Source organism: Porites lutea, chromosome 2 (assembly GCF_958299795.1).
Source record: "Porites lutea chromosome 2, jaPorLute2.1, whole genome shotgun sequence".
NCBI classification, from domain to species: Eukaryota; Metazoa; Cnidaria; class Anthozoa; order Scleractinia; family Poritidae; genus Porites; species Porites lutea.
The window spans coordinates 56,422,371-56,489,608 of NC_133202.1; the positions used below are offsets into that span (position 1 = coordinate 56,422,371).

Sequence of the window (67,238 nt, forward strand, 5' to 3'; positions counted from 1 at the left end):
TTCATGCACCTTTGCACAGCTTTGTATGGAGACGCCATATTGAAGTACCGTTTTGGTCCACCAATATGGCCACCGGAAATCAACAAAAACATCGTGATCTGGAGTTCACTTTTCCTACAAAAGCTCTTTCTTTTCACTCGAGAACTAGCATACGTGCCCATAAACATATCTTTTAAAACTTGAAATGGTTAAACTACTGAAAATCAAGTGGAGAGACTTTTCAACGTGAAAGCATTCCTATTTTTCTTGGTGTCACGCATTGTAAAAACTCGGAAGTTCAAATTGCTGTATTTTCGAAATGAAGTGTGCTACGGGAATGAAAACTTGTATAAAGATTTCTTTTTTGTTCATCTTCAACCTAGTGTAAATAAGAATTCGTAAAACCTCGCTATTTTGACTTTACAATTTGATTACTATGGTCAGCCATTTGTTTCAAAATTATGACACGATATACGTGCGGTTTTTTCCCACGTATACTTGCAATCATTCCTGCTACACGTATACTTGCGTTCTTTCCTGCTTTGTGGGGTTTTTATTCCCAAGTATATGACCATTTTCTTACAAACGCGCATATATATGCGCACACAAAAGCCCATATATATGCGTTGCAAACAAGCATGTGGTAGATGGGGTCACGGAAAGTCGTCGTGTAAGAGGCACCGAATTATACCGCTAGGAAAAATCCCCTTCATGTACGATGGCGCTGAAAAGTAACTTCAGATTGAATCAAGCATGGCCGCAATGACCGCGTTAATTTCGAGCAGGGTTTGGTCCTTATTCACTGCCATCACAGTAGTGGTGGTTGTTGGTTCCCCGACAACGGATTTGTTGGAATCCCTGGATTGTCTCTTGAGAGACTGTGTACGCTCAGGTTTCATGAATGCTGGCCGAAACAACGATCGATTCAGTTGGAAATTTGCGTCCGACAGGCAAAACACGACTCATAAGCTCGTGTGATAATGTGAAACATGACCTTGAGAGTCTGCTTGAACAGATCGGTTTTTGTTCTTTTCTCTCTCGCGCGCGAATTATCACCTTTTCTCCTCCACGAACACGTTCTAAGCCTCCTAGTCTCGAAGCTTTGTATTCTTTCCCTCCATTCACTATATAAATTCCATGTTTCTTGTTTTGTATTCACACACTTTAATAGCCTTCCACCTGCCTCTCTTTCCTTGCTCCTCCCCTTTAATTGTGATTTTCATGATTATCTAACTCGTTCTCGTTCAACTTGCATAAAATGTCCCTCAGGTATCAATTTGCTATTATTAATTAGTTCTCAAGCCCCGATTATTTGCCCAAGGATATCCCACTGATATCCCCTTGACTGTCCGTAACAGCCTTACCACCACTGACTTTAAAAAGAAACTAAAACGTTACCTTTTAAGCCTGAATTGAATTAGCGCAGGATTATCATAGTTTATTGTTAGTTTATTTGTCACTAGTACTTCTAGTTTTATCCCTGCTATAGGACTGCTTGCATTACTTAATTTAAGTTTTGTATCTTGTTTTTAGTTTTGTAATTTAGCCTTCAGTCCTCATTTCTACCTAAAATAATTTCTGTCATTTTGACCACAGGTCGTATAAGCCCCCGGCTTTGGCTTTACTGAGTTTGTACTGTATGAACGATGTAAGAATAAAGAGTTAAAGTTAAAGTTACTAGCACTACAGAGAATTGCATGCATACTGAGATTGGGTACCTTTTCCTGATCGAATGACAATGTAGACAGTATTATTTTAGAAAAAGGGAAATCCGGAGAACCCAGCGGGGAAAACTGAGAGAAGAGAACCAAAAATACCCACATATGGCGTCGTCGCCGGCAGGAGCATGAACTCCAGACCAATGACATTTTTGGAGGCGAAGCATTCTCTCAAAGACTTTTGAGTAGAGTTGGATCGGTAAAACGGTTACCACAATAGATGCACTCTCCATTTCAACCGAGTGAGTCCTGGAACCTATGGCTCTCGACTATGGTTAGCATTAGATAACATCGAGTGAAGCCAGATTGGACACCTTATGAATTTTTCACAACGCATTATTTTCATAATGGAACGAGACTGGAATGTAGAATGAGGCTAGAATAGCTGAACAAACCAAACTATTACAGAGCGCCAGTTATGGAGAGAACACAGTAGACAGTTAAGCACTGATGTGCAGTGATTAAGGTTAAGCACTGAACTGAAAGCGGTTAGCTTTCAAATATTGTAATGGGGTACGGCATAAGAAAATATGTATATTTTAAAAAATATTGGATTTGGCAGCTAGTCCTCGATGGTGTAGTGAATATGGATGTAGGCTATAAAGCAAGTGACCCGGTTCCAAAGCATTACAGTGGAGTTTTTATATCTTATTTTATATTACACAGTAAAGTTACACTTAAAGTTGTTCTTCATGTAATTTTACTGAAAGAAACAATCTGACTTCAGCCGATGTTACCTAATGCTAACCCTCGACTATCATTTGGTGTTCTTGGTGTTTCGTGGTGTGGCTATTTTGTTAAGTTGTAGAATGAGGATTGTTTTTTTTTTCGTGTTTTTTCTTTTTTTTTTTTTTTCAAATTTGTAGAACATAAATTATCCTCGGGGCAAGGCGCAGCTAATCGTCACTTGATATTTATTGGCTATATCATTTTAAGTCGGGTTGGCAGCCTCTGGACACTCACTTTCAACCAAACAGCTCCAGAAGCATTTTATTTCTCTCTTACTGATTGGCCAAGAAATACTTTCTGACCAATGGGAAGCAGAGGATTATAATATTTCTTTTCCATTTAGTTTTCCCTGAGTCTTCAAGGATGTTAGTTAGAGTATTTCCTCGAATAATAGCCGGGGCGATTATTTCTTTTTTCGCACAAAAAGGGCGATTATTCAAGGGAAAGCGATTATTCGAGGGAGGCGATTATTTCAAATATTGCTCACTGGAAGTCGTGCCTTAAATATTACATTATTTTATTTATTATTTTTCCATTAAATCAAAAAATAATCACATCAGATAAACTGAACATGGGCTTTTTAGGTGTTCCAAATTTAGTTTCTTGGTTAATTTTCAGAGCTTGAATCGTCACTGATCAGTTTTACTGGATCACATTGCACGTCAACTTGACAAGGAGGGGATAAAAGAAAGTGAAGATGGCAGGAGGGGGGTAGGGGGGCGATTATTTCAAATATTTCCGTCAAAGGGGGGCGATTATTCGAGGGACGGCTATTATTCGATATTCGAGGAAATACGGTACTTTGGGTTTTTGCAGCTGTACAACCGGGAAACAATTTTCCTTGCATATATGCAAAAAACATACTCTTCATCTAATCCCGAAAAGGGTAAATGCTAGGCTTAATGTACTGATTTCGTATTGTTTTCGGCAGAATTAAACAAAATAATCAGACTTGTTTACACTGTGTTCATGAAGAAAAGCACGATACATAAAAGATAATAACGATTTTGGCGTCTTTAAGCGGAAATAAGACAACTGTGTGCATGAGAAATAAATTAAAGTATCTATTTCTACTTATTTCATCGGATATGAGCTGTCTTGGAGTTGAAATTCAATATTATTTTTTTGATTTCACTTTTTTTCGAATAGAAATCATTGTTTTCTGTTTAAATGCCTTTCTAGTGTATTAATGACTGATGTAGACATAATGACAGACACATTTATCATCAGTGACATTTCCACTTAAATGGGTTTTCATCACCCAAGTCTTCAACTAGCAGATGTTTTACCAAGGTATGCGATGATATAAGACTTTCATGTGTCAATCATTTGTGTTTTTCAACACTGAAATTCGATTCCTTATGGTATAAATACCATGTAAAGATCTTCGATATGAAGAAAAAAGACAGTTTTTTTCTGCACCGACTCTCAATGTCTTTAACTTATTGTTCCTGGAAAGCAGGTAGTTTACATTAGTTATGCGGCAAACCGGTAAATTAGTCATTCAGTCTGTAAGAAAGGCAAATTCTAATCGATGGTCTTCCAGCAAAGCTTCCGCTCGTTATTGCTGTCCTATCGGCTCGTTTGATTCGCCGTTTTTATCAGGTGCGAATCTTGGTTTTACCTCAGTAGGTTGACTGGTCTCTGTAGCCTGAACTACTGAGTCCCGAAAGTTCCTGAATAATTGCAGTTTTCGGCATATTGCTGGTATGTTAAACTCTTCTTGTTCTAGTATAGACCACATATTTAATATTGCAATATCAATACCTTAGACAAGAAAATTCTCGGAATATTGAGAGGCTGACAAACTGACTACCTGATCCAATCAACGTCCTGACTCATTTTACTATGATTCAGATTGTATTTCCGCCTTTATTTTACGAACTGTTTGTCATCTCACGTTCTTCTCGGTGTCAGTGCGAAGGCTTAACTCCATGAATTTTATTTAGAGCCAATTCTAGACGTCCAGAATTGACCACGAACCGCAATGTTTGTACACAAAAGCAGCTTTTCAGTCAGGATCTCAGCAAGAAGAGCAATGGCTTTTCGTCCATTTCCCTTCACATAAATTATATTTCTTTTCAGTGTGATATGTATTTTCAGTTTTGATGACCAGCTTCTCGATCCCGTTTCTCTTTAAAGTAGGTAATATAGTCTAAAGTGATATTGGTGATAACGAAGCATATAAGTTGCATAAGACATCATTGCGATGTGTATTAAATAAAGCTCCTTAGTTTCTAATTATTACAAAAGGATCGTCGAAATACGGCTCTGGAGAGGTGTGACTGTATATATTGCACGCATGGAAAATGAAGCCAACGTTTTAATAAAACTGATTTTAACAAATTGTCAGGGACAGGTTTACCGCATTTTAGGTCTACTGTTATTCTCAGCTTAGGTTTAATATATTTTAATCTATTTTTTTTGATCCCTTAAAGATCAAATAAGAAAACGCGGCGCTCTATTTGAAAAAAGGAAGAAACGCCGTATCATACATTTCTCCCCTCCGTCGCAGTACTCGTACTCAGAAAAACAAAAGTATTCTTTAAAGATTGAAGCTATCCACAAGCTCCTCTCGACCAGTAATAAAATCACTTTATCTATTTGTGCATGACTTCGTGCAACTTCACCTGAAAGCTTCAGAGTTTGACTTCTTCTGCTGTTGTTAACGGCTTTTTGACGATTGTTTAAAATTAGCCTAAAATAGTAACTGAAAGATCATTGGAAATTGAGTCCTACCCAACACGAAAACCATGGGTAACATGACGTCATAACATGATTGCCGCATAACACCAAATGCCTTCATGATCATGTTGCCGTATCATACGTTCCACTTTTACGTCGCAGTACTCACTCTCAGTAAGAAAAGGAAATGATTTTTGAAGACTAAACCTCAGAAATGGTTGTGTATGATTTGACACATTCCTTTAAAAAGACAGATTTGACCAAACACTGAGTTCCACAAGTTTTGAGCTTAGTTAAAAATCAGCATGGACTGAGATGGAGTAAAAAAGCGAATGATAGGGTAAGTATCCTAGATGCATTAAAACTGAAATATCACATATATTGAAATTTTCCTCTGGTTGTTTATCTAGTCAGGTATTCATTCGACAACCGTTTTCAGCTAACATTATATCACGGTAAAAGTCTTGGACTAACTCCTTAGAGTAGGCTAACCAACATGCTTCAAAACTGTTTTCATATTTCTAGCAGGAGTAGCAGTATAGTATGTATAGTATACTCCAACAAAAATCTGGGGAAAAAGCCTTTTAATATTCAACATTTGTAAACTTCCGTAATATTGATTAGTTTAATTTTTCACCTCATATTATATTGTATCCGTCGCCGTAATTTTTATGCCATCTTCGAAAAATTGTAATTGAGGAGGCCTAAGTAACATAAGCTCTGTAGTTTCTTTTAGGCCTCCTCGCCATCTCTTCCTACATATTTTTTTTTTTTTTTTTTGGCATCTTTTTGTAATTATTGTAATCGTGTGGCAAATGAATAAAATACCTAAATACCTATAGTATAATTTTTTAAAATGTATTAAAGGTAAAATTCCAGTTTCAAAGTGGCTAAATCGGTCGAGTCAGTTAATTTTAATTATTTATCAAAATTAGTGTCCCATAGATACATTAAGCAGTAACATAAAGCTATCTTTTTTGAAGATTTGTTCAATTTAAATTTTAATGGGGCCATTGTGTTATTGAGAAAACTGTTCAGAAATTTTCGAAAAAAGAGAAGAGTGATCTGCCTCTCACCTTTCTACAAGGTCTCGGTGCGGTTATCATTGAATAGTATGTTGTTGTCATTTATTGCGCAGGTGGAGTTTGTTTTTGTTATGTTATGGATGGAGATGATAAAAGTAAATTTTAATCTTAAAAGTGGAACAGGGACTCCACAACCCTGAACTCTTTGTGAATTATTTACACACTACATGTACAGCCTGCTGACTAGCGCAAGATGTGAGCTAAGACAATAATAATCGATGAACAACAACAATCTGATTTCTTTTAACCGCAATTTTCTACTGAGAACTATTTTATTATCATGTGCTTACTACCTTGGACCCAAATTTTGGATTCAATTATCTACTAAACAAAGAACCACTTACTCCGTAATTTTGTAATTTGCATAGGTAATAGCATGAGACAATTTATGAAACATCACGAGTGGTATTTATGCCAAATATCACGTCGAGTCATGCTATTATTTGTTTATACTACTACCCACAAAGGTTTTGTAATTTTCATTTATAGGTATTTCAAATTAAGCTGAAATACCACTGCTCTAAGCAAACAAATTGTAGAAATTTCTCATGTAGTAGTATAACAAGTTGTTAAAATTATAACCTAGGAGGCCTAATCAATATAAGCGAGATAGTTTTCTTTTGGCGCGCCTCCTTGCCATTGTTTTCTCTTTGATTTCTGTATCTCTCTTGTTCTAGACTTAGTATTGCATAGCTGAACGGTGCGTCTCCTCCCCATTCTCTGCACGGCTTCGCAGCTTCTCTTTCAAAACTTTACTCGCGCTAACGCCGATACCACCAGCTATTCTTGTTCTTCGTGCAGTAAAAAAACTTATTACTTAATTAATTAATAAATTAAAAGAAGTCAAAGCAACCTTGGCAGATTTTCAAAACTAATGAACGCTGGGAATTTTATGCCATTATCATTTCTGATCATCACACTGCACATCATACACATCTTGTGATTCATTTTTTCCTTGGTTTAACTTTATTTTCCCTTTTTTTTAATTCATTGTCATAAATTACCAAGCCCGAAATTAAAATAACTAAAGGTAAAAATTTACTCAAAATTTGGTGAACTACAACATATAATGAAGAGGCGGGACATTTTATTCCTTTCTGGTATGTCCATTATTAGGAGAAGGATTCAATCTTTCCTTCGGCAGATTTTATCTTAACACAGCTAAGTAAAACTTATTTACTTTCCTCCGTTTTAACGGTTAGCGACTCCCAAGAACAACCAACGCAAATCAAGTGGTGTCGTGAGCCAACTACAATGAGACGATTATTAAGAGCAGTTGTCTGTAAGATTCGAGCTATATTGAAAAGTCGCTGCCACACTATCTCACCGAATTGGCTAAAAATTGGCAAGTAGACTTGATTTGGGGTCTTTAATAAGGAATAGGTAACTTAAGGTTCTAATTCCTCCTATTTCGGAAATAATCGACATGACCGGTTTTTTGGTGCCTCGGACCGGCGCCATATTGGTTAATAGAAGCTGCTTTTGAGCCTTCGACTACAACCCTGTCTTCAAAGCTAATCTTCCTTTGCCGATACACATTGAAAGAACAATCCCTCTTTGTTGTATTTTCAGAAACTACTTCGAAATTGTTAACGTTTTCGCAACGTTCGATTAAACTTTTGGTGGGTATACTTTTTGAATTTTCTACACCCTCAAAATTAACAGAACTTTAAAGGCGTATATCTCTTTTGCCACATCGCATTGAGGCTTGCCACTCTGCCTGAATACTCATTGTTTGTAGTTAAATCGAGTTCGTTAATAAAAAAATTGGGCAAATTTAACGGAGCAGAAACAAAAGTAATGAATGGAATAGTGTTCTAGCGATCTTATCAATAAACTTTACACCGAATACTCGCCAAGTGTTGCCAAAATTACGATCGATAATAGAGTTTCTGTCCTTAAATCTGAGTGATCTGTGTGATAAAATTAGCCTCTGTAATATAATCGATAACTCTGCTGTGAAAAACAGTATAAAAAAAGGAAGATTGTATAAGGAAAAGGAAAATGAATTTGTTATGTTTATGCTACGACGCGTAAACAAAATGCAACCATCACAGTCGAACTGGCCGATTTTCCTGATTTTCCTCCAGTTCCTTTATCGAATCCAGAGATTTTAAAATTAACCATAGTAATGAAAATTGAGATTTATTACCTTACTCGACGACAAAGATGTCAGTTTCCACCTTGATCGAAAAAAAGTAATATTTTCCCTCGCATATCGCGGGTCGTCACGTTCCTTGCATGGCGTTACAACTCACGTGAAACCGCCTGGTTTCAAACAACTGAACTGAAGAATCCCTGAAAATCTTAGCCAGGCAATAAATAATGGAATTTTATGTAAGTTATCATTATTATTGAGCGAGGATGCAATGACAGTTCCAGCTACATGTATTAACAGCGTTTGAAGATTCACTCAAAACTCATGAGACATGAGCCCTTGAGAAAAACATCATTACTTCCGCTTTTAAAAATTGGGCGTTGGCAAAGTAATATTAGCAACGGTTCCGTGTACAATTTTCAGGTATTTTATCTCAATCACGAAGCCCGTTTTGAGGAGATTCTTTGTCTTTCCATAAAGGGTTTTTTGATAGACAGGGGTTAAGAAGAATGAGGGATGAGCCCAGGACTACAAAAACCACAGTCACCCCACCGAAGGGCTTTAAAACTGTGCGCAAATGCCTCACCCTAGAGACAATTCCAGATTTTCGTTTCCTTGAAAAAGCTTAAAATCGCTAGTCAATGCATGGACAACTCAAGAGAGTCCTAATTCAAAATAAAGTAGACAGTAAAGAAAATTCAGTTAGCGACCAGAGTGTTTATCCGCTATCGCGAACAATAAGGAGTAATTGAAGATGTGTCTGCAGTTTAACGTAAAATCATTTACCATGCTCACGGACCTTTCGACAACATAAGTGTACTGATTGACGTAATATCAGTGGTAAAAAACGAACGCTTTTTACTGTAGGACGATGACGTCATCATACAAAAGGCGTCTTCACTCTGGCATCCTGACTTTCAAACCGTCAAAACCTAATTTTCTCTGCTCGTTAACTCAAAAACGCCTGTGAGGCCAAGTAGTGGTAATGTGCTTGTTAGTAAGACGTCCAACATAAGGAAACATTCATAATCAACTTGGTTAATGCATTGATAAACGGAAACTTTCTCCTTTACCCTTAGGGACAGAGTTCAAAAGCGCGAAAGATTTTTATTTCAGCTATAGCATGTGTTGTCTAGCGATTTGCTTTGAGCTTCTCGAAATTTTCCAGATCAAACAAGCTGTGCGCATCTTACATAATCTTGTCTGGGCTCCCTTGAAAATTGCACTTCATCAGAAAGCTTCAAGTTCATCCACCGCCGCGACAACCTTATGATCTATTTTAATGGGTGGTTTTCTGGAACTATCCTATGGCTTGTCCTTTCTGGTCGTCACTATATTAGCGAGCACGTTTCAATTTCTCTCCAGCGAAAGTCTCTATCAGGAGCGTAGCCAGGATTTTCCAGGTGTGCGCACAATTTTCAAAACTTACCCTAACTTCTTACTCAGTTCTCTCGTAACGTTTCCCCATTATATTTGCTAATTCCGTTAACTAGGTAAGGTTATGCGTGGATGAAATGGCACTTGCAATCGGTGACAAAATTAGGTTAGACACTTTACCCTCAAGGACGACTCTCATGTTTTGCTGACACTTTCTACCTTAGAAGAGAAAAGTGAAGCTTTGCCTTCCCCACTCCGTGTAAAAATTTCGTTCGGCTGTTCAAACTACTTTTAGAAAACAACAAACTTCCCAACTTTAATTTTTAACAAAGGTATAAGGGTAGGAATCCAAATTTTTTTCAAATGTTCTTCAAAATGTACGCCATGCAAATGGAGTATTTCACTGATTTTAACACGATGATTATAAAGTAGTGTCTAGTGAGAACAGGAGCTAATGCCCCATCGTAAAAATCTGAAAGTGAAAACAAAAATCTTGTATAACTGAGTGGTACACATTTTTAGTTATTTTTAGCGAGTTGTGAAAAATCACAAATTTGTTTCTTCTTGAATGTGTTATACTCTCTCTGAAATTTTTTTTGTTATGGATGGGGGGGTGGGGGATGGGGGGAGAGATCAGAACATGTACCTCGTGTTGTTTAAGAAACATTAAAGTAATGAAAACTGTTAAACGGTCTTCTACAAATCAAAATAGTTGCAAATGCTTACGGGAGGCCCTAACTATATGATGATTAGAAGGGCAATATTTGGAAAGGTGCATGGTCGTGGAGTTAAGGAGATTTGACTAATCAGCCAATTTCCCGCCAAACATAAGGGGATGGCCAGTGGTCCCAAAATTGTGCTCGCTCGCCCCGGGCTGGCATGACTTTTTGGATACGGTCATGGAGTTATAAACAAAGGGTTCATCATCTGTATAGCCTACTCGCCCCAAAGTGACTGCATTTCGCTTTTCAGAGACCCATCAGTTACTGTTTGACCCTCTCGGATCAGATTTTATGTCCGTGATGTAATACTGGTGGTGAGGTCAGTCCACAAGCAGAGTCGTGAAAAACACCGACACTTGAGCTTTTACGTTCAAAACATTCCTGGCTATTGGGAAAAAAAGGAGCTTTTAAAAATACTAAAATAAAATGTCATTTCAAATTTCACTTTGTCACCCTTCCAAGATTATTGTGAATCAGACCGAATAAAAGTTCACTCAAAGAGGGGGAGGGGGGCGGGAGGGTGGCACCCTGCGAACAGAGTCTCCTTCGATCTTCCTAGATAAGTCGGGAAGAGGAAGGAACCTCTGCTGACATCCTCAACAATTCATATTGAGCATGCTCCAAATTCAATTTTTTCTGCGACGTCAATCAAACCGTTACCGTAGCATCCACTATGTTTGTTAGCAAATGTAAATGTCAGCCGGGACGTACCGGTTCGTTTTCACCCTTCCGTAGCTGTGTTTCCTCTGGATTTAGAAGCTCTATAGGAACAATTTCACCTTTGTAATCTAAACTTGCCATGTTTCAGTGTAAAGAAGATAAAAAAATCTTAGAGCAAAACTTACGGTGCTTTTCAAAAACAGAGCACCTAAGCCTGAAACACAGAAACACACAAAACGGATCGAAATCCACCAATCACAAATCACGAACGACGACCTTTGTTTCCTAAGAGGTTCGCTAAGATGTATAAAAGGCGAGAAAGCGAAGAAAGCGCCGCTTCTTCAGATTTTGATTGACGTCGTAGAAAAACACAAAATCCAAAGACGTTTTTGACATAGCAAGTCGGGTGTTGCCCACAAACAGCTGTAAAAGCATCGATCATTTAAATGCAACATGGATTCTGTAGCCTCATGATCTTATTTTGAATTAATGTTATCGCGAACACAAAAGAATAAGCATAGATATTGTTTCTTAAATATTATTATTTTTATTCAGAACCCATTTGTTTATCCTTCCAAAAACTTCGCGTAACACTTACTGGATTGTGAATCCGTTCACGCAACAAAATCGGCTGAGTACATGGTTAAATCCAAAACAAAATCCATCTCGAATCTGGGTACATTTTCCAATTTTCTAAAACTGAACGTTCAATCTATAATTTTGTCAAAATTCCCGCATGAAATTGAAGCGGCAGCCATTTGTTTTTGTATGGAGCGTGGGCGCAGAAAGAGTCAGCAAAATTGCAGAATATGCGTGCGTGCACAGATAAAACTGGTTTATCCAGTATAAAACTTGTTTGACTCATCCAAAAAGCTGGATGATCGGCAGATCAAAGGAACTTGAAGATGTCGGCAGAGTCGCTTCCTCTTCCCCGACTTATCTAGGAAAAATCGAAGCGACTCTGCTAGCAGGTTAGGGGGTGCTAGTTCTTAACAGTTCCAGTTCGCTAGAAAATTAAAAGTTACGAAAAAATACTGGGCGAACTGCAGAATACATGCAAGAATGAGAAAGAAAATAAAAAACAACTTCCTGTTCAAAGTCGGATGAAACGTTTAATAGCGCCAAGAAGATTGACCTTGATTAAGGTTGTTCATTTCAGTTCCGTTCCAGCGTGCAGTTCGTCCTCCTAAAAATAGCTTCGTCCCCCACCGATCATTCCACTGCATATTTTTCGGACTTATTATTCAGTAATGACGGTACGATCTGGTAATTTGACTTGATGAGTTCTTTATTTTCATTTTATGTACTAGTTTTATATCTTACGCTGGAAAGATCTGCCCAATGTACATAGAAGCAAAGGTAGGTTCCTGTTTACGCATGTAATATCGAATACCATACAATTTACATAAAGCTGCAGTGCACAGCCTTTTGATAAAAATTGACAACGTTTGCGTTATCTTTGCCTAAGAAAAATGTAATTTGTAGCTGTATACAGCGAAATACTACAGAAGAAAATTATAACTGTGCACACGAGCGGCTCCCGATTGGTGTGGCAAATCGAAGAGCGAACTTGAGTGCTAGTACCGTGTGTAACCATATTTATAATTTTCATTTTAGCGCATATTTCAAGCTTTTCGCAAGATCAGAATCAAAAGATCATCTTTTTACATTTCAAGGGAGAGTTTTTTAAGCGATAGATAGGCTTTAAGAGGCACGATCAATTTTTAAAGAATTTTCTTTTCAAATATTCACCGAATTTTGTTTGGAAGTTTTAGCGGCCAAGTGGCTGAACCATTGCGCATTCATGCAATTCTATTTCTGCTCCGTTGCATTTGCCCAATCATTTTATTCAACAGTCTAACTTATCTATAAACAAGCTATGTTTCGTTAAAATGGCTTAGTCTAAATCGATGTGGCATGGGTGATATTGACCTTCCAATTTCAACCAAATTTGTGTACCTGTTAAGTACCGAAAAAGTGCTGTGAGAAGTTATAGCCGTTCGTAGCTCAGGCTTAACTACTTTCAGATAAGAGTAGGTAAATGAAGGGAGGAAGGATAGTTCTTTGCAACTGTATGCATGAGACACGATTAAGTTATTTGAATGATAAGGCTAGAGTAATTACGTTGTAAATCTCCTTCAGTTCACCAACATGGCGGCCCTCGTCAAAACTGTCATTCCTGTATCTTTGAAACCAAAGAGAATTCGAACCTTAGAATATGCATTCAGTATTTAGGACACCATTCTAAGACTACATGCCGAAAATCAGCCAAATCGATGAGGTACCGTGTCAGGCCGAAGTTCGAATTTTATAGAAAATCACTCTTAATGGGACTATTTTACGGGCTGACGAAATAACGCACGCTGGTAGCTGGTGTATGCTTTTATTCCTTTTGACCAATTGCAATAAAATGAAAACTGAAAATTGATTAAAATATAAAGAATAAGAAACAATTATAGTTACGAGCATCTAAACACACGTGACAGTTTTGTATGCGACTGTGTGCAAAGTACTGTACACACTTGACAACGAACTTGAAACAAATTTCTAATGTCACGACTGGTTTGAGCTGACCCAAATGCCTAAGACTAGTGATATGAAAAAAACCTTTAGTTATCTACACTTAGGACTACAGAAACTATAGAGAAAACAATAAATCTATTTTGCGTTCAACAAAACGAAAGTAAACGAAATAACTATGATATTAAAACTATAACGAATGACAAAGGTAAGATAGAGTAAAAACTCACGTATCAGTTCCCACTCTTGCCTCTAAAGAGGATCTACTTGTATCTTCGCTTCTTAACTTCTTTTCGTGTCGAAGGCAAAGAAACTGCTGACAATCTAAAAGGCTACGTGTACGTCTAAACAGAGACTATAAAACCTAAATATTTTCTTACTGCAGTTAGACTGCAATAGATACAATGAAACATTTAGCTTTCATTTCATCAGTATTGTTTCAGGTGTGTTTTTCTTTCTATTTATGACCCAGAAAGGTCAGAAATTAAGTACCCTGATATCAGTAACGTAGGACTGCCTCGAAGTCTCCGGCGTAGTTGCTGGGACTAATAGTTTACCCTATGACTATAATTTTTCATCATCATTTTGCATCATCTCTTATTGGTGTTCAACCGAGAGTAAGAAAAAAATATTTTTGAAACTGAAATCAAAGTTAAGTGCAACAAACTACAAAAACTGTAATCCTTAACCAGACGATACAAATTACAGTTTTCTCCCAAAAGAATCAACGATAAATGAGGCTATTTGGACAAAGTTTCGAACATGAGCTAATTCGACTCACGCCGTTGAAAGGCCCAATTAAAACAGTATTGTTTTAATGAAATTTCATTTCGATTTTGATGCAGTTAAGAATTCAAAACACGTGGCGACTATCGGAGATCAAAGACTACAAAATAGATTGACGTATAGCGGAAATTAATCGGAGTCAGGCTGCGTCATAACGGACTGTCTTCTTACATCGGTTTCCCGGCTTCAAACTATTCTTTAAAAACACAGGTATGTACAGTATTACTGCTTTTTGCGACATAAGAAAAGTTTTATAATACTATAAATCAACTTACCTCCTTATTCATATATTCTTTACTGTGTGTTAAACGGTCAGTTCTCTGTCGGTCAGGAAAAATATTACGTAGGACCAACACCCGTAGCAAAAAAAGCTAAACAGGAAAGACACTGTCTTACATTTTTGTCATAAAATAATGATTTGCAGCAAGAAAATGTCAATTTAAATGTCTGACATAAAGCAAGTTTAACGATATGTACGGTTTTGTTCATATCAGAAAAGCGTGAAAGAAGACAACCATTACTAGGCCTCCTTACTTATTGGATAATCCGGCTTAGCTTACAGGTTTCTAGGTCCGTTAAGTGTTAAAATTTTCCACGATTTGCTCATGTAGTGTCCTTTTATACTAGTTCACATTCAATCGACTGTTTGTCAGGTTGATAGTCAGCTTTATTTCACATTCTGACAATTCAATTAGAGATGCATTTTTGGTGAATGGCAGAACCATAAAACTAATACTTTCTTATTGCTACATTCCTTTCATTTCAGTCTTTTCAGACTCGCTTGTTACTCTCATTCGCTTTTGACTGATTACCAGGTTAGATATGATTACTGAACTGAAGGCGGACACTGAACATTACAGGATGAAATGTAATGATTGCTGCTGCTATGGGGTGAATTATGTCGATATTTAGTCTTACACACATAACTTTTGAGTTGTGGAATGAACTTAGGGTGGCCCTATAGTATTTCTTTTTCATGGAGATTTATGTACGTGTTTGGAGGTTACAAAGTGAAATTTTGCATTTTTATTGAATTTTGTATAATTGCAGGATAGCCGGTTAACTTCAGTCTGAACCAGTCGCTTAATTTTGATTTTGGAAGTGTGTGGAGACAGTAGAAGGTCTACATATAGCTACGCCCAGAAAAAATGTTATATTGCTTGTCAGTGTCACCGTTATATCACTCAACTCACTAAATTTTTTTTAACTTCATCTTCAATGTAGTTTTATTTTGCAGCCTCAAATATTGAAAACAAAGGTTGAGGCGTTTTGACGCTAGACATTCATAGTTTTGGTTTGATTGAGTTTTCGATGAGCTATTAAAGTAATGAGCATCTAAGCTTTCTAAGCGGAAATGAGTTTTACTTTTAAGCTCAGACATATGTAAAGCAAAACTTAATTGAATTTTCAGGCCTTTCTTAGATTTAAGGGTTATTGAATATTTGTTTCAAATGAGTTAAGACTGGGGTCGTGTTTTGTTTTCAGCATCAGGGTCTTTAGCTGAATCCAGACGAGGAAAACCTTAAAAAATCTAAGGACTATGTCTTCGACCATGAACTTCCTTGACTGACATATGACTTGCAACGAAATCGAAAACAAAATAGAAGTATTGTTCAAAAAAACTTAATATACACGAAGGCAGGTTTTAATTTTGTTGATGTGAAATGCAGGCTAAAATTATTAGCACTGGTTAGATACACTCCAGTACACAGTGTTTTACAGACTGCCTTTTCTTTAACCTGTATTGTTCAAATGCATAGTGTTTTATACCGCTATGTGTATCAACAGTTTAGTAGTTTAAAGAATTACTTTTAACTTACTTTATAACTACAATACATTTTAAACTGCCACGTTATTTATGATGAGGGCGACAGTGAACTTAACTCACTGAAGGAAAAGATGCGACGCGCGCGGTGCATTCGCTGATATTTTTGTATCCAAAAAAGTAATAAAGCAATCCCATCGATATAGGCCATCTGAGATACTTAACGAAGTTTGTTTATACTAACTAGTGACAAAACTGAGTCATTGTGCAGTACGGTCATTTAAAACAAAGATTGATTAATGAACAGGAATTCAGTATGCCTATATAAATAGTAACTGAAATGCCTGCCTCTCAATCTATAGTTTCTTATTTTCATTTTTATTGCTTTGTGGTTGAAATTCTTCATTCTTATGAATTATTTGTGACAGCTGATCATGCTCGGTTTTTCTAATTTTAAGTTCATACAAAGCTTTCAACACGAGATAAAGCAAACGAGTTTACGTCAAGCAAAATACTAACAGAATTGCACAATACCCCAAAATTCTTGATTGTGTTAATAATTAATGCTCATCTGAAAAGACGTCATTGTGTCGATGGCCTTTTGACGCTATTCGACCTATTTTTCTTTTTACAAGATCTCATAGTTGACCGAGCTGTTTTAAGCAATATGCGAACAGTCTAATATATAGTCCAAGTCACCTAGCCAACATTAACTTGCACATGGAAAGTAAGTATAAGAACCTTGATTTAAAAAGTTTTGAACGTGCCAAATTTATTTAAAATAAGAACAGTAGGCTAACATGAGGGTTTGATGTTAGACAACAAAACTTTGCATGAGGGGAACATTTTGTGAAAAAAAAATACACAAGGATTTGAAGCTGACTTTGTTAAAAACTAAAACATTGAAAATGGAGTGTGCATTTTATTAAACGGAAGAAAAACCCCCTAAGGATGAACAATTTCGTTTAGGTTAATGAGCAGAAGAAACGATAGGCTAAAGTTAATAACCTATGTTCACACAACCGGATAACTTCTGGACCGGCACGAAAACTATACCAGATTCACACATAAGAACGGTTGTGGCGGCGCAATTTCTGTGACGAAGCGAAGCGGCGCCGCGCCGATCTCCAAAGCGGAGAGTCATGATATCGGATAGGTGTTCGTACTATACCGGATATCATTTCGTGCCGACTCAGCTATCCAGTATTGTGTGAATATAGCCTTAGTCTCGAGGCGCGCTAATTACCAAGAAAAAACCTACCTCGTTGGCTTCTATTGAGAAAAACGTCATTATAAGGCAACGTTATGGTAACCACACTTTCAGTGGAATAATTCAAGAAATTGATCAAATTAAAGGCCGGTTTTTCTTTTAAACTGTAATTCAGTTTCAGTTCGAGATTCTTGTCTTCTTCTTCTTTAACATATACAAGAAATGGCTGGGACCTTTTGGTAATTATTTCGTATACGCTAGGCTACTTTGTTTAAAACAATTTCTTAATAAATGTTTCCGGCCAAATACTTAAATGACCTATTTAAACATACTAGAAAAGTAGAAGACTTATCAGAGGCTTTTCGTTTTCTTTAATTTTTTGTTTTTTTTCCTTTTTTTTTTTCGATCATTATGTAATGTTGGGGTGCTATACACTATGGAAATAATCGAAACTTAATTTGACAAGTTCCACAAGCAACTTGCCTTACGAGATAGCATACAAGGGCTTTATTTACTACAGAACTTTCCTTGGAAAACGTACTGATCTTTAATGTAATTAAGACGAAAGACTAATAATACATAGCCCGCGCGCGGTCGGCACGAAATTCACCTGGGGTTGTTGACTTACGCGTACGTCTGCTAGGCAGACTTGACCAGAACTTCACTAAAGCAAACATAAACGACGAGGTTCTTTTAAAGCCATCAAATGCAACATCTATTCATACTCGTGCATGTGGGAATTAGACGAAATTTGATGTATTAAAATTCATATTTGGCGGCGAGCTAGTGGGGGAAGGGCGGGGGGGGGGGGGGGGAGCTCAGCAATCATGAAGCATCAGTTTTCGCTGTTCACCACGCAGTTAAGAAGAGTTCACAGTTTTACGTTCACTTAAAAGAATTTGGTTCGAGTTATCTGGAAGTTTAAGAAATCAGGGGTATGAGTCACGTCTTTTCCCCTTGATTTATTGATATTTGTAATTTCTTAAAGTCATATGCATCAAGTCGATCTCAATCGGTGTCCAACGAACACTCTGCAACCATTAATTAGGAAATAAATAGATAAAATGTCTTTACTTCGCCCGTTAAAATACATAACAAACGTTACAGACTGTGAAGTATACAAATCATGAGAATCTCACATGTAAAACCTGATAAAACATTGGACATCTATATTGTTATTATCTCCCCTCAGAAATTCAAAAGTACGTCATTGCTTTTTCCTCCAACCTTACGAAATTTGTTGAAAAAAAGAATGTCATGTATACGAGTAGCCCTGTATAAATTACCAGCAAGTTTTACTAACTAAACATTTAATTATGTTGGCAGGTTAAAATAATGCGTTTACCATCTCTTTTGTTCGTGACGTACGTTACCTCAATTAGTTTCCCAACTATATCAGCAAAGACTCCTTTATACGTTGGTGCCATGTTTCCTATGACGTCACTACATAATGATAGTTGGACTGGAGGCACAGGTATTTTACCAGCTGCACAAATGGCTTTTGATCACGTGAACACCGCTGGCGTGCTGAACGACTATAATCTGACACTGATTTGGAATGACACAAGGGTAACGTAACCGTAATATGTCCTTACCTTCCTCATTTCCCCATACTTTTAAGGGATATCGACACAATCTTTGGGTAAAGAAAGACTAATTTTGTGCGATTTTCTACTTGAAGGGTTCCCCTGGTTGGACGGAGCACATCATGTTTGAGTTCCTTTATAACTCCTCCCGTAAGATTATGCTTCTTGGAGCGGGGTTTTCTTCATGCAGCAGAGTTGTTGCGGCTCTTGCTGGACTGGATCCCTGGGCTATACCGCAGGTAAGAGAATTGTATAGACCTCCTAGGCTGGAGCGCTGAGTCCTGGCGCCACTAGGTTTTGGGGTTCTCGAGTTAGGCGGGTTCTCTAAATAGAATATCAATGAAATATGACAACTTTGCACATTGTCCATGTGCAAAGTTTTACAACTGTTTTCACCTACCATTGTGAAATGTCATCTCTACAGATTTCGTTTTCCAGTAGCTCTCCCGAGCTATCAGACAAGAAAAACTATCCACACTTTTATCGCACAATCCCAGATGATACATCATTCAACGTTCCTCGAATAGCGCTGCTGAAAAAATTCAAATGGACTCACGTTGGCACCATTTTTCAGGAAGAGGACATACATCGCACGGTAAGCATCATATTTTGGCGTTAAAAATGACCAGACCTTACACAGGTTAATAATACATTTCACAATAAAGATTCCTTATTGAAATCTACGAAACCATATACTTCAACCACCTGTTGATATAAAAGATTTTTGCGTTGTGAAGCGCGTTGTCGAGGAGTGGTGTTTTAGTGTTTTAGTAGGTACGACATTTGTTTCACGCACATCGTTAGGACGTTAGCTTACAGTTCATCCTCGGAGACCCAGGGGCAGATAGTGGGGGCGAGGAAAAGTCTAAACGGGCGGAAAAATAAGGCACGAAGAAAAGTAAAGAACGGCGAGAAGAGCCCCTGGGGACAATGTCTTACCAGACCAGTTCCAAACGGTCGCCGCCGTCCTGGCTTCTGATTGGTGCCAGAAAAACAACCAATCAGAAGCCAGGACGGCGGCGACCGTTTGGAACTGGTCTGGTAAGACATTGTCCCCAGGGGCTCTTCTCGCCGTTCTTTACTTTTCTTCGTGCCTTATTTTTCCGCCCGTTTAGACTTTCCCTTGCCCCCACTATCTGCCCCTGGGTCTCCGAGGATGCTTACAGTTGTGAGTACTTCTTTACACAAAAGTATTGGCTCCGCATTGTTTCTCTATAGATATCATGCCCTTTGCCAATTGTATAAATAGGTGTAGGAATCATGTTAAAATAAACCCTACGGCTCTGAGATGGTCCTAGCATTACTCATCTATAAGAAAACCATGTGGATAGTTTTGGTAGCTTGTTCCGCACACCAAAATGTTCTCTGCAATGTTGGCAAACCGAACGAATACCAAAGGAAATTCAAAAATGAAAACTTTGAAGAGAAAAGTATCCAATGTCCGGTTTTTCGTAAAACGTTGTGTTAAAATTTTGTCAAGAAATCAAGATCAGCATAAAAGATTCAAACTAAAAATTGGGTTACAAAATAATTAAGACTATTACTAGAAATTTCCAGGATTTTTTTTCTTTTATTCGCTATTGTTCTGTTCATTTTCCAGGCAATGTCTGATCTTCATGTGCTCTTTTTGAAAAACGGAATCAAACACATTTCTTCTGAGAGTTTTAGGGACAATGCACGTGTTCAGATGGAAAATATGAAGGTAACAATACGAATGGTATTTACTAGGCTTACACAAATGAAAAACTTGGTATTAGGACATTGCTAATGACTCTGCTTAACAAATAGCCGGCACAAGCATAATTTTTTCTTCCTTGGTAAGCCTGCGTCTCAAGATAATCACCCGTAATTCTGTTTTAAACTGCTTCTTCCCTGGAATATCCTCGGATTCTAATGCTGAATTTATCCACTCCTAATCATACGAATTAATTTAGCCTGAACTCATGACCCTCTTGGTATCATAAAAGTATCATATAACTGCCTAGATGCGTAGAACATGTTACTCGTCTTTGTGCACTGATCCATTTAGTTGTAGTTAAATGAATATTGGGCACACAACTGAGTGACAACGTAAGTTAAATGATTCCGGGTGTGACTGATACCATGATATTTTTACAGAAAAAAGGTACAAGAATCATTATAGCAAACTTTTTTGGTAGAGGCGGCCGAAAAGTATTTTGCGAGGTGAGCTAACAATAATTATTTCAAGAGCTAATAATCGCCTTTTAGGAGATAATTTTATTACTTGAATCTTCAACAACAGACGTTGGGTTCATTGTTGCCAAACTTTAAATACAATACAAATCTTTACTGATTGTTATCTCCTTAAAGGGTATTTCAGTGACAATTTATTTTGTAGTGACAACAGTTTTTGGCATTTGAAATTGTTTTGTCTCCACTCTAAAGGCTTACAAACTCGGCATGTTTGGTGCTAAGTATGTTTGGATATTGCTTGGTTATATGGAAAGAGACTGGTGGCTAGTCAAAGACCCGACTATATCATGTTCATCTGCTGAAATCCTTCAGGCCATGGATGGTCACTTAGCAACAGATTACCTTTGGACAACTGCACCAGACACAAAAACAGTTTATGGGAAGGTAAGGCGGCCTAAAACCAGTGCACGTCCTGATCAAATGCTTTTAGTAGCAGACCAAAATGTCTGAACATTAACAAATGACTGAACAACAGAATTGCATCAAACTTTCGGAATACTGTAAATGCTTAAAATTGTTTTCAGATTAGTGAACTGGTTACTTTTCAGTAAGGACTGAATTTGTCCACAGTCAAGCATTTGTTCGATCTGTCCGTTAACCAGCGTTGCTGTGGGTGATAAGGAAACTGAAGAGGGTTACTTGAAGCCCGAGAGAAATATGTGAATTCAAGATTTATGCGCTGCGCGCCGAAAGAGAGATAACTGTGTCTCGCGGCCTACGCTCGTGTAACAGTTACTTTCGCATTCGCTCTTCTACATTTCAACTCTCCTTCCTGTAGTATTAATTTTAATTTCCTGACTCAGTAGTGTTCTGAGGACTAGAGTTAAACTGAACCTTTCAAAATTCGCTTAAGACTTCTTACAACTTTAGGAATATTATCTTCTATCTAGACGGTGAAAGATTTTCTAGTTGAGTACGAAACCCTAGTGCCACCAGAATTAACGGATCTTCATCGAGGTTTCACGTATGACGCAGTTTGGGCTATGGCCTTGGCTTTGAATAGGACCATCCCTGGTTTGGCCCCTGGTACGAGGTTAGATAAGGTGCCATATGGAGATAAGGCCTTTACCAACACACTTACGGATGCCTTGAAAGAAACAAACTTTTATGGAGTTACCGTAAGTAAATAAAACTTTTTTCTGTCTTCTTTGAAAGGCTACAACCAAAGTAGTCTTGTCTCTTGGAATGACTTTTTCTTTTCGCTGCAGGGCCCTGTTGGATTCACAAGCCAAGGCAACAGAGTGGGAGACACTAGGATTGTTCAAATGAGAGGTAGTTATCATACAAAACTAGCCAAGCAGAATCGCTGCACTCGGACTACAATCCTTACATTGACGTTGCTTAGTTTTTGTTACAGTAAGCTTTATTACTTCGGCGGAGCGCTAAGTAAAGGATTCGCGACGCTCATACAGGAATGTCCCAAAGTAGCTTCTTAGGGGACAAGATTGGGCAGGCAAAGTCTGTAAGTTTTTGGTTTTATTCAACTGTTTGACGAAGTGAGAGCCGAATTCGTTCGAGATATCTCAAGATTACTTCTATTTCTTTGATTTATTCTTTAACTTATTCGACGAAGAAAAAATTATTATTTTGGTTTACCCGGGGTTTGAACCGACTCACCTGGGTGACCCCGTCAGATCAGAGGAGACTCTAAGTTGAGGGATTAGCCGATTGTGCCATTGCGACCCAAGGTAGTTTGGGATATTGAAAAAGGCTATATGAAATTATGCACTAGTTTCGGGATAAGATTGAGCGCGCAAGTTCGTGACTTTTCGGCTTGTTTCGGCAATTTCACAAAATGAGACCGGAATTACTTCGAGATATCTTGCATTGAGATCACTTCGATTTTAGTCTTTTATTTACTCGAGGAATAAACAGAAGATATTACATGGCTGCGCAGAGACAAGAAATTTCGTAGACATGCGCGTGATCAGACAAGTGATGAGACTGTTGTGCTGTTTTTGGGGCCTGATGTAGAAAAAAATAGAGAATTCTTTTTTCACTAATTGTTTTTTTAGACTTGTTACTCACCGCCAGTAACCTCATATTTGACTTGGGTCTAAACGTTTAGACCCAAGTCAAATGTGGAAGGATTTTTTTGGTGGGAGTCATCAGAGCAAAGCTCGGCTAATTTCTCAGAGACAATTTGCCCCGAAATGCTAGTTTTTAGCAAGTAGGCCTCTTGGACGTTGCCCTTTTCAGAATATCCTAACAAATCCCATAATTTCACAAATTGACGCCTTACTCTCACCATATATCATTTCTTACTATTCCTCTGCATTTACAATTAATCAGTTCCACAACCACGACGCCGAAGTGTACGCTCCGTAGCGTCTTGTTTACAGCATAGATTGGTGAAACATATCCCTAAGTTTTACTGACAAATTTATCGCCACACTGCATGCACTGTAATAAATATTGATAATTCGAAGTAAAAAAGCAAGCTGCTGTCTTGTCTTTATCGAATTTTAATCTCAAAACGAATGAAGGATAGTTTGTTTAGAATTGTGGTGTTTCTGTGGGGCAGTAAAATACAAAGATTGGTCAGTTTAACAGCTGAGTTGGTTGGCCACCGTAGGGAGATAAAGAAGCTGACGTTTTTAGCGCAAACCCCAAATCGTTCTTTTAATCTTCTTCCGTTTTGCCCATCCGGCCGGGCTCCGTTGCATGCTTTTGGCATTTCTCTATTTTTCGGCGTTCGTCTCGGACGGAGGCAGTTATTTTGATGTTTCAGTTAATTCGGTGATACCAAGGCCAAATTGCCCCTTAAAAAGCGCAGCCTAGTCACACACGCCAGCATTTACCCCCTGATTTTCCCCTGACTCATGCACTATATCAGGGATTATTCTCAAAGTTTATTTTTACTGTATGAGCGGACACAGGCAAGAGAAGGTCTCGTTCTCGTAGTTATCGACAGTGCTAAACTGAACTCTCTGTCTGACTACAAGTCGCATACTTGTAACCATGGCTCTAGGTTATTACCTTGACCATTTATAGGTTCAACTCCTTCAGTTAGTTGTATTCAAGGGTTCAGCAACCACAACAGCGAAATAATCATGTTTCAGTATTTGCCACACAAGTCTGAGCATGATAAGTAAATGAATCAAAGAGTACTAACCCAAATATTTACTTTCCTTTCTATACAGGTTGATACGAAAAAAAAAACAAGCAAACAGAAAGCAATAAAACGGCTAAAGCTATATTTAAAAGTTAACCAATCAGGGCGCACCTAAGTATAGTATCTAGTATATCAGCTCACTTGTTATTCTCTATTAAGCCTCCATACGTAAACCACCCTGTGAATAGAAAGTTCGGCGACACATCCCTCTTTCGCTTGATTCCAATTCATGGCCAGCCGCGAAACTCTTTCTTTTTTTACTTACAGACGGAAAGCAAATCACAGTAGGGCTTTATGAAGTAAATAATGGTTTGATTAACTGGTCAGGATACGATGCTATAAAGTGGGAAGGTAAGGACTGCCTATTTTCTCAGTATGACTTACTAGCCTCAGCTGCTCAGCTGACCGGCCTGATCAGTGTAAAAGAATAACCACGTCATCAGTGACAGAGCCATTTTTGCAGCTTGAAGTTGAAAGGTGACTTAACACAGATAAATTAACTTCCACGACTCCGAGACTTTTTGCAGAGAGAAAAGACGTGGAGTAAGGGTTAGAGCTAGAAACAGCGCCGGACAAATTAAAATAAATTTCATAAGAGAGAAAGCAATCGCCAATCTTCCACTCGAGTGTGGTTTTCTTCAAGAGCTTATGTCCAAACTCTTTTTTTCCTCGCAGAAATGCGCGTGATCACTCAATTAGAGAGCAGTGTAATTATTGTTGCTCCCTAAATTTCTCTCTTTTGCACAGAATCAAGAAGGCCTTGGAAATATAATTGTTTGAAGTTATTATTACTTGGGGTAACTGATAAATGTTACATTCCAATAGATGGATCTCCTCCCCCGGACACGACTAAGCTGATGTATGAACTGATGACGGTATCCCTATCACTCTTCATGTTCATGGCGGTTGTGACGTCAATTGCGATACTAGTATCCATTTTATTCCTGTGGTTCAACATATCTAAAAGAAATATAAGGTATTTATAACTCGACTGACCATTTAACTCAATCCATCTTCCAAACAATCTTCACCTGAGGTAACGGAGAGCATCCCGTTAGTACAGTAGCTTTGGGGGTGGGAGGAGGTTCCGTATAGATGCAGTTCAAAACTATGCCACGCGGTAATGTTTAACGAAACCTAAACTAACAAAAGTGGCCCTTGTCAGGAGCCGCTTGTGCAATGAATGACATTCCTCGCCACAGTTAATAAACTGTATGGCAAAAAATTTTGATGTAACGTAGCTCCGTTATTAAAACGAATAAGCTTCAACCTGTACAAAGAAATCCAGAAATTTATACTTAACTGATTTTAAAACAAAAAGCGAAAGTTATACATCACTTCGTGACTGCAATAGTCTTGGACAAGAATTCTTACCCATAAGTTATCTATTCTATTCCATTCTGTTTTACGTCTGTATCAGATTCACGAGCCCATTACCTCCCCCTGCCCACCACCACCCACATCCCTTTGAGAAGCTAAACAGCCCATGAAATTTAATGCTTTGTAAAGGCTGGTTCTCATTCACGAAACTACTTCGCTGCGTCCATTTCGAAGTTTATGTTTATAGGTCAATCTTTTCTTCTGAAAGAAAATTTCGGGATTCTACCCGAAAGGTAAATTCAGCCGATTTTTGTGTTTAGGAAATTCTGTCTTTGCAAAATCGGACTGACAAACTGGCACGTGCAAAAAAAACTACCCTTGCGATTAAACATCACAATATCTGATACTCAGTAACCTTTACTGTAAGTTATACTTTTTGTTTCTTCTAGCCAAAAGACCCAGGAAGGTTGTTAACTGAAATTTTTTTAGATTCTGATATTTCTGAAATTAGGCTGGTTAGTTTCAACCGATCATTTAAAACGCAGTAAGTCTAAGGTAACTGAACCGTTGTTCTTGGCCGGCAAAATAAAGAAACAACGCACAAGGAACAGATCATGTATTCAAACGCTGGGTCATTGAGTAACTAGGATTCTTTCTTTATTGAAAGGTTTATCAAGATGTCCAGTCCTAATCTGAACAACTCAGTTCTACTGGGGTGTTTTCTCAGTTATTTATCTGTTTTTCTCTTTGGTTTGGATGGAGCATTTCTTTCCAGTGGTTATGAGGTCATATGTGCGGTAAGTGGCAATCACTCTCTGATTTCTGGGATAATCTTGGTCATTAGCACTCAACGTTGTTTTAAGGTGGTTCGAAATTCCAAAAACTATTAAAACACTTGAATTCTGAATGACTGTCTAGTTCGAGTACGTTCTTTCTTCTCCAACGATTTCTCTGAAATTTATTTGGCATATTATTATATCAGCTTAAGCTCAGAACACAAGTTTCAGTAGAAAATATCAGCGAAATTATGCGCAAGACGCGATTTTCTTTGAAAAGGCGAATGACATATAACTCCACCTTTTCTCAAAGTTTTGTAGCCAGTGACAGAAGGTTCGTCATAGTTCAATGCGCTTTTTTTAAATAAAGGAACCACCTTAAGGGTTTTTGTGAACTTGTAAAGCAGGGGGGGGTCCATCATATTAATCTAGGTGGGAGGAGAGAGTAAAAAAGCCTGTCAGAGTGAAATTAGCTTTGTCATGTTAAAAACCTTTCTTTCCAATTATCTCAGTGAGATAAAAGGAATGGCTTGGAAGGGTTATATTAAAGAAGAATGAATGAATGAAGAAGAATGATTAAGGGGCCGGATCCCCTGACGCCTTTTTCAGGCATGTCGTGTTAAACTTCAAAATTCTGGTTTGAATTTCAGAGCAGAGCCTGGACACTCTCTCTGGGCTTCAGTCTGGCGTACGGTGCGATGTTCTCCAAAACCTGGCGGGTTCATCAAATATTTACCAACAAACGGTTAAAACGGAAGGTAGACCTAAAGAACCATCTACAGTCATTAATGCAAATTGTTCTTAAGATCTGTTCTAAATACAATAGAGACGACATTTTTAAGGTGGCTGGCAACATAAGTGATGTTATAACGTTTTGTACTTGCCTTTGTATTTCTAGGAGAGAGTTTTGGAAATATTTTGATAACCATGCTATCGAAATTATTTGCTAATATCTAAAGAAAATGAGTAGGTCTGGAGAATTAATTTAATCTCTTAATGGTTTGATTCCACCTGAAATTGTGGAAGAAAATAGAGGGTGATATTTGCTTATGCCGATTTCGAGAAGGAAGAATTTGATTGGCCTACACTCATTCAGCTGCTTTTGTTACCGTTTATGTATACAATTTAGTCCACGGCTATAAATTTCACGGTTATTTAGAAAACCGCTCGATGATTTTTTTAAAAAATTGGCAATCCCGAGATTTATCATCAATTTATATTGTCTCCAAGTTTCAACAACATTGAAAGCAGGGAAGACAACAAATGTTTAAACATCACTCCTTTCGTCTGCACCAATATTTGCGTCGGAAGAACCGAACGAAAAAAACTCAAAGAAAATCAAAGAAAGACGAAACACAGTTCATTTCGTTCCCGTTAACAAAGCACGCCCTTGCTCTCATGACGTATATTTGACCCACACTCCTCTAGAATAGGCTACGTGTACTTTCTTGCCTCTAATTTTATAGTGTGGATAACAATTTTACATTTGACAACTTGCGATTTCTTTAGGTTATCAAAGACCGTCATTTGTTCGGTGTGGTCTTGCTTCTAGTAATAATTGACATCATATATTTGACCGTATGGCAAGTCACGGATCCCATGAAGAGGATTATTCGCGAGTTTTCAGATGGGGTAGGCCTTATAGTTCATTCGGTATCCTCATCGCTTTTGACTATGTATGGTATATAAAGTGCGCGATCTTTAAAATCTAAATATTATAGCAAGCCCCTTAATGAAAAACCTCTGGTTGACGAAAAATCTGCATTACAGATGACTTTCTTCTCCTAAGTTATTGTAAATCTGACGGAGCAGGACTTCGATAGACAGTACCTTCCGTTATAACGAAAATGCAATATTTCCAGTCTGCGGTACTTTGTTATATCGGGGTTCCACTGAACAAAGGATTGAGCATGGTTTGCAGCTCGGCAAATTTATAACCAACCGTAAGCAGCATACTCAATCCTAAGAGGCCTGGAAGTCACTTCTTTATGCAGTAAATGATGTGATTGTCACATGATTTGTGTCTTCAGTCCCAAGAGTCCGAGTTGGACGTTGCATTTGTCAAGCAACTGGAACTATGCGAGTCCAGACAAACATACCGCTGGCTAGGAATACTGTGTGGTTACAAAGGACTGCTTTTACTTTTTGGAGCGTTCCTTGCTTGGGAAACCAGAAGCGTGACAATACCCGCTTTAAATGATTCCAAGTATGTGTTACCATAGTATCTGTTACCATAGATATCTTTGCTTTGAGAAGCGATTCATTCATATATACGAGTTAATAAGTCGTAACTCCATCATGATAGGGAACTCAGAGAGATATCCCAAAATTGCAGAGCCCTGAGTTGCACAAGTCGATCCGCGTGTCACTTCTTTTTCCAGTGTTTCCGAAATATTTGTATGAAGCGTTCGTGATCAAGCGCACAGACCTAGGCTCTCCCTAGACGTAATGTAAATACTGCAGACTGTTCATAAGCTTTTCGGATTTTACAATTCTAATATGTTGAATTAATTACAGATACATTGGGATGTCTGTGTACAATGTGTTTGTCCTGTGCACCATTGGTGCCCCGTTATCACTTGCTGTAAGGGAGAAGCCAGACGCCTCATTCTCCATTGTATCAACATGCATTATTGTTTGCACCTCTATAACACTCTGCCTCGTGTTTATTCCCAAGGTATCAGTTACGTTTTGTTAATATACACTTGAACACAGTGCGAGAGCAATATGGAAAGATATTGAAGTCGAGTTTTAAAAATCGTTGCTATTGCGGGGCGAGACTCTTCCGATAAGTTTTTTTCATTACACCAAAGAAATAATCCACCAATCAACTGAGGTCTTTTCCAAAATCAGCACAACCGATATTCAGCTTAATTTAACTAAAGAGCAAATTTTGTTACCTTCTTCGTATTTATCAATTCTCTTGGCTTCTATCTTTTCTTGGGACTTCGGTTCTGAAAAACGAATCGTCTCTGCTGACAGCGACTTCATCATTTAATCGAACATCGCTAAGAACACTGCCAGTACCTTAAAATCATACCGTAAAATTCCGAAAATAAGCCCCAGGGCTTATATTTTTCAAAGACCCCTTTTCGAGGGGCTTATTTTTGGAGGGGCTTATCAGAGGAGGGAAATTTCCGTTTCAAAATCGATTGGGCTAGCCTTATAGTTGGAAGTAAATTTATCGTTTTTGCTTCGTTTTACTTTGCATTTGAGGGCAAGTTTCCAAGAACAAGTCCCCGGGGGGCTTATATTTGGAGGGGCGATTTAACGGAAGGTTTTTGCGTTACGAGTTTGGGGGGGGGGGCTTATATTTGGAGGGGCTTTTTTCGGCCGAATGAACGGTATCACAAAAAGCATCAACACAGTCAAGCCATGGCACACAAGGTGGTCACGCACATTAAGGCTAATATCTTACTTTCCAGTGGGACGCTCCAGTCCTGCACAGTAAATTGACGGCAGAACACGTAAACACAATTCAGCAATTTGACCACTGGATAATTTATCAGTTGAACTGCATTAAGCGGCCACCCTACGGGTACTGCCAAGTGGCCACTAATGGAGGTTTGAAACAAACGCGCGACGGGAGAAGCATCACTGGTCCACAGTCGGCGTCACCTTCAGAAATGAGTCTAAACTAAGGGTATCAAGCGCTTGATGACAACAATGGGAGAACTCTCGTTGGGAAGGCCAAAAGGTGGCCGCTTAATATAGGTTAAACTTCTCATTCAGGTTTTTCTACAATTGTCTCGGCACTTTGATTTCTGGCCTCTTAATGGGGGTTAAGCTGCATAACATAACCGGCTTGCCATTCTTCAGATGCTGAGTGGTATAGTTGGAGACAGAATAGATAGAATAGAAAACTTTATTAATGTGTTGGAGCCGTATAGACTGGGAACAACTCCATACTAATTTGGGGACATAATTTATAATTAAATAACTGGAATTACCTATAAAATATAAAAGTAAAAAGATATTTAAACTAGGCTTAATATATTATGCGAAGGGTACATGAGAGGATTTTCGGGAGGATTTTAGAAATGCACCTTCTTTCATTTAAAATACGTAAGTTAATCTTCTTTTGACGATTGGTTCTCTTTCTTTTACGTCCCTAAGGTACTGCAGATGAAGCGGTTTGTACTGGTTGGTGAACAACTTTGTCGAACGTTTAACACTACTGCAGTTGAAGTTAATAGTAGCATGAAAACAGTCCGTGACCTTGACAAAGAACGGGAACTTATTGATTTCAAGCGAAAACTTGTTGCGGTAAGCACTATCTTTTTATCAAGTACGTTGGGGTTTCCATGGGTTATTACTGAAAAGCTTTCAGTGGACGCAGAAATTTAAGTGAACACCAATTTCAAAACGTATACTGCAACCATGTTCGAGGTACCAAAACACTGTTTCTTACCTTTCTTTGCTATATATTTCGCTTATCTTCCCACCAAATTCGCCTCCGTTCTACTTCAAATATTTGGGACTTTAAGCAAAGACTACGGAAGCGTCTAGTGCAATAACCGGAAGTAACTATTCCTTAACTCTTTCATTATTCAGGTTGCGTTCGATTGGGAAATCCGGATTTAGATTTTGAAATCCGGATTTAGGATTTTGCAATCGAACGCGAAATCCGAAAACAGATTTCACCTCCGAGAAATCAGTCCTCAGGGTAGATTTCAATTAAGAAATTCAAATCCGTATTTCATGGATTTCCTTTTTACCGTTCGATTGGGAAATCCGAAAAAGGATTTGCAAAACTGTTCTCGTGAACAGCGGTCTTATTTTTGCTAATTATGCGTGCGCGTACAAGACCGTTGTTCAGTTTTTCAAATCCTTTTGCGAATTTCCCAATGGAACGGCAAAAATCAGAATCCAAAAACAGATATATCAGCGTTGAAATCCGTTTTCGAATTTCGCGTTCGATTGCAAATCCGAAATCCAGCTTTTAAAATCTAAATCCAGATTTCCCAATAGGGTTTTTTTCTTTTTTTTTTTTGTGATTTATTATTGGTGATTGGTGATTAAGTTACAATAAGGGAAATAATACGTTTTTGAATAGTCTTCGAAAGAAAGACGTTGAAGCCCAAGTCGAATTTACGATAAAATTTATGCAAAGGGCTGGGGTCACCTGTTATTGATGTATCAGTTAAGAAAAACAGTTTGTGAGTTTATGGTACTTTGCGGGTCGGTGCCGGGTAGTGTAGTGTTAAAGGAGAGAAATAAGGATACGAAAGGTCGGGGTTCGAACCTGAATGAGATACAGGCAGTTACAGCTAACAAAGAACTCAAGAGACAAAATGAAGTTACACCTATATAATTTTAAAGCACAAGTTACAATCGATGAAGAACTTAAGTAACAAGATTATTGCGGTATGAACAATTTTTAAGAAAAATGTTTTTCACTAGGTCAATAATTGAAGATTTCGAAGGGTACGAGTTTTCAGATTTCAAGATATTGAACTTCCAGTTCGTCACAGTACGGTCCGCCACGATTTCCTAGGTATTCGGGAAGCGTAGTACGGGCAGAGCCGAGTTGGTCTAATTACCTAATATCTAAAATTATACCTATCTTCAAAGCTGACGACGAGACCGACACTTCTAATTATAGGCCAATTTCATTATTATCAAATTTCAATAGAATCTTCGAAAAAATTATGTACGACAGAATGAGAGACTTTATTGAAAAGCACAGCCTATTATATTCGTCTCAATATCGTTTTCGTCAAGCTCACTCAACCCAACATGCTATCCTTGATATTGTAGAAACTATACAAACCAATATGGACAAAAGACTCTTTTCATGTGGTGTTTTTATTGACTTAAAAAAAGCCTTTGACACTGTGAATCATACTATTTTACTTGATAAACTAAATTATTATGGCTTCCGTGGAATTGTCAATCAATGGTTTTCCTCTTATTTAGCAAATCACACACAAAGCACTGAAATCGGCTCTCATATATCTAGTAAACTAAATATCAATTTTGGCGTACCCCAAGGTTCTGTCCTGGGTCCACTTCTCTTCTTGCTTTATATAAATGACATCCAATATTGTTCGAGCAAACTCCAATTTTTCCTTTTTGCTGATGACACTAATGCTCTTTATGCTTATAAAGATTTAAAGACACTGGAACTAACAGTAAATGCAGAATTACACAACTTGTATAACTGGCTGACTTCAAACAAACTTTCCCTGAATACTAAAAAGTCAAACTATGTAATTTTTCGTCCATACCAAAAAAAACTCAACTATGATCCCCAGGTCAATATTTTTGACAATGAAAGCAATAAAAAGGTTACCCTTGAACGCAAAAACTTTATTAAATATCTCGGACTGTTAATTGATGAAAATCTATCTTGGAAGACCCATATTCACTCTGTTGCAAATAAAATAAGTAAAACAATTGGGCTAATTGCGAGATTAAGACATATTGTTTCCACTTGCACCCTCTTAAATATTTATCAGTAACTTATTACACCTTACCTAACTTATGGTCTTATCTCTTGGGGCAACGCGTGTAAAACTTTCCTTGACCAAATTCTTGTCCTTTAAAAACGCGCACTGCGTTTAATATATTTTGCTGAAACAAACGACCACGCAATACCTTTTTTTGTCAATGTAAAAATTCTACCTTTACAGTCTCTATATTATGAATCCATTTGTAGTCTTATGTATGATGTAAATAAAAACACTGCTCCGGTTAATATTTCGAAACTCTTCTCTCGAATTTCTAGTGTTCATACTTACAACACACGTGCCTCAACCTCTGAACATTTTTATACTAAAGAATCTCGACTCAATGTCAAACGAAATGCTTTTTCGCGTGTTGGGGTCAAAATTTGGAATGGGATACCTCAAATTCTTAAAGAAAGACCGAAAAAAGCTTTTAAAAGATCACTAAAAGAAATGCTACTCGATTTCCTTGAAACTGAAGACTCCTATATTGATGTGGATACGATCATCGTGAAAATGAAAAAGTAATTCTCTTGTCCTTTATTTTCATTTTATTTCTATTTTTAAAATTTCACTTTAATTATTGTCCTTGCATTTAAGTAGAACGTATCTATTTAATGTAAAATGTATATACTTATATAACGCCTAATTTCTTTGTATTTGTCTAGTTTGTTGTAAATTATGTAGCCTGGCCTGCCTCGAATAGCCTCGCTAACTGCAGGCCAGTCCCAATGTATCTTTTGCTACATTTTCAAATTTAAATAAAGTTGAAGTTATAGTTGAAGTTATTAGCAATACTTTGCACTTGCATCTCAATATTTGTACTTTTTTGGCGGTCACTGCACCTCTACGTTTTGTTGAGGGCGTAAACAAGCAACGACTAAAATTTTTCTCTTTCTAGTTCGCCTACATTGGGTAAGGAAAGTGAGTTGGAATAATCGCGAAGAAGATTGCAAGACCGCCCTATCGTGAGGCACTGACAAGTGGCGGGAAAAAAATACTTCCGGTCACCATACTAGACACTTCCGGGGTCGTTGCTGAATATTACGTTAAGAACCCATGAACCAGCGATTTTAGATATAGATAGGGTGATACTTAACCATAGGTAAGGGACCAAGGAGTTAACCAACATTTTTGCAGTATTTTTGTAAGTAACTACAAGTTATTTTCAAGTCATTTGTGCTTTTCTTCTTCTACGTACCGTTTTACTTTAACGCAAATTCATTACGTTTTCTTTATGTAGAAGGACAAAGAAATCAGAGAATTGAGAATGCGTTTGTCCAAGGCAGAGCGTGAGAAACAGTTTCCAAGCATCGAGCTTACTGAAGATCAAGAACTGATCAAAAGGGAAAGAAACGGCGCGGACACTGCGCATGCTTAATCAGCCTTGTCCTGTCAGGTCGCGTTACTTTGTTAAAGTTGCTAGCTTGGGAATAGGACGAGGCTGAGAGGAGTTAATAGTTAAATTAAACTTGATTCCAGTTTAATTCTTGGCGCAAATCACCTGTGTTTTAATACTAGTACTGCACAATATAAACGTAGCCGCCGGAACGGTCATGAGAGTGGTGAATTATTTTAATTGCTTTCATGCTACCGCAAACTGCATGAAGCAGCAGATTGTAACACGATCGGGTACCGCTTCCATATGAGGTCACTTACGTTCATATCCTAAAGAAAACCAGGGCGATTTGCGCTGTTAATTTGAATCAAGATCAAACATATCATAAGTTCCCGAGATTTTTCCGGTTTCAGCCTTCGGCCTAAGGTGTGTAGACATGTGACCGACTCCGAAAAATCCCGCCGCGACCGATAGAAAACGTCGGTAGGTTTAACACAACTCCTCTGCGCTCTGTGGGGCTACAGCTTTCGGGGAGAAAAAGGAAACTGAGCTATCTTTTTTAGTTGTTGCAACACAGTGTGCAAAAGTGAAATCATGTAAACATAGAGTCGACGGATTCAGCCTCCGGGACGGGCTTGTTTCACTAATCAAAGGATACTCTGCCCTCCTAAGCCACCAGCTCCAGCGGCAGGGGTATTTTACAGAACACCGAATAGCTCCGAAGGTTGGTGATTAGTGTTAGCACTACTGAGTGATTTCAGGTCAGTTTTCCCGATACAATGACTCTAAATATAACCTGATTCACTCAGTTTCTAACCCTAACCGCTAACCTTTGAGTCATTCAGCGTTCTGCATTTGTCGAACTGAAGAACACCGAATGACTCTAAAGTTTAGTGATTAGGGTTAGGAAACATCGTGAATGAAGTGTTAGGTCTGTTTTCCCAGTTAAATGACCCTAAGTGGAACCTGATTCTCTCAGTTTCCCAACCCTAATCACTAAACAGTCATTCGGCGATCTGCATTCAACGTTCTGCAAAATACCCCTGCCGCTTCTCTTTTAAATAGCGTTGACACTTCACCTTGCTGTAATTAAACCCAATGTACAAAAAGTTGTTATTATACAATAATGTTGAAGTATACAAGCTTGATGAGAACACTGGATGTGAAGGCGACAAAGGCGGGGAATTCGTGCTGTTGTCAGTCTTATTTGCAAAGCAACTTATAAAGGGGAAGGTAGCCTGGGTCCAGACTCCGCAGTGGGGAAAGGGCAAAAAGCGCGGAACGTGAAAAAAAAAAAAAACGGCCAGCGGACCGAGCCGACCGGTGTACTGGGGTAGGCGAAAGGGAGGCGGAGCCTGGAGACATGCCTTTGATGCCGCCGATCCGCCCTCCAGCAATGAACTAGTCATTAAAATGTCATCACGTCAAGTTCTCAACACGGATGTCAGCGTGAGCTTATTATGTCGCCTTTGTTAAAAAAAAATTGTATTCCAGACGAGTAAGAGTGAAAGCAAAGAGAACGCCAACTGGAGTAACACCTACTTCGGCGAAGAGTAGTAAGGACATTTTACAGGAAAATGCGCCGCGTCCAACCGGAGAAAAACAGCCAAATAGATTCGCAAGGAGATCCCTCAAGTTCACAGTGTGCGTCATAATGCTCGGTTACATAGCTTCTTCTAATAAACGTACCAGACGAAATGTGGAAAAATGTGTAAGTTTACCATCTTATGCGACAGATTATTCAGTTTGAGTGTATTCCTGTCGTTGAATTTGTTGTCCGTTTTGTAAGTAATTTGTTTGCTCAAAATCGTTTAAAAGTCAGTAATAATCATTTTCCCTGATTTTCCTCAACTGCTGTTGTCTTTGTGCTAGTCTGCGAGCAGATGTTTTTTTCTTGCATGCATAGCTTTTAGCGTTAACGAAGTCGATCGCCCTTAGAGTTGCGTATTCGGTCTGTTAACTACGCGACTGACAAGCGACGCGCGCGAAAGACTCACACGCTGAAAGCAAGAGAGAAACAACTGCTCACAGGGTAGCTCGGTACAGTTGTGGTTTACGCGTTCTCGAAACACAAGGCTTAGCTGTACGCAACATGTATTCTTTGTATATTGTATCTACTGATTCTTGGGTTTTATTACGCTTTTGGAAGGAGCGTTACTATAACGCTGTGACTTTTGGGGCCAATCGCTTTGGAAATGTGACCGTAGTTTTTCACAGTAGAGTTATATGAACTTGAAGCTCGATATTTTGAATGCTTAGTTTTTCTTTCCGCAGCTGATCACAGGCACATTTTTTGCTCTTCTTGGCGCCGAAGGATAAGCGAAAAGTCACGCAGAGAAATTTGTTTGCTCGCTCGAAATCCTTGTGTTCACAAAATCTTTTTTCCGAATGGTAGGCGCATGACACTGAAACAGCGCGATACTGTCAACATGAAGCCATTTGACCAATCAGAGCATGATAACAGAATCTGGCATCATGGAACGCCGACATCAAAGGCATGTCTCCAGGCTCGGCCGCCCTTATCCCTTCCCGAGACCACCACTGGGCTCGCTTCGCTCGCCGATTTTTTTTCCCGTTCCTCGCTTTTTGGCCTTTCCCCACTGTGGAGCCTGGTCCCAGGTTACGGCGGCGGAGGTAAGGGAGGGCAAACAAAATGACTCTGATAATCTTAAAGTTCTTTATTTTAAAATCAAAATCTCCAGCAAATATATAATATTAGTATTAAAACAATCTATTTAAACTTATTTTACAAGTGTTGGAAGTAATATTAAACAATTTGAACAAAATCTCGTCCAACTAATACTCTGTTGCCCCGGCGAAAGTTATCCAATACTTCTGCCATACTCATCACCAAGGTCGCCAGAGGGGGTCCGTTAGGTGTAAACCCGATGAAGTCCTACTTGGGACCAAAGCACGGTGTACCCCTGAGGAGCTCCCAGAATCCGTACTTAATACCGGCAGATATTGCATTGGAATGGTCCCAGTCGAAGGAAGTATCCGGTGTCTTTGAACCACATATGGCGAGATAGTGGCCCGAGTTGACGAAGAGCCGGATTCTAGGGGCTCTCTAAAGAATATCTGTCGTGGTTCTTTCACAGCGAGATCCCCAGAGGCCTCGAACTTGATAGATGCTGGGATTCCTGTTAGCGATGGATGTATCGGAATATCGTTTGCTACTCTTGGTGAGCTGGGGCAGTTAGCAAGCTGAGACAAGATTTGCACCTTTAGGTCAGGTGCCAAACGATCGTCTCTGACCACACTCTCTGACACTTCCGCTACACAAGCGCTGAATCCCGCGCGATACTTCAGCAGTAAGTGCGGGTCTGACGAAGCCAACACTGTGTGAAAAAAAAAGGAACAAAAGTTAATTTTCTGAGAAAGCTCAAGCCAACATAATTCCCCACTAACTTGTTCTTATTCTTGTGACTAGTGAAACTGAAAGAGTTCATTAAACGGCCGTTATCGTAGATTAATTGGCTTAACGCAGTCTACTTTGTTTGGTATTGTCCATTACTTTTTCATTCGCTAGGCTTACAATGAAATTACCTGTAAATGACAAAATCAAAGCTTCGTAACAATCATGTCTTTCGAGCGTTATATTATAAATTACAAACAGTAAGGATGAACTTTGAAAACCAGTTTTCGAAAAACTCAACTGCAATCCGTTCTTTAATTTTTCCCAACCGTGTCTTTTTTTGTATTTGCTGAGTTATGTACAATATCCTTAAATGATTTTAGCGGTTCTTTATATTTCGCTTGGTTGCCAGTTACTGAATTTGGCTCATTTTCGTGACACAGTTTCTTTTAACCAAATATTAAATATATATATATGACTTTACACATGTGTGGCTCAACGGTTCCCTTAAGTTGTCATACTAAAAGGCTAAGTGCAGAGAAAAGAATAAATCAAATTTACCAAGAACAAGAAGGGAAACTGATTATGAAATAAAGTTCACAACATTTAGTTCATGTTTTTGCAATTAATTTATTTTTCCTTTTAATAGAAAAAGCAAACTTTCAAAGAACTTTTTTCTTGTTAATCGAAACTATTCAGACATTTATACCATCTCATTCTGTTCCCGTTACTGGTTATTTTTGCTGATTAACGATAAAGTTATCCACAAGACAATAGGTTTGAAACGTGATAACTTCGTTTAGCATTGCAATTTCTGGCCCCCTGCAAATCTAATTTTAGACATAAGAAGCGGAAGTGAATTTAATCACAACAATCGATAAAGGAGTGAAAAGTTTTGAAAACAAGCGGTTATAGATTTATTGAACAATTTCGATAAGAAATTATTACAAATTGCCTAAAGGAAATCAAATTAAGCAGCCAATTGAAGATCTTACTCTACTAATGCACACTTAATACTCTACAAAAGATAATTGTATATTACAAATGCCTCAATATATTTTTCACCACATCTTGTTCTTGCCACTAGTATTCTCTAAGAACTTTTAGTTTCTTCTTTTATAACCAAGCTTGGCCAGGGCGGTGCAAATGACGCCCAAAGCTACTAACATAATTAAGCGGTATTATAGTCTCTCTTTTTTGCAGGTTCAACGCTAATAGTGCGTTGATTAGAGAATTAAAGAAAGCTTTTGCCGCAGATGTTCCGCCCGCCCGCCAAGCACCTGCCAATACCGGAGATCCGCCACAAAGTAAAAGAACCTGCCTTTTTATTCCCTTCTCGCGGTTAAGTAATTAAATTAAATACACCACCTCAAGATTCAGACTGATCCATTAAGTCATCATTATAAAGTTATAGGTACTTATGTCTTACCTCGCTGGTGATGCCTCAAGCTACGTAGATGGCGAACAGTCATTTCTAAGATATCGGCCTTTTCAAGCTTTGTGTATCTTGAACTCTACAAATGCGATTACAATAAGGAACGTTAATACTTCCCTTACTGGAGACAAACACAGCAGTCACGTAACCATTACAGTTAACTAGCTATGGTTAATTAACAGACCACTGGCAAAAGAAATTCAAAATTGTGAACATCTACACGAAAGTGGCTAAAGTTGTGTTTAACACTGACGTGGGAAAAAGATATAATCACAAGATCCGATTGCATAAACTGTAAAATGTCTAATCGAATCAGTGATTCGCGGCAGTATGTCACGATCGGCTTTCGCAACGAGACAGATGTGACATTAAAAACTGTTCAAACATTCTTGACTAGAGAGAAATTCGCGACCCCTATACTAGGCATCCGTGAAAATAAACCCGGTTCATTCACAGACAAGACAAAGATCAAAGCAGACCCATTCATGCATAAAGTTAGATAGAACAAGTAACTTTAACGAGTTCATAAACTTGTATCTGGACAAAACAAAAAGTTTTAATTTAAAAAATAAGGATGTCAACTGTATTGAACATGTATCAATGTTTTGCTGCTGACACAGCGGACTTACATCTCTGTTCTGCGCTTCTAGAACAAGTCTTTTAAGTTCTTCAAGGCTTCGGTTGATTCGCTCACGCCTTCTTTTCTCCATAATTGGCTTAGACCACTACAGAAAAAAACAAGAAAGATGGCCGGGATATTAATTCATCTCAATTAAATGTCATTCGAGACAGAACAGCTCATAAGTTGAGCAGTCGACATTACGATCAGCGCGCTCTTTACAAGATACTAAGATAACTTTCATTAAGCAATATTGTTTAACCACAAAGTATTAAAGAAATACAAGTTTTTCCAAGTTACAATTTTGGAAGTCTGGTTCAAGGGATCGAAGATTGCAAATATTTTACAAATGGGGGAAGAGAGATTTTACCTTTCGACTTTCCGAATCATTCTCTTTCTCCAACTTGGAAGATTCCTGAACCATGGGTATTTGGTTTGATCGTCTTAATTTTAGAAATAAAAAATTAGGGAACAATGTCGGCCCTATCCTTCTACTACCAAAGAAAGTGACAAATGAACGCGAGTTGGGTTGAGCACGGCGTTTTTATTTACTTTCCCAGCCGTGGGAAAATCTCTTGCTCCGAGTTCCCAAACCCAGCTTATTAACATCGTATTTTGTTTTTAAAGAGCCTGCATTTTTGTCAGATGAATGGTATTTTGGCTTTCACTGGCAGCTGAGACTGATAGCGTGAGAACGAAGCAATGTGATTGGTCACTCGGCACTCAAAAACAAAGCGTTCCCTGCACGCGCTATGCTAATAAGGTTAAAACAGAAGACTCGCGCATTCACCTCTACTCGCGCGAAGAAAAGAAAAAACGGCACTCTCGTGCAATCAAAGCAATATTTCATGACAATTATATCACATTAACGCCACTTAACGCCCGAGACTTGAAGTCTACTTGACAAATCAGTGATACTTTTCACCAAGCCATAGCGTATGAAGTCGATATTATTAGGATCATTTTAACCACTTTTTATTTTACTTTACTTTGACGTAAGGGATACTCGGAAGAGCTTAAGCCCGGGGTCGTGAGAACGACTTGAGCTAATTGGCTGTAAAAAATAAACAATCGACTTTTGGAATGATCTACTGCTTCGAAGCGCCGTGATACACGATTCTTCAACGGGACCATTGTTGTCGGTATAAAGCAAAATGTAAATAAAACATTACAAGGCCATATTCTGGAGCACGTGTTTGTCTTTGTGTGAAAAGTGTGTTTTGTTCCCTGGCATTGTTTTACACACCCGCTCGAAACAAAAGTCTTTGCAAACACACTACATTTGTAAAACAATACCAATGGAAAGTTCCCACGCAAGCAAAACCAATCTTGTAACCGAGAAAAGAAGCTCCTCTCTCGTCACAACCTAAAGTTCCTTTAAAGCAATATCTTGAACTCAATAAAATACGTGGTGCAAGCAATTACCATATTTACCATTATTTTCAGCTACGGCTGAACATACTACTGAAGTGACTCGCAAATTGGTTTTTTCATTTTACAAAATTTTAATACAATACATTTTTTAGGATGTCTTTACTGGACGGATATTTTAGAATAGCAATCGAAAAAAGAATAGGAAAAACATGGTTCAATTCTGCTTGATTCAACTTGCACAATGTAAAAAAGAAAAATATCCTACAAACTTGATATTGTGGAAAAACCTCAGCCACTAAACAGGCTATCCCATTTTTTTTTACATGCTTCACATAAACTGAGTAATAAAATGTGCAAAATTGTTTAACAGTAATGTCAAGTCTCTCGATTTCATGCGTTTAATATGATTCTATTTGGTTGTAACTCGAGTTTGTTAATGATATATTTCAAGCGGGTACTCTGCTCTATTTGACGATCAGCAGTTTCACGACAAAATAAGTCAGGGGCGTATGACACAGTAATAAAGGTAAAGGCTACATGTATGTAACACTTCGAATGCTTCCCTGCCTCGGAAAAAAAATAATAAAAATGACACCGCAGGAGTAATTAACAGGATGGGGGATCCAAGAAGGAGCAGGTTTAAAATTTTAAAACGAATAATCATGATAAAGCTAACTGTTGTTTAAAGATCTTAGTGTTATATGCACTTCAAAATGCACAAAAAGAGAAAATTTCATGAACCAAACCCAAAAATATCCGTCAATGTTCGGCACGGACAAGGTGCCTTTGGTTATGCAGTGAAATACTACACCTTTTATCACTAAAATGGCCCTCTCCTTTTGTTCCTACATTTTAAAAAAAGCAACTAAGAATCGTTTCTTTAGGCGAATTCACTTGCTTACTACACCGTAATAGAAGCATTGCACGGGACACGGGTCTGGCCCTGCTCCTTCATCTACACCAATGGAAAGAGGCAAACCACCAAGACTATGAAAAAAAAACGGCGAGCAAAATGCGGTCACTTTAGACTGGTTAAACTGATATTGATACTCAGGCTAACAAGAGAAAGTATCTGAGGCGGACATGTCGTAAGACGTAGCAATGACTTTTCATATGAAGCCTTTATGTACTGCAATTTTGTCACGAATAAAATCACTGCTGAGTACGGAACTGATGAATGGCTCAGTATCTTCAAAAACGGTTGGCTTACAGTAGAGATATACCCACTTTTAACAAAATGTAAATATATATCATTTAATATTTTAGAGATTCTTGACAAGTGGACAAACTAATGTTTTTTTTTTTTCAGGGGGGAGGGAGTGACTACAACAAAATCGTCTCTAACTTCGTGATGAATTCACAGTCAATTTATTTAACGGTACAGAACTGCTTGTTCGTAGGTGATTCACTCACCATTCAAAAACATTTTTCGACTTACAGTGGCCCTGTATAGGAGAGCGGTCAGGTGTCGAAAATCTCTAATAAAAATTTTCAGTTTCCAGCGCAAAGAAAGTTTAGAAAATAAAAAAAAACCATCGAGAAAAGAATAGAAGTACAGTTCAAGGGAGAAATAACAAGTATATGATAGAGATGTCTCTGTTTTAGGAAGAGGGCGACTCAACGTCACTGCACAACTACAAAGTGAACTTTTGCAGCTGCATATTATAGGGGATGTAAACACTCAACGACAACTTTTACATTCTATTTTAAAAATTTGATGTGCTCCCTAAAAATTGAACTCCAGGAAAACTCGCCTTCATTTGACGAATTGAGCCAGTCGAAATAACCACCACAAATTTTGAAAAAACGCGAATGCGCTTTAAAAATGACGTTCGGCCGTTACTGTCGCCGTCTTGCTTGCTTGAATTCCCCTATTACAGAGGCCGGAGTTGTATAAAACGGTGTTCCGTGTGTAGCAGAGAGGTGTCCGTAAGAAGAGCACTTGACACAGTTTGTCAGTTATCTCGCAAAATCCAGTTAGTGTCGCTGTCGACTGGATTATTAGTAAGTTCTTTCACTGAGCTTGAGTATAACGATTCCTTGGGATCACTGAGCGAGTGACCCCAAAATAAATGTGTCTATTGGAGCCTCCTTCAAGTCTTATTAGGGTACCATTACTGGTAGTTTCCTAGGCAACGGGGTATAGATTACAGACTCTTAAAGTTAGGAATTGTAAAGCCCAGCTGTTCAGCTGCCACAGCTGCTTGATTACTAACTAATGATGTACAGCAGACAATTTTGAACTCAACTACGACGTTATTCAAATAACAGGTATTCGAAAATGAATAGCAAAGTTGAGGGACCACCGAATGACGGTCAGTTATGCTGAATCTTGGCGGTTCTTTGGTAAGCGACGACTGACCGCATGCTTGCGACTCAAGTCCCAGTTTAAATGCAAATATATCAGGACGACGTAAAATGGACTGGCGAAAGAAAATGACAAACTTCTGCAAAACTATTGACACAAGAAAGTGTTGTTTTACGGGGAAAAAAAACTTCTATCCAAGTTCAATCAGGATCTAATTGACACAATACTCTTTTAGCTTAATATATAAGAAGCACATCCATTAAAAATATTTTATCTACAAATTTGAGTGTGCTTGTCTTGTACTGTGTACTATTATGATAAATCCTTTTGTTGTAGTTTTGTTATGACTCTAGCGACGGGGGAGGTCTTGTAGAGTGTCACCTCGAGACGAGTGTGAGTTCGAGTTTGCAATGGCTGTCAGCAGTCAGACCTTCCATAACTTTGTTTCTTTGGATCAGCAGCAGGTGCACTACTGAGCCAGACGAGGAGTTGTCTCTTTTACTTACCAATTGTTGTTAAAACGCTTCTAGACAAACATAACCTGCTATCAAACATTTTAATTTTAAGTGAGTAACGAAACGGTTATTAGCCCGTAACGTTCACACGTCTGATCTAAACAGACGCTTCGGTTCTGAAGCATAGTTACGTCATCGGTCAGAGTGTTGTTGCTTCTTGATCAATGATTGGGTGCGCCTGGGAGAGGCATACATCCGGGCTCTACGGGCGAGTTACTTGGAGGTTGTTAACTTTACGTTATTTCGGTCACGAAGCCATGTCAAACACCGGGACAAGCGTTTCACCCAATATCCAAAACACCTCAAAATCGCCTTAAAACTGATATCGCCTAAAACCACTCGGATCAACCGAATTTCCGTCTCGGTGTCTGAATATAGGAGACGTCATCTGATCAAAGCCTTGATAAGTACATACACCCGGATAGAATAATCCAGTATAAATGAGCAAGATACGTCCGCTAGACCTCAAACACCGTAAAGGGGTTGATATTCCTCTTTACCCTTTTTTTCATCATTATTTCTTCCACCTCTCTTAGGCCTGTTTCAAACGTCGCGCTACTGTCGTGCTAAGCTGGCTCGACTTTAGCTTGACTGCAGCACGACAGTAGCACGACTTGGTTTCAGACGTCGAATTTAATTCAGTCGAATAGAACGGCTCTTGCCGAAAACAAAACACAAAAATATAGAAATGGTTTAGCAAACTTTAAAATGTATTCTAATGTATTTATAATTTATGAATTGAGTTCGGCACGGAAGCAGCACGACGTTTGAAACCAAGTCGAGCTACTGCCGTGTAGCACGGCAAGGCTTGCCGTGCTACACGGCAATAGCACGACTTGGTTTCAAACGTCGCGCTACTGCCGTGCTAAAGTCGAATTAAATTCGAGTAATTGAGTTCGGCACAGCAGTGGCACGACGTTTGAAACGGGCCTTAGATTACTATACCTTATTGGTATTTAATTTCACGATTTTGGTGTGACAATATTTGGCAGGGTTTTATTTTCGCGATTTCAACAGCCAAATATGAAAAAAGGGCACTACATTTCGAGATTTCGCGTTCTCGACTTCATTTTAGTTTTCAAAAGCCGTCTGAACTTATCAAAAATTTCTTGATAAACTGGAACAAGCAATGTGTCGAATTTACGTTATTTCACAACTGAGGAAACAAAAGGAAACGTAGCAGTAAAACCAGTTAACAATTTGTGCATTTGTCCATACTTATCCTGTATATGTTGTTGCTATCACATGTTAATAAATTTTTCTGTGTTTTCAATTTTCTACATTTAATTTAAATTCGGGGGTCGTTATTTTCGCGAGTTTTTGACAATGAAAATCGCGAAATTGAGTACCAATAAAGTACGTCACTGACGTCAAACTGAAGCCGCTTTTCCTCCTTGCTTTAAAAAGACTTTCTGATGGACTTTAAACTATTATTTTTACGCAAAGGTAAATTGCCTGAAACAAGAGCTTTGTTTTTAAATAACTGTTCTCAAAATTCCGACACTGACAATTTTTTGATTCTCACAGTGGAACCTCACTGAAAAAGAGGTGAAAGATGCCAACAACCATTTGAAGCTCTAAGGCCCGGTCCAAACCAATCCGTTTTTATTCTCCTTTTTCAAAAAATTCTCATTCAAACGTTGCATTAATTGTTTTTGTCGGTCCACACATCTCATTCTGTTTCTAGTTGAAGACGGATGTTTTTTTAATCCGAATTGGTCTTCAATTGGCCTTGAATCAAATTCTCCCCAGTTCCTCTGTGTACGCGGACAGTGATTTCCGCCTCCAAGCTTTTCTACGTCTTGTCCAAGGACCGCGGAAGAGGGCTGAGAGGGGAAGGAAAGAGGAGGCCGGGCAGGGCTTGTACCCCTACGAAATGGCGAAAAATGCATACAAATCAAGACAAAACTATCAGACTGCACTAAATTATCAATGATTATATTGCAGATAAGGCTTGAGAAACTCGGAAACTAAGCTTGCGCTCCTTGAAGTTAAAAGATAAAATTGTTCCCATCTCAAAATATTTAGATATGATAGAATAAGCCAAGACCCTGACGGATAAATAACTTCCAAGAAGCTAGGGGCGAACGGGAGAAGCGTGACCCAAGAGAGCCGCGCTTCTCTCGAGGTTGAGAGATGACTGGGGACGAGTCAAGCTCGCCCGTTTGATTTTCTGACGCTTCAGCGTCAGTAATTGCTCGCTCAGACCTAAAACACAGGGCTACTTCAATTTTTAAAAGACGTTTTCTGAACATTCTCTCCCTTTGATGCAGCAGACTTGAACACCAATATTTTAACAAAGAAAATCTGAAATCTAACCGGCATCCTTTCGGCAATAATGGCGCAAATTGTGAGGGCTTATAAGTCTGATATAAAGGGAGTCATGTAAAAAGAGCAGAAAAACGTTGAAAGGTTCAGGACAGACGTTAAAACTCTTTTTCTCCTAACATCTCAGTCAAAAAGTGGCGGGTTTCCCACCCTCTCCGCGGTCCCTGCAGTCTAACCCACAACATCCGAGTTGTTCCGTGTTACTCGCCTTTTAGGCTTTACTACCTCTGATCAAGCGTTTTATAAAAAAAAGTGAACTTAGTTCCTAAGCAGGGATACCCTGCTGGATTTGTATTATGGTTACCCTACCTTCCAGAAATTCCATATGGTCTTATCGTATGGTGAGGTTGGGGTGTAAAGGAAGGCCTCATTATTGTGACAACCCTCCATCGGAAATAGTGAGCTTGAACATTGCAGATATTGTTATCCTGCACGAAAAATAAATACCATCATTTCATGTTTTCCAAGAGCACCGTTAAGGACAAGAAAACGACGTTTTCAAGTGTCCAATCTAGAGCGGTTTTGAGAGGTTGCGGCGTTTTCAGGTGACTCTTGTGACACGAGTGGACGGAAGGCAAATCAGGAGAATAATACAAGTTTCCCAAAAAAGGAAAGTGTAAACGGGGCATAGGTTCCAGCAACTGGCAAATTTTACTTCCCGCCTTAACTTCCTTAAAGGTACGTCCGCGAGAGTGGCATTTTGTCACAAACGTCTTGGCCACTCGCATTTACATTCACACGCAGTCGCATTTCGCAATTAAGCAAAAAATAGAACTAGCGATTCGCCACCCCAGCCCCTCCTCTTTTCCTCGACAGCGTTCGTCGCCTCCTCCCAATTTTGCTCAAGTCATACATACAGACCTTGGCGATTCACCTTAGCGAAGCTCGAATAGTTTTGAGGCACTTGCTTGCTTGTGACTCGAGGGAAAAAGTCCACGTTTACACTGGTGTTCTCCGGCACTTATGCTAGTTCGGCCGGCTCCCAAAGTTGATGTGAACTAATATACTCCAAACTTTATTTAATACTTACAGATCACAATGTACACTAGATATTTGGAGTACCGTAAATGGCATAATAGACACCCACTTCTATATAAACGCCTCTTATCTAAAAAACACCCCCTCTACGCTGTTTAAATTACATTAGAGGCCCCTCTCTAATAAACGCCCCCTATGAGAATTACTACAAAATGCTAGGAATTAGCAAAAGAGAGCAAAATCATTCGATTCATTCAGTTTCTTGCCTTATTAACGAGGCTCTGTGTATTTCATCTTGCTCAATGTCATGTTCAAACTAAGGATAGACTAATGAAGGTAACACAATGACCCTGAGCGAGGATTCTGACATCGATGTTGTGATCTAGACGTATCAACTGATGGAGTGAATATTCCGCTATTTTCAAACTCTCTTGATATTTTTACCGGAAGCTTATTAGTTTTGTTGGGCTTGTTAAAGTCACGAGAATAAACGCCTCTCCCTTTTGAACGCCTTTTATCTAAAATTAAATAAACGCCCTGAGTGTTTAGTAGGTCATTTACGGTGATGACGCCAGCAATAGAGCAATGCAGGCTCGTTCGTATTGATGCACTTCGTATTTTACGTCAGGGTCACCTGTCACTCACCAACTCAACCAACAACGCGAGTAAGTCAAATGTGCCGCCGACGAGTTGCGGGACTCTGATCTCGAGAATAAAGGCGAAATCTTTCCAACGTAAACTATACTCCCTGGGTTTCACCAACCCAGCCTTTTTTCCCTTCCAGTCACTCACCAATTCAACCAACATGGCGAGTAAGTCAAATGTTCCGCGGACAACTTGCGGGACTCTGATCTCGAGAATAAAGGCGAGATCTTTCCACAGCTAAACCATATTCGCTGGGTCTCACCAACCCAGCCTTTTTCCTTCCAGAACAGCTTTCTCCTTTGAGTGATCAGAAGCAAGCTTCAACCAAAGTCGCAAATTTCAAGTAAGATATTAGATTCTTACTAAGTAAGAAACAATTTAAGTTATTTTGAAATGGTCACACCATGGAGCAGAAAAGTTAGTTTGACCTTGATTTCAGTCTGATTCGTTGATAGCCTTGAAGTACAAGGCAAGGAGCACGAAGCAATTCATGTTTCCATGGTTACATTGTTAAGCGGTCAGTGCTTTTCACAGGGCACAGTTATCACAAACAAGTATACTGGGAATGGAGACAGCGGACTGTTTTCGTGAATTGAACGGATATTTAATTTCAAGATGTATAACTTTATAAATGTAGTACATATAAACTTAACTCCTCTGCACCCTCAACATGAGGTTCGATCCTGAAAAAACTCAAAGGCTACACATCATGTATTTTGTCTTTGCCTCCATGAATAGGACCCGAGACCGAGCACTAACAAACCCAAATATGGGACCCCTTGACTGATCAGTGTACGAGAACTACTTTCCAACCAACCAACAGAGATCGTCCGGAGAAGTCGTTGGGTACGCTGCTGTTAAGGACACGGTACTGTACCTGTCATGTCACGGGAAACAAAGTCCCCATGCGGGAAAGCATTCTCGGTGGGAATGGATTCAAAACACGTCCACAAATCTTTAACACTAACTTATGCGCCACAGTATCAAACGCCGCTGCGAAATAACAAAACTAGAATTAAATATTTTCGGTCGTCAAGACTGAAAGAGCAATGTTGTTATATAGTATAATGAGGGTGCCTAAAGTAAATTGGTTTGTAACGGTAAGAAGACTGGAACACTTTAATAAGGTTGCTGTCACTGCCGTACGTAGTGAGACAGTGGTTTAGCCACAACTTTCACCATAAAACGATGATCTCCCGGAAACGAGCTCTGTCAGAATGATATTGCTTGAAGTGAGTCTTCCATCACTTCTAATTAGTATTCTTAAATAACACAAGCATTCAATTCGCGGATAGCTTCCAAGAAACCAAGCGAAAACTTCATATAGACTTTGCAGAGCATTATTTCCTTGGAAACCGTCCTCGAATTGACGTTTACGTGATGGCGTTTACACTGAAAGTATCAGCGGTTTCGGGGCAAGTAATCAGAGACGCGCAACCGAGGCAATTGTTTGTGTATTACTGTAACAAGAATCACATAAACCTACAAGAAAATGCTCGATCGAAGTTAAAGTACAGCTCTGTAGCCGTTCTTTGCGCTAAAAGAGCACGATGTTTCGCGCACTCATAAGTGGTCATTGGTAATCGCACAGATATAGGAAGGGTTAGCGCGGTTTATCGAGGAGTTGATTTCTTGTATCGCACACTACCTTTACATCTTATATTTTATTTTATGACGCTGTTACTTTTACGTTTAACGATTATACTGCGGTGGGTTAACGATTTATTCATAGCCGTGAACCTTAACAGGCGAAATGAAATGAGACAACGTCAAATTGTAAGGCAAGGGATAGGAAGTTATTTAAAATTTTCTCTTTAATTTGGTTCGGTCTGTAAAGGCAACAATTAGATCAATTCTGCCTCCAGACATTTTAGATTCAATCTCTCTTATATTCAGCCTTTAAACAACTATAGACTCCTAGAGGCGATTCCTTTTCATTCACAACGTAACGATTTGTTAACGTAACATTTCCGAATTAGCATCGAGGGACGATAGTTTACCTAGACTACAGATTACAAACATCGAATCATAGAAGAGAGTAAAAGTTCTGGACTTGCGCCACCCTTGTTCAAACGGGTTTTGAAGGGATCAAGTGTAAACCCATGGTTTAGTGCGGGAGCGATTTGGAAAGTCGACAAAACTGTGACCGGAAAAGGGAAAGAGATATCATCAAATGAACAGTCAATGTCTTGAGAAAGTTATACTCATCATTCTCCGCGGCCGTGTTCCCGCGTGGTAAAAGGATAACAAATTTTTTAGCTACGGATAAGACTGTAAGTAACCGCTTCTTACTACGAAATAAACCGACGGACATATAGACGAGTCATGTATGATACATTTGTATTCTGTGATAGCTACCGGAGAAGCAGAACACTCGACAAATCGAAGATCGAAGTGACGAAGATACACGATGTTGGCATCCGAACAAATTAACATCAACTAAATTCAGACTAAATTCGCGAGAGCCGACACTGAGCTGCCTAAACACGCGGGAAAGCAGCTTCCAGTTTATCCGTAGCTAAACGTACTTATTTCACTGACAAACGAACCGAAGTTCGAGGTTTACGATAGTTATTGGAATAACCGAAAATTGAAGTTCATTCTTGCACATATACAACGCTTTATTAGCAGTTACTAAAAATAAATGAGCCATGCAAGTGACTACGAAAACAAATAAAAAGTTCTAAAAATGTCGCCTTTCAAACTTGCAGAAATTGTCTTTGGATGTACAACACATACTTAGAACTCGATAATCTACATGTACAGGCTGTACTGGCGCCGAACAAACAGATCGAATACAATCCATTGACAATGTTCGTGGAAGGGGCATCGATTATCGCTTCGATTCAGCTTTAAGACAACTCAGACTCAGTTCATGGAAGAATCGGGCGATGACAGACTTATGACATGCTCTGGAAAATATACGTTACAGTAATTACTGGTAAAAATAATGACTCCGGCAATAAAGGAACTTGTTAAAACTGCAATAATCCTTGGCGAAGTACGGAACATTTCTGCGTCGGATCACCAGTCACGGCCTTGAAACGAAATGCAGGAACAATTAGAAAACTGGAAAACAACAAGAACTCAAATCGAAGTTAAGATGACGGTGGCAAGGTCGAAACGGAATTCCTTTTTGCTGAAAGAAAAGAATACTAAAATACATGTAATAATATAACAACACCCATCCCTGACCCCAAAAGGAATCCAGCAACACTCTTGCTATCAATTTCCTCCAACTTATGACACCAGCAGCCAGTTATAGTGAACCGTTTACTTCAACATTTTTTCTTCAACATACGCTCGTTGAGTTGGAATGCAAGTGTAAGCATATCACTGTGACAAAATGAGGTGTTGCTAGAACGTTTACATGAGTTTTTCTCGAGGGCGATGTGTCGTAATGCCACAACGACATCGAAATATTTAGCTGCTGGAGTGTTTTAACGTAGATGTAATTGTCAGCGTTCTTTTTTTCGTGTTGGATCAAACTTACTAGCCGAAATTATCGGTTTATTATAAATTTCGCTTTTGCACCATGACAAAGCAGGAGTCCTGCCTAATTTTCGGAAGACCGATTTGATACCATTTCTAGACTTGTATACCTGTATCTAAGTCGTTAGTTGCCATAACTGTCCTCCAAACAATCAGTTATTAACCAGGTGAACAGGAACCCTATTTCAAAGTCAATTTATTGAGCAAGCTTCCGAAACGAAAGATATTGTTTCAAGACGATCGAGTTGATAGAGCGGAGATAAAATTGGTATGAAACCACCAAAAATTTGATCTTCAACGCACCAATTTTCGGACGAGCACTAAACAATGCCATATGAAACTGTACGAATGCTTCAGTGGCGACTCGTACACATGCAAGGTACATGTATGAAACTTCTCTCTACCAGCCTTTACACTCGAAATAAGTTCCTACCTCCTGAGTAAGATCCAGATGAATAGGGCCTGTCAGCAGGGGCTCCATATCCTGCAGGACGAGCACGGTCCGGTGGAGGGCCATACCTATCAGGGGGTGGACCATACCCACGGTCTGGTCCCCCGTAGCTCCGGTCACTGCTGCTATAACCACTGCTGCCTGAATCATATCCACCTCTCTCCTGGCGGTCACTACCATAGCTACCTCGATCTGGAGCGTAACGATCATCAGATGCACCTCCCGAGGCTCCACCATATCTGCTTACAAACAAACAAGAGGTTTTTCTCTGGGTATTATGATTTTCTCTTCCCCTCAAAAACCAAGAATTATAATAACAAATTTGAATTTGATCTGGAACACATTTTTAATGTTACATAAAAAAAACAGAGAAGGTTTAAAAGAAATAAATTCCCAGAAGAGCTACAGTACCGCTCAAAAGCAAGTTACCAGTCGCGTCTCGCTTCCTGCGCGACACGGCGCCATCGTGACGAGTAGGCAAACGCGTGAGAAATTACAGTGTTTGTATGAGAATCTAATGTCGAATAATTTCCGTAAAACGGCTGTTCTGGAAAAAATATCAGTTGTAAACTAAAACTAAAAAGCAAAGGACTGTACTAAACAATTATTGGGGCGTTCATGTGCGTAAATGTCTCCAGAGGCTTGCTTTAGCTTTTCCATATATTTGTCTGTAATTTTTCCCGAGACTTTCTTACTGACAAATGTATAGAACATTTTAAAAAGTGGTTCTAGGTCTTCTAGCACATGTAACGCCCTCAATTTTTTTCAGCAGAATCCTTAAGAATAAAGCTTTAGTTTACAATTGATATTTTTTTCAGAACAGCTGTTCTACGGAAATTATTCGACATTCGATTCTCATACGTACAAACACTCTAATTTCTCACGTGTTTGCCTACTCGTCAAGATGGCCTCGAAAACCGTGACAAGGTCTATTGCCAGAGAGTACAAAAGCTGGTCATAACAATATTGTGCGCCTCATTTGCATATAAGAAACGGGTTATAATTATGAATTGATAGTCCTGCTTGGTGACAAAATTAGCAAGTTTGGTTACCTGTCACCATAGCCTCGATCACTAGAATATCCCCTATCAGAACTGCTGTAGCGATCTGAACCTCCATATCTGTCCATGGGTGGTCCATACCCTCTGTCACTACTGGAGTAGCTACTACCTCCTGCACTGCCACCACTACCACGCTCTGGGGGAGGATACCTGGAAAAACAACACCACACACACACAAAAGCTATAGACACTCAAGTAGAACTTTAGGACAGGATTAAAAATTAATAAAGAACTCTCTAAGGAAGCTTGATTTAAAAAACTATCACCTTTTTGTAGGCAAACATCCTTACAAACTGTACATGTAAAACACTTCAGAAAACAACAAGAGTGTGCGTATACCTGCTGCCATAATAATCATTTCCATAACTTGGTGGTCGTTCCCTTTCACGATCGCTGTAGCTTGCACGATCATAATCTCGTGATGGGTAGCCACGTTCAGGGGGAGGGCCATAATCATCATATCTAAGAAAAGAAGGTCAGTAGTTAACAATATTGTTAAGTTCTACAATGTGTTTTAACAATCCTTTACAGCAAACATTGTTTTGCACACATGTAAATAATGAAATGACATCTGCTCACTAAACACGTACACTGCAGTTTTGCAGACTACATGCACAAGTTCAAAGAGACTTGAATACATGTAACATTAAGATTTGATTCAGTAATGACGTAAATTGTCAGTTGTGAACCTTTTTGAACATGTATGATAATGCAAACAATACTGTACACTGTAACTGACAAATAAAATTACTGTCAAAATTTTTAAAAGGTCAATAACATCAACAAAAAAACATTAATACTCATGTACATGTATACTGTACTTGTTTGTTTTGTATCACTGATAGGTACTGTACGCTATAATAAGACATGAAATGTCATCATCAATCATGACCTGCATTTATGTACATATAAACATCCCAAAATGCAAGAATGACCCTTTTTGCATTGTTGTAGGTAATTTGTTTTTAATTTCTCACACAGATATTACTGTAAAAAAATTTCAGATCACCTGTCAGGGGGTGGGGGTCCTCTTCGTGGCTCTACAGGGGGTCCCCTAGGTGGACCTCGACTGGGAGGTGGCATATCCCTGGGAGGTGGCATGTCCCTTGGAGGAGGCATGTCCCTGCCACGAGGAGGTGGGGGACCATCTCTTGGCCTGAAGAGTAACAATAATGATACATAATACAACAAGTCAATGGAGTCACAAGCCCTTCAAGCAGAGACAAATTGCAGTATGGTTAAAACTGCAATTGTGCGTTTTCGTGGCGAAGAACTGTATATCAGAAGGAAGCAAACTACATGCACAGTGCACCGTACTAGGTTGTTCATGAAGCCAGAATACAATCACACACAATCTGGGAAAACAATGTCACACCTCTATTTAGAGGATTTTTGCTGTACTACAGCTGTACATGCTAATTTTGGAACGGTTCTGCTAAGCAGTCAGCCTCTATTGAGCAGCCAACTAGGTACGGTGTATGACCTTTGAAAGAGAATTAATTAAAGAGGGATGTATTCGTGAAGTCAACTCAATTTAAGATATTTTCTCACTTAGACTATTTTCATGTCAGTTTTCTCAGATGGTGGTGTAACACACAAAAGCAGTACCCTTGTACTGTATACAGTATTATGATACAAGTGGCAGTTTATTTGCCTGATTAAACAAACAGGTGAATCAATAGTATCCAGACCTGCTTGGAGGACCACGCCCAGGAGGAGGTCCTCGGAAGGGTGGGCCACGGGGAGGACCACGCCCTCGGTCTGAAAAGCCTCCTCTGAAACCACCTCTTCCTCCTCTCCCTCCACCTCTTACTGAACCGGATGGCTTGTCCTTTGCATACTCCAGGGTCATTTCATGATCAAAAAATTTCTTGAGAATGAGACACAACACAGTTTGAGACAAAGGAAAAACCATAGGTAAAACCTTATTATTGTTACCCAAAAACACAATTATCTACCAACTAACAATCGTTCTGTTACAACTACGGTTGTAACCTGCATACACCGTACATGTATATAAACCCTTGATTTTCAGCAACAGGCCAAGGGGTACTTTAGTGTAAAAGAGGGTGGTTCTCATGCAGACAATGATATTTTTTGGCTAAGCTTCAGCTTACAGGATTTTTATCTACAGTTTCTTGATTACACTGCAAAACATTCTCTCAGGTCACCTCTAAAATGTACTGCCATGTAAAACAAAGTATAATCTTGGCAAAATCATTGCAACATGATTGACAAAATCATTTTTGTCAATACCGCTTGAACAATTTCCATTTTTTTGTGTCAGTTAAACCAGTCATTCAAACTTTCAGATTTTCTTCAAAATGGCTCCTGGTAATAAATCTTTTGAAGAAAGTCAACTTCTTTGCTTTGTTTGTTTGCTCTTATTCAAATTTCCAAGGAATGCTGTCTTTTCTGCTGCCATCAACAACATTTTTTAGAAGATTTTAAATTGTTATCATTTTAATTCTAAGGTTGTGCTCTCAAAGGAGAATTCACTTCATCTACAAGGGGTGCCCAGCACAAACGTTTCGTGTTAACATATTATTTGCTCACCCAAAGGCAAAAGTATTCACCAGGGACCACCAAGCTCTACTAAAGCACAAACCGGAATTCCAAGTTACATGAACATGTAAATAATTATTGTACTGCTACATGTACATGCCTTGACTACAATGTATTCCTACCATGCAGCAAAAGTATAACAACAAGTGACAACCCTATCACCATTTCGCTAATAATTTACTATTGTAATTGTACATGGTTAATTACAGGTACCTTGCCGCGCTCTCCCGCCATTGACGACATTGCCTCTTTAGCATCAACTTCATTTGTAAAGGTCACATAGCCAAAGCCGCGACTTTTTCGAGTCTCACGGTCAGTAACAATTATTGCTGAAAAAATTAATGAAAATTTTCCCAAGTCAACAAAAACATTCAAACTCAGTTTCACTAAAAACAGAATGGGTGAATGATTGTGAAACAATCCCAAATGACTTCTAACAAACTGCTAGATTTCCCATCCAATAGTCCAGTCACCACAACCACTCACAGCAAGGAGGACAAAAGTGCGACCGCTTTTGATTTATTCACATTCTTTTGTGTAGATTTAATCCAATCAGAAGCCAACTGGAAACTGTCCTCGACTTCTGATTGGTTAATGTCTGCACGGAAGAATGTCAGTTAATTAAAGGATGTAACACTTTTGGGCTCCTTGCTATAACAATCGCAGTCAGGACACATTTTGTACAAGGTTAGCCCCCATGCCATCTCTGAATATTGAACCTTGGCAACTCAAAGTTGAAAGGGAGGTGAAAAACAGTTTGGGTTAGCTGGGGTTCAAATTATTCAAGTGAATATTCAATTTTTCATGTAAATTATTGAAATACGCATAATAAGCATCAGGAAATACAAGTCAATTGCATCAGGCCGGATGTGTCCACGCATCAGCTGAGCTGACAAGCATGCGTGTCTTCTCTGAAATAGGTCAGTGCACATCAAGACTCATTAGTATGTATGAGCTATCTCCTTGTTAATAGACGTGTAATGTGTACAGTTGTTAAAAAGCCTACAAGAATCAAACTGACAGATTGGCACAGACTAAAATTTTTCTTATAACACACCGCGCAAATGAACTGTAAAACTGTCACTTGGCATCCAGACACTTCCCTGCAGTACCCTAACAAAATACACTTAAAAGTGTAAAAACCTGATGTACATAAATTTTGATTACAATGGAAATAAGATTTGCATTTGAATTTAACTGCTCATACAGTCTCAGAGACATTCAATATTCAGTTACTTCAGAAATGAATTTCAACAGTCTAAACCTGAAACATAAATTATAAAAATTGATTTTGTTTGTTAAGGAGACAAAAGTGGAATATTTTCTGTTTCATTGCATCAGTTCTTTGCGTGATCATCAGTTTGAGTTGCCAGTTTCAGATGAACATTGGATGAACATCGATGACCAACCCAAGTGTGTGAACTTTTGATTCTCTCATGCAAATTTATTTCATTTTGTGCCGATTTTGTCCTCGTTAAAATGCAGGCACAGGCTTTCAGTTCATCAAAAAAACAGCTGGTATTTCTTCAGGAGTACGAACCTAGAATTACAGTTACATATAAAAGTAGGATGCTGAGCAATTTTGTAAACGCAACCTTGCAAGTTGCCCAATTCAATTTGATCAATCACGGTCAAAATACCGCATGAAAAGTTCCTTAGAATGAACAACTATCGAGCTTCTTAACACCCGAGAATTTACCTTGTTTTTTACAACAATGCCTAAAAGAACAAAGCTGTCACAGGGGATAACACAAGAAAAATCTTTTCCTTCCTGGTGCGCCTGAGCTAACGCAGATACTCATCAGCGCTGACATGTACTTTTGTCCGAGCTGATGCATCCATTACATCAGTTTCGCACCTCCATTGTTTGCTTAGTCTTGGTCTGCATTTAACTTAGCAGGGGGTTCGACCAATTCTAGCAAGAGCAAGACCAGCTTCAATAGGCCATTTGCATGATGACATTATTTTACTACTAAGACAAGAATCCTTCATCCTTCAGTTCACTGGGATTACCAAATTTAAATATAAAAGGCAAAATGAAAAGGAGTCTGGTTATACTAGTAAATTGACGCCATTGTGCAAATGGCCCATTCTATTTTTTATTCAAACATTTTTGACACCTTAGTGCCAGTAAATGTTAATACAGTACCATTCAAAAGTAAGTTGTTCGTAATTGATTGTTTATAATTGATTAAAAGGATTTTGTTTCAAGTACCGTATTTATTCGAATAAGCGCCCAACCTCGAATTAGCGCCCACCTCGAATAAGTGCCCATACTAAAGGCAGAAAAAGCTAATAAGCGCCCAGCCTCGAATAAGCGCCCACCCCCTCCTCCTCCCAATCAAACTCAAATAAGTGCTCACCCCCACTCCACCCACTTGAGTGAATAAATTCTAATAAGATACTTCCCCGAGGACGAAGTTTTCTTCAAAGGATTTTACAGAAATCTTGCTTTGTTACTTCCTCGCGTTTTGTTATTAGCATTTCTTGTTTTGTTGCAAAATAAACATACTTCACTTGCTGAAAATGGTGAAAATTTAATAATCGCCCAGCCTGGAATAAGCGCCCACCTCGAATAAGCGCCCACCCTCAAGGTCCAAAAATTTAATAAGCGCCCAGGGTGGTTAATCAAATAAATACAGTAATTTGCTCTCTACTCTCGATATTCGATTGCTGCGAGAATCTACAACCAAATGTACAAGTTTTGAGCATCTTCTAACTTCTCTCACGTCAAAAAAAGCTTTCTACTCCAAAGAATAACTAACTCTATTCTTGTGAGAAACTCCTGAACCAAATGTATGCAAATTATACAGTAGCAGTTGACATTCACATTCGTTCACACGGATGGGGCGACACTTAGCGTTGAAATCTTAAAACATGTTCGAACGGCATTTTGCATCATTTAAATAGCAGAAATTGTCAGTAACAGTTGAACTTGAAGAGCCATTTATGACTTTTTACCTGTAAAATCCAAATACACATAAAAGGTAGCTTGTGTAAATAAATGAAAAATACACGACGGTGTGTAAACAAAGTCTCAAAGGGCTTCCAATTGCTTTCAAATTTTACTTGCTGATATTTTTTGGATTGCCTGTTTGTGAATGTCCATCCGCATTATTGCAGTTGAATGTCTGATTGTCGGTGTCTACAGTTGGAGGGTTTTTTTTCGCTGGAAACTTTACCTGTAATTTGACCTCTTGACTAGAATTGCTGTTTTTGTGATATGCGATAGCATTTCCATTTGATATTTCGCCCTTTGCTTTTTATGAGAAGTGATTGTGCACATAAAAGTTTCAATTTGAATATACATAGCCACATGGTGTTGTAAAAACAGTCTACTCATTAACCCGGAAAAAACAAAACTTCTGGTTCTGGGGACTCCGCAGTTGCTGATGAAGATACCAGATGATCTAAGCGTTACACTACTCAGCAAGGAGATTACACCATCTAAGTCTGCGAAAAACCCGGGGGTTACAATGGACTGTAATTTAACGTACAATGAACATATAACTCAATTAACTTCGAAATGTATAGGTAGCCTTTGTCAAATAAATCGCGTAAAATACCTGTTTGATTGGCGTACATTGATCACTATAATTAATTCTCTCGTATTCAGTAAATTATTGTATTGTTCATCAGTATGGGCTAATACCACCAAGAAAAACATCGAGCTATTACAGACAGTGCAAAATTTTGCAGCCCAGATAGTTTCTGGAAAAAGGAAATTTGATCATGTCACAACTATTCTTAAGCAGTTACAGTGGCTGCCAATTGTCAAACAACTTGAGGTTAGGGATGCTACTAGGTATTTAAATGCTTAAATGAACTTGCTCCTCCATATCTTTGTCAGAAGTTTAAAACCAGATCGGAAGCGCACAACTGCAACACTAGGAATAGGGACCGCCTACATATACCACTCTGTAGGAAGGCTGCAGGTCAACGCGCGTTTACCTTCAGAGGCCAAAGGCTGTGGAATAGTCTCCCAGACGAGTTTCAGTCTATCACTAATTTAGATGTATTTAAAGTTAAAATAAAACAGCATTTTTTAATGGTATTTTTGGAAAACTAAAATTTAGATATTTGACATCGTAAATTAAGCTGAAAAGCCTTTTTGAGGAGATTAATAAAGTTATTATTGCTATTGGTTAAGTTTCAGAAAACTTCGGAAATCCAAGAGCTTTGAAAACAATATTTTGTCTCGTGCAATACAGTCCGCTATTGAAATTAACATTGCACAATTTTTCATCACAGTAGTTGCAGTCACGTGCTAGGCAACAAAAAAGTTCATGAGTATCATGTTCCATTGCGGAAGAAACAGGCCCAATTTTAACAGAATTATCTCAAAGACCTCAAATTTTTAAAGAACGTGCAAATTTCCTAATACAATAAGAATCATTGTTTCTCAGAAGTTCTGTTTGTTTGCATTTGGAGCAGGCATTTGAAACTTTACCTGAGGAAATGAAGCTTGATACAGATGTCCTTGAAGAAACATTCCCTTTATGACTCGAATTGGTCTTGTTTCAACCATACATGCACCGTCGTTTGTCCAAATATAACCATGCCATGTTGTGTTACAGCGTTAGGTCTTTGTAAAATTATTGAGAACTCAGTGATGGATGAATCTCTTGTTTTCTGTACCTCGAGACTCAATCCTCGACTCGCTTCTCGGTAGCTTGTTCTCGATTCTCGATTCAGGCGGGAATCGAGAAGCGCAAATCGAGTCGAGAATCGAGACTCGCAACAAACTGCCAACTTACTTTTGAACGGTACTGTAGCTTGTAACAACTGACATATAAGCTCACACTCAGTTATCTTATGTCATTTCATGCAAATTAAACTAGAAATTCAAGTCTCTGATATACATATTAAGTCTGCAATACAGGTATATAGTTAAAGGAAAAAGCAATAAAGTCTAGTGTACTAAAAAATGCAAGCGCCCACGTGATCATGCCAAGGAAGCCTAATTCATTCGGGCGACACGTCGAAATTATATCTTTTGCAAGTGTACCTAGATAGCCCAGACCAATATGTACAATCAGAGAAAACGGCGACCGTATTTTCTATAAGCTTGCTTTTTTACGCAATAGGGAAATAAAAAGTTTCCAGGCTATTACATGTAATTATTGATCGAAGTGCTAATCTAAACTATTGAATACAAACCTTCCTCAATGTGCCAGAAACGAGAAAATACATCATGCAGAGCCTTGTCGTCGACCTTTGGAGGGAGCCCACCGACAAACAGTTTTCTCCCACTATAACCTCCAGTCATACCGAATTCGAAAACGGCGATGTCACAGATCAAACAGCTGTCTCTTCCAAAATGTCTTCCTTCTTCGCCAGACGCAGATAATCGAGCATGTGCGGAACACTTGCGGTAAGAAGCTTTCTGATTGGTCAATACAATTCTAGTCAAACTGGTTCAGGCATTAGACGCTATCCCGTGATGCAATACGAAATACAGTCGACTCCCGATAGACTAACTCGAACCTTCAAGGGAAATCAAAAAAAGTTCGAGTTAACGGGAGTTCGAGTTATCGGGAGCTCGAAGAAAATAGCCGAGAGTAAGGTAAAAAACAGTTTTTACTGCACAGTGAACATTCTAATCACATTTAATAGTAGAAATGTCAAGTCAAAATTAAACTGAAGATACTTCTAGATTATAAATCTCAAGGGCCGGTTGCTCGAAGCCTGGTTAGCGCTAACCGTTGGTTAAGAGGTATCAAAATGTATAGGTTTCCATGGTATTTAACGCTGGTTAGCACTAACCATGGGCGCGATCCATTCAACCAAAATTTCCGGAAATTTCGGTCCAAAACTTAATGGATCGGTTCGGTCCAACCGGAAAAGTTTCGAAAAAACGGGTCCACCTTTTGAGGTGACCACTTTTCCCCGTCGGATCGGTTGGAATTTTGGTTGAATGGATCGCGCCCCATGCTTCGAGCAACTCGGGCCAGAACGTAACGTAACAAAACATAGCCTAAATAGAGCATGCGTTTTACTGTTTTGAGAAGTAAAGCTGCTTCACGTTAGCCTGTGACAATCAACATCAGCCTCCATTAGTAAACTATACTCCTACAACACGTTAACAGGAAATCCAAAATTCAATGTTTCGGACGCCAGTTGACGGCTTTTTTCCGGGCTTTTTAAGGGCTCAAAACATGGTTCGAGTTATCGAGGGTAAAATTATATAGAAAATGACCTGAGGGGAAACGAAAATTGGTTTGAGTTAGCGGGAGTTCGAGTTATCGAGGGTTCGAGTTACCGAAGGTAAAATTACAGTAAATGTATGACGGAAATCCAGGGGAAATCGATTTTGGTTCGAGTTAGCCGGAGGTTCGAGTTAGCGAGGGTTCGAGTTATCGGGAGTCGACTGTATATAAAATATCAGCAAGTCCACAGCTGAACAAACCAATGAGTGGTGCCGGATCTCCCAGTTGTAGACCAAGATCAGTACAATTAAACTTGTAGAAAAATATGAAACGGCAAATTGATCTTTACGGCCCGGGGGATGGGGAGCGGGGGGTACTCCCTTATTTGGCCTATGTATGCGGGTATGTGCCGCTGAACAGGCTATGGTTTTCAGAGCGCGTTGAGTCGTTTAAAAACAGGGTATACAATTTCACCTCTAAGCGTCTTGAACAGGGTTTCTTTTTGGACTGGAAGCCTATCAATGAGTGTGAAGACTTGCGATGAGCGGTCTACATTTGCAATACCGATAATTTTTTTCCTAAATATCTATTTCCACGATTTTAGTGTAAAAAATTACTAAATTCTGTATGCAAATCAATGCAAATCAGGGTCGGAAAGTAGTGCTCCTGTCTTAAACAGGGTAGCGAAATGAGAACCTCCACCCAAACTTCCCTTGAGATTTTCGTCATGTTCGCCTGATGCTTCACAGCACTGATCGCCGGCTAATCCCGCCAGCTACGCAGGCTAAGATAAAACAGGAGTCCATACGAAAAAGTGAGTTCAATAGCCATAAGCGGGTTGATTTTGTTGTTTCTTATTTTTTCGGCAAGAACTTTACTAATGGGGACCAAAATTGCCGTGGGAGTTCTACCCCATATTCGACAGAAAAGCCTTCAAAGTCAAAGACAAAAAACAAAAAACAAACTCCCACCGATGTATCAGCGGTCATCGATCGAAATATCCCTCCGAGCAACCCCCCGGGCATTTGAATTTGTCTATTTTACGGTAGCTGGTCATATGTCTCCACCCCCGAGGAAATTAAAAAGTGTCCATATTACTCTTCTTCCAGTACTATACTCTTGAAGCAAGTCTGTCAGACAGGTTTCAATGAACAACGAGAGAGCGCCATTTCACAAGGTTCAGCGCTGAAGGTTGTTGAAGAAAAACTTTATAAATACGGCAAATTAATGGCATCAAATACAATCAAACCTTACTGAGAAAGCACTGTGGCGATGTATAATATAAACAAAACTACTGTACAAAGGGGCTGAATTTTAAAATAGATTATGAGACCCTCAGTATCAGTTCGCATGATACACCGCGGGCATTTTAGAATTTTCGTGGACAATTTTCGCGATCAGACATCATTTGACCTCTAATAATTTTGAAAGCAAATGGACTTTATTGTATCTATTGTAGACACAACTTTTAATTTTCAATGTTCAAAGCAAGAATCATAAAAAAAGACGTTTTAAAGGTACCTTCAAGTATACCGCAAACATTGTTAACTGTCCAGTACAGCTTATATGTTCAACAGCGCGTGTCACAAGAAATAGTGGCAACGGCTCAAAATCCCAACCCCTTACTATGCATTGGTCTCAAATTCCTCTCCCTCTAAAGAATTTGATTATAAAATCCCACCCCCCGGGACGGTAAAGGAGTCAAATGCGGGGGTAGCTTAGGCGGGATGTCAACCCCGTTACCGAAAAGTCCTGGGAACGAAGTTGGGGGGCGTTAAAGCACGGGCACAATTTTTGGTTTAGTCCTGAGAATGATTTAAATTTGTAACAAAATTCGGATGTTCAATTTTTCTAATGTCCTACGAAACTTAAGTTACATGACTCCAGGACGCTGTATTAGAAATACAATACCTTTATTTGACAGCAGAAGTTAAAAGACATTAGTCTTACTGATCAAACTGTCATACGACAGAGCGGGAAACTGATTCCAAGTAGAGGCCCTGTTAGGTTAAGCTAAAAGAAAGCTGAATGATGTTTAAGCTTCTCTCCAATGAGAAAATCCTGATATCGTACATAGCGCACTCCACATAGTAAGATGCTATAATACCCAAAAAAGTGTTTCCGAAAACACGTCACTGAAACACTTTACTCTCAAATTCTCAAGGATTTTTAGGGAAGTCTTCATTTTCTTGTGGTTGTACGTAAAAGGCCTGGCTTTGACTTGGGACTGTGTTGGTGATTTGGGGCTGCATAGGAACTGACATACTTGGAGGTTGTTGTGGAATGTTGCTCCTTTGCTCTACTGCCGCTGTCATAGCTGCTTGCTGGCGTGCAGGCAGTGCTTCAAGGCTATTGCCGCTGGTAGACTGCATCTTCATAAATTCAGCAAATGGATCATTAGCGGGCACGGCAGGTGCATTAGGCGTTTGATCTTTTTTGTCAGCAGTTGTGGCACCAAAGCTACTAGCTCGCCACTGGTCGAAAACTGCATTTGCTTGAGAGGCAGTGTTCTAAAAAAAAAATTGTTAAAGACAAAAATAAGGGTGAGAGATATGGGGAGGGTTTGTAAAATAGTCTTCGTTATGGTGCTTTTGGGCTCCTGGCTTTATTCATGGTTTTTAAAACTAAAGTTGAACTGATAGCATACGCTAGACCAAAAAATGGATTTGGTCAAATTTGCTCCCCGCAAATATGTCACAAAATTGTAAAACCTAAGGGGTAAAGCTGGGGAAAAGATGTTGAATGCAACATTTTCCTAGTTATTTACAGCCCCTGTGTTTTGGTACGCAAATGTGATCAAATGAGCATTTACCATCTTTGTCCCATATTTATTCTTCCTTTTTTTACATTTTTGCGACAAATCGCACGCGAAAACATCCGTTTCTCCACGCTCTTCTACGCGAAACGCCCCAGCGGCGAAGAGCGAGGAGAAACGGATTTTTTCGCAGGCTAACGACATATTTGCAAGGAGCGAGAACATAGTTTAACCCCAAACGGCGCAACGTACACTAGTTGGCTGATAAATTAACATGGTCGAAGGGTTGAATTCGGGACTACTGAACAAATGCGGTCACGACCATTTACTCAGCTACGCCCGACGGCGTCTACCACGCGGCGGCCTACCGATGTAAACTTTTTGCTGTCCTTGCGGATAGGCATATGGCAATCTGCGGTAAGATAGTTGATTACATATCCGGTCACAAGCAATTTGATGTTGCGTCTGCTATTTCCAATTTTAAAAAAATTCTCTCTAAAAATATTTCTCCGTTTGGAACAGTTCAAACAGACTCAGAGAACATTTAGATCCGTTGACGGTGACTTCATAGAAAGCAACAGAACAAAGAACACTGGCATGATGCTGCGTTACTTATTGGGGTTAATTTGTTACAGAGATACCATTTTCGGAAATATTAGCGGGAAAAGTATAGTAATCTCGCTCTACTGCGAACTCAATTGCAATGGCGCTCAAGACGAATTTTTTCTCGTTTAATGTTCGCTTGTCCACATGCTGGCTATCTTGTGTTCTTCACTGAAACAGGTAAATAATTACTATCACGGCCGCAAGGTGAGTAATCACAAATCTTTACATAAAGAAAACGTTTTAGCTATTAATGCGAGCTGACTGTTATGTCGAAGACGTGGCGCTATAAGGATGTTAATCGATCTTGATCTTAATGTTCGCTGAAGCTCAGAAGTGGTTATGAGGACCAGCTCAGTCCCTAATGAAACTGTTAAACATTATGGCGTTACCACAGGCAGCCCAAGCGCACTATTTGTTGGTTCGGGCTTCAGAGGTCATTTGGTCGGAATATACTAGAATTATTAGTGTATTATCTGATGCCAAATAAATGCAAAAAGTCTTAAAGATATGAAGTCTTCTTGTTTGTCTATCTTTACTAGTAGCCTTTAAGATAACGAAAATCAATATTTCTTGCATTATTACATGTGATTCGGGCCCTTATTGTTCGAATTTTATCACATGTATTCGAATCTACAACGCTAAGAAAAAAAAAATCATGATCACGCGAAATATTAATTCAAAAAGCTCCCTTACCTTTAGTTCATAGCCACTCTGTGTCCTACGGTCGGTTTAAACGCCGTTTAGTCGACTTTCTTTCCATCGAATACTGAACACTATAAAAGAAGGGAAGGCTGGAGACCTTCCAACCGACGCTCGCCTCTCGAAGGCCAATAAATTCCAAACAAAGCGACCGATCTCCCTAAAATTGCCACCAGCCAGACCGAAGAGTGTATACCTACCCGTTCGACGAGCGCCAGGTTCTAAATTCGGCTGCATGAGCTCGTGGAGCGCTGCATTTCGCATCGATTCTGGCCAGCTTCGCTTCGCCATGATGCGCAATCTGAACTGTTATCCTACGAGATTTGAATCTTGGAGCTTGGCGACCGCGTCAGATCGACAAAACGGCACTCTCGCGGGGGAGGGTCGTCACTTTTGCCCTATCGCAAACCGACACCGTCCGGGAGCCGGTGCGTTTAATTCGGCCGGAAACAGCTCACGCGTGTATGACACATGCAACCCAAAAACGTCCCCAACTGTCTTTTCTCCGATTTGAGATTTAAATCTTGCCAATAACGGTTACAAAATCAGTTCGTGGCAGTCAGTTGTCTGGATCAGTAGTTCTGTTCAAGTTCGATATTTCCTTTCGTATTTTAACAACAGTTCATTTCAGAGCTACCCTAAAATTTATTTTTCTTCTTCACGTAGCTTGTTTGTTAGTAAAAATCACGTGTATTTCGGTTCCTGTGGCGATCGCGTGTGTCTAGCGTTTGAAGAAAGTCTGTTGATAACGATGTTATCAAAAGTAGCCAGACAATAGGAGGATTTTCCTCCGAAGAAGAAAAGAAAATCTTTTGGCTGTTCAGAAGAGTGGAAAATATGGTAAGTGAAACAAATTCTAATAATTATGTTTGTGTCGGTTTGCGATAGGGCAAAAGTGACGACCCTCCCCCGCGAGAGTGACGTTTTGTCGATCTGACGCGGTCGCCAAGCTCCAAGATTCAAATCTCGTAGGATAACAGTTCAGATTGCGCATCATGGCGAAGCGAAGCTGGCCAGAATCGATGCGAAATGCAGCGCTCCACGAGCTCATGCAGCCGAATTTAGAACCTGGCGCTCGTCGAACGGGTAGGTATACACTCTTCGGTCTGGCTGGTGGCAATTTTAGGGAGATCGGTCGCTTTGTTTGGAATTTATTGGCCTTCGAGAGGCGAGCGTCGGTTGGAAGGTCTCCAGCCTTCCTTTCTTTTATAGTGTTCAGTATTCGATGGAAAGAAAGTCGACTAAACGGCGTTTAAACCGACCGTAGGACACAGAGTGGCTATGAACTAAAGGTAAGGGAGCTTTTTGAATTAATATTTCGCGTGATCATGATTTTTTTTTCTTAGCGTTGTAGATTCGAATACATGTGATAAAATTCGAACAATAAGGGCCCGAATCACATGTAATAATGCAAGAAATATCGATTTTTCGTTATCTTAAAGGCTACTAGTAAAGATAGACAAACAAGAAGACTTCATATCTTTAAGACTTTTTGCATTTATTTGGCATCAGATAATACACTAATAATTCTAGTATATTCCGACCAAATGACCTCTGAAGCCCGAACCAACAAATAGTGCGCTTGGGCTGCCTGTGGTTTCGATAGTTAACGTCATATGAGGTGTCAAATTTCATTCAAATGAACAGTATAGAAACGTTTAGAATACTCCCAGAGACTGTGACAATGTGCGTTTGCATTAATTTCTTTATCAAAGTGAACCAATTGGTCATAGTACCATAAACATAGATTGCAACTCAAATTTGAAGAAA

At 39.0% G+C, this 67,238-nt stretch overlaps 3 protein-coding genes across 7 annotated transcripts in view; 1 reads left to right on the forward strand and 2 right to left on the reverse strand.

Annotated features, from left to right (window-relative positions):
* Positions 1–19,038: 19,038 nt before the first annotated feature.
* Positions 19,039–34,175, forward strand: LOC140926450 (gamma-aminobutyric acid type B receptor subunit 2-like). Its single transcript, XM_073376189.1, has 16 exons — positions 19,039–19,159; positions 19,345–19,515; positions 20,521–20,622; positions 21,039–21,104; positions 21,327–21,518; positions 22,025–22,252; positions 22,343–22,406; positions 24,517–24,600; positions 25,075–25,225; positions 26,237–26,366; positions 26,996–27,103; positions 27,855–27,977; positions 28,376–28,551; positions 28,863–29,022; positions 30,462–30,611; positions 34,038–34,175. The coding sequence occupies exons 1-16, from the start codon at positions 19,043–19,045 to the stop codon at positions 34,173–34,175; spliced, it is 2,160 nt and encodes a 719-aa protein (XP_073232290.1). The 5' UTR covers positions 19,039–19,042.
* A 2,618-nt stretch (positions 34,176–36,793) lies between these two features.
* Positions 36,794–60,605, reverse strand: LOC140929135 (transcription factor HES-1-B-like). 3 transcript variants are annotated; one of them, XR_012164698.1, is made up of 9 exons: positions 60,420–60,605; positions 55,473–55,588; positions 54,386–54,564; positions 53,704–53,850; positions 53,034–53,156; positions 52,686–52,844; positions 51,616–51,872; positions 39,553–39,648; positions 38,949–39,002 (listed from the first exon to the last, which is right to left on the reverse strand). XR_012164698.1 is itself a non-coding variant. In XM_073379003.1 (8 exons), exons 1-8 carry the CDS (start codon positions 60,526–60,528, stop codon positions 50,715–50,717), a joined length of 1,104 nt encoding a protein of 367 aa, XP_073235104.1. In that variant the 5' UTR covers positions 60,529–60,605; the 3' UTR covers positions 50,287–50,714. The 3 variants fall into 3 exon arrangements, 2 of the variants coding, with proteins under 2 accessions (XP_073235105.1, XP_073235104.1); XM_073379003.1 differs by lacking the exons at positions 38,949–39,002; positions 39,553–39,648 and adding an exon at positions 50,287–50,728; XM_073379004.1 differs by lacking the exons at positions 53,034–53,156; positions 53,704–53,850; positions 54,386–54,564; positions 55,473–55,588; positions 60,420–60,605 and adding an exon at positions 36,794–37,471 and having other exon boundaries at positions 38,918–39,002; positions 52,686–52,842.
* Positions 60,606–63,304: 2,699 nt separating this feature from the next.
* LOC140929136 (uncharacterized) overlaps positions 63,305–67,238 on the reverse strand; it is a 17,120-nt gene continuing 13,186 nt past the window's right edge. For all 3 annotated transcript variants that reach the window (XM_073379007.1, XM_073379008.1, XM_073379005.1), the window contains one exon: positions 63,305–63,918. In XM_073379007.1, coding sequence (XP_073235108.1) covers positions 63,568–63,918 — 351 coding nt within the window. In that variant the 3' untranslated portion in view covers positions 63,305–63,567. The remainder of the gene's footprint in view (positions 63,919–67,238) is intronic.

What these genes read in the sequence shown, in the direction of transcription:
- LOC140929135 (XM_073379003.1), bottom strand. Translation starts at nt 60,528, where the DNA reads ATGACTGGAGGTTATAGTGGGAGAAAACTGTTTGTCGGTGGGCTCCCT. An exon ending in GGACCCCCACCCCCTGACAG is followed by an intron (nt 53,157 to 53,703) that starts GTGATCTGAAAT and finishes TTCTTTTCTTAG; the next exon opens with ATATGATGATTATGGCCCTC. An exon ending in AATGATTATTATGGCAGCAG is followed by an intron (nt 52,845 to 53,033) that starts GTATACGCACAC and finishes TTGTTTTTCCAG; the next exon opens with GTATCCTCCCCCAGAGCGTG.
- LOC140926450 (XM_073376189.1), top strand. Translation starts at nt 19,043, where the DNA reads ATGTTTGAGTTCCTTTATAACTCCTCCCGTAAGATTATGCTTCTTGGA. An exon ending in ATCCCTGGGCTATACCGCAG is followed by an intron (nt 19,160 to 19,344) that starts GTAAGAGAATTG and finishes TCATCTCTACAG; the next exon opens with ATTTCGTTTTCCAGTAGCTC. An exon ending in CAAACTTTTATGGAGTTACC is followed by an intron (nt 22,253 to 22,342) that starts GTAAGTAAATAA and finishes TTTTCGCTGCAG; the next exon opens with GGCCCTGTTGGATTCACAAG.